The 72,089-nt window shown below is 44.5% G+C and overlaps 2 protein-coding genes across 2 annotated transcripts; one reads left to right on the top strand and one right to left on the bottom strand.

Moving 5' to 3' along the window:
• Positions 1-17,835: 17,835 nt before the first annotated feature.
• Positions 17,836-41,169, bottom strand: hspa14 (heat shock protein 14). Its single transcript, XM_041203479.1, has 14 exons — positions 41,050-41,169; positions 34,847-34,927; positions 34,684-34,766; positions 31,413-31,461; positions 30,240-30,345; positions 28,941-29,031; positions 28,550-28,654; positions 27,913-28,074; positions 27,656-27,811; positions 26,361-26,463; positions 24,115-24,330; positions 23,379-23,552; positions 21,266-21,336; positions 17,836-18,621 (listed from the first exon to the last, which is right to left on the bottom strand). The coding sequence occupies exons 1-14, from the start codon at positions 41,104-41,106 to the stop codon at positions 18,543-18,545; spliced, it is 1,533 nt and encodes a 510-aa protein (XP_041059413.1). The 5' UTR covers positions 41,107-41,169; the 3' UTR covers positions 17,836-18,542.
• Positions 41,170-41,386: 217 nt separating this feature from the next.
• On the top strand, positions 41,387-63,330 carry cdnf (cerebral dopamine neurotrophic factor). Its single transcript, XM_041203443.1, has 4 exons — positions 41,387-41,539; positions 57,682-57,809; positions 59,423-59,564; positions 63,032-63,330. The coding sequence occupies exons 1-4, from the start codon at positions 41,452-41,454 to the stop codon at positions 63,214-63,216; spliced, it is 543 nt and encodes a 180-aa protein (XP_041059377.1). The 5' UTR covers positions 41,387-41,451; the 3' UTR covers positions 63,217-63,330.
• Positions 63,331-72,089: the final 8,759 nt, after the last annotated feature.

The following is a 72,089-nucleotide window of genomic DNA, read 5'->3' as shown; positions in this document are numbered from 1 at the left end:
ATCTTCTATCCATCCTAGTACCTTGCCTCTAACACCATGGGCTCTTATCTTACTGAGCAGCCTCCTGTGCGGCACCTTGTCAAAGGCCTTCTGGAAGTCCAAGTAGATAACATCCATTGGCTCTCCTTTGTCTAACCTACTCATTACATCCTCAAAGAATTCTAACAGTTTTGTAAGGCATGACCTCCCTTTGATGAAAACATGCTGACTTTGCCCTATTTTACCATGCACTTCCAAGTATTCTGAAATCTCATCCTTAATAATGGACTCTAAAATCTTACCAACGACTGAGGTCAGGCTAACCGGCCTACAATTTCCAGTCTTTTGCCTCACTCCCTTCTTAAACGGGGGGGGGGTGGGGTTACATTAGCAATTTTCCAGTCCTTTGGGACCCTCCCTGACTCCAGTGATTCCTGAAAGATCGCCACTAATGCCTCCACTATCTCTTCAGCTATCTCCTTCAGAACTCTGGGGTGTAATCCATCTGGTCCAGGTGATTTATCCACCTTCAGACCTTTCAGTTTTCCTAGCACCTTCTCCTTGGTAATGGCCACCATACTCACCTCTGCCCCCGACTCTCTTGAACTTTGGGGATGTCACTCCTGTCTTCCACTGTGAAGACTGACGCAAAGTACCTATTCAATTCCTCCGCTATTTCTTTGTTCCCCACTACTACTTCTCCAGCGTCATTTTCCAGCGGCCCAATATCCACTTTTGCATCTCTCTTACCCTTTATATATTAAAAAACAATCTTGCAATCTTCTTTTATATTACTGGCTAGTTTACCCTCATATTTAATCTTCCCACTCCTTATTTCTTTTTTAGTTGTCCTCTGTTGGTCTTTGTAGGCTTCTCAATCCCCTGGTTTCTCACTGCTCTTCGCCACATTGTATGCTTTCTCTTCAGTTTTTATGCTGTCCCTGACGTCCCTTGTCAGCCATGGTTGCCTCGTCCTCCCTTTAGTTTGCTTCTTCTTCCTAGGGATGAATTTTTGCTGAGTCTCCCAAATTACTCCCAGAAACTCCTGCCATTGCTGTTCCACTGTCTTTCCTGCTAGGCTCATCTCCCAGTCAATTCTGGCCAGCTCCTCCCTCAAGCCTCTGTAGTTGCCTTTATTCAACTGTAATACTGTTACAACTGATTCCAGTTTTTCCCTCTCAAATTGCAGGGTAAATTCTATCATGTTATGGTCACTTCCTCCTAAGGGTTCTTTCACCTTAAGCTCCCTTATCAAATCTGCCTCATTACACATCACTAAATCTAGAATTGTCTGTTCCCTAGTGGCTCCACCACAAGCTGCTCCAAAAAGCCATCTCGTAGACATTCCACAAATTCCTTTTCTTGGAATCCACTACCAACCTGATTTTCCTAGTCTACCTGCATATTGAAATCCCCCATGATCACTGTAACCTTGCCTTTCTTACACGCCTTTTCTATCTCCTGGTGTATCTTGTGCCCCACATCCTGACTACTGTTCAGAGGCCTGTACATAACTCCCATTATGGTTTTTTTTTACCTTTGCGGTTCCTCAACTCTACCCACACAGATTCTACATCATCTGACCCTACATCATTTCTTGCTAGCGATATAATTTCACTTCTTACTAACAAAGCAACCCCATCTCCTCTGCCAACCTGCCTATCTTTTCTATAGGATGTATATACTTGGATATTTAGCTCCCAGTCCTGATCCCCTTGCAGCCATGTCTCCATAATGCTCACCACATCATACCTGCCAATTTCAATCTGCGCCACAAGCTCATTTACCTTATTTTGTATACTGCGTGCATTCAGATACAACACCTTCAGTCCTGTGTTTCCCATCCCCTTTCTCATTGTCATCCCTTTATCTGATGTTCTTGAAGTTAGATTCCTAGCCCTTTCCAAACACTGTCCTATTTTGTGTTCTGGAGTCTTTAATAGCCTCTCCTGGGCTCTCCTTTGTTTTCAGTTTTTTCATAATTTTCCATGAAGTTGAATCCACCTCCCCACCCCACAATAACCTGCTGCTTTGTTTCCGATTAGTCATATTTCTTGGAGTTTAACTCTTCCCTCCCCCCACTTTCTAGTTTAAAGTCCTGTTGACCACCCTATTTCTCTCTTGTTGGAGATGGTCATTACTGAACACTTGTGTGGCAAAAATGTTACTTGCCACTTGTCAGCCCAAGCCTGGATATTGTTCAGGTCTTGCTGCATTTGGACATGGACTGCTTCAGTTTCTGAGGAGTCGCGAATGGTGCTGAACATTGTCCAATCATCAGCGAGCATCCCCACTTCTGACCTTATGATGGAATGAAGGTCATTGATGAAGCAGCTGAAGATGGTTGGGTCAAGGACACTACCCTGAGGAACTCCTGCAGTGATGTCCTGGAGCTGAGATGACTGACCTCCAACAACCACAACCATCTTCCTTTGTGCTAGCTATGACTCCAACCAGTGGAGAGTTTTCCTCCTGGTTCCCATTGACTCCAGTTTTCCTAGGGCTCCTTGATGCCACAATCGGTCAAATGCTGTCTTGGTGTCAAGGGCAGTCACTCTCACCTCACCTTGGGAGTTCAGCTCTTTTGTCCATGTTTGAATCAAGGCTGCAATGAGGTCAGGAGCTGAGTGGCCCTGGTGGAACCCAAATTTGGCGTCAGTAAGTGGGTTATTGCTAAGCAAGTGCCGCTTGATAGCACTGTTGATGACCCCTTCCATTACTCTACTGATGATGGATAGTAGACTGATGGGGCGGGAAGTGACCAGGTTGGATTTGTCCTGCTTTTCGTTTACAGGACGTACCTGGGCAATTTTCCACATAGCTGGGTAGATGCCAGTGTTGTAGCTGTACTGGAACCAGCTTGACTAGGTCTGGCAGCATCTGTGGAGAGAGAAATGGACTTAACGTATGACTCTTCTTCAGAGCTCTGTCTTGTTTGTGATGGCTTTGGATTTTAACGGTTAGCATCGTGCTGGCTAACTCTGTAAACCGTTGTTTCAGGAGTCCCGCTCTGGCACGGCAGGCTCTGCTGCATTTGCTACAGAGGAAGACAGTGGGCTAAGAAGCTGCACGGTTCACTGGCCTCTGTTTTCTCTGGGCCCTCTTCTTAGCCAGCTGAGCTTTTCATTTCTCCTCACCTGCTCCAATGCCCTTCCAAATAGTCAGCCTCCAGAGGTCACAGCCGCCAGTGACCGTCTCCCAGTTGTCAGTGTCAATGTCCGCCATCTTCCTATCTCACTTGTCCTTGTAGCGGAGGTATGGATGCCCAGGAGGTCGTGACCCTTTGGCCAGTTCACTGTACAGAAGGCCTTTGGGTTTACAACAATCATCCATCTAATGGTCATGGCTGAGCCATCAGAGACATCATTGGCTTAGCAATGAGTGGGTGCTGATGGAATTAGCATGCTTCCAGACCTCTGGGCTGGTGACTTTTTCCTGCCAAGACATGCCAAGGGTACGTCTGAGACAGCGAAGGTGGAAACTGTTCAGCTCTTCCTCCTACTTAGCATATGTTGTAGAGGAGTGCCCTAGGACACAGGCTTAGAGACACTCAGTGAGGTGTTCTCAGTCAGGTTCCACACTCTCTTACTCAGCTTGGACAGAACAGCTGTAGCTTTTGCAGTGCATGTGGTGATTTCAGCACCAAGTGACAGATTGCTGGTGATTGTGGAGCCCAGATATGTGGAGCTCTCAACAATCTCCAGCGTCACATTGTGAATGCTGATAGATGACGGTATGGAAAGATCCTGGACCATGACATTTGTCTTCCTGAGGTTGATGCTCAAACCAAATTCTTTACAGGTGTCCATTTGCTGCTGTAGGTGTTCCTCGATGTGGAATGTTAATGTGGCATTGTTAGCGTAGAGTAACTCTCTGATAAGGACTTGGCACAGCTTTGTCTTGGATCTCAAAGCTGAACAGTTTTCCATCAGTTCTGTAATGTAAATAGACACCCTCTGTGGGTGACCTGAATGTAAATGACAGCAACAAAGAGAAGAATATGCCAAAGAGGATCAGTACCAGAGCACAACCCTGTTTGACCCCACTGTGCACCCCAAAGGGTTCCGATGTTGCCCTGTCATAGCTGGCCTTACCCATCATGCTGTCATGGAAAGAGGAGATCCCATTGAGCAGCTTCAGCGAGCAGTCAAATTTCTCCAGCAACTTAAATAGGTCATCTCTGCTCACACGGCCGAATATCTTGGTGAGATCGATGAAGGCAATATACAGTGGCCCCTTTCCTCACAGCATTTCTCTTGTAACTGCCAAACTGAGGCGATCATGTCAATTGTAGATCCTCCAGTTCTGAAACCACACTGGGTTACAGGGTAGATCCGTTCAGCCAGGGTCTGCAATCGGACAAGAGTAACGCGAGCGAATACTTATCCCACGCTGTTCAGCAGGGAGATGCCTCGATAGTTGTTGCAATTGCTGTGGTCACCCTTGTTCTTGTGCAGGGTCACAATCTTTCCAATCTAACAAGTCTTAGGGCACTAACCCCTCCCTCAGCAGAGACAGAGAATTATGTGCAGATGCTACAGGAGTGTTGGTTTCCCATGCTTGATGAGTTCAGGCAGTATAGCATCAGCACCTGGAGCTTTGTCCATGGCAAGTGAGTCAATAGCTTTGCTAAGCTCCTCCAGGTGGGTTCAATATCCAGCTCTGCCGTGACAGGCAGGCTTTCTATGGTATCTAGAGCTTCCTCAGTGATGGTGCTTTCCCTAGAATACAACTCAAAGAAGTGTTCCACCCATCTCACCAACTGTTTATTGGAGTCGCTGAAGACCTCCCCTGCTTGTTTTCAAAGAGCCATTTCCTTTGGTGATGAAACAAAAACAAAAATAGCTGGGAAAACTCAGCAGGTCTGACAGCATCTGTGGAGAGGAAGACAGAGTTAATGTTTCGAGTCCGTATGACTCTTTTGTTTTTGTTTCAGATTTCTAGCATTCTCAGAATTTTGCTTTTATCCTTTGCTAATGGACCTGTTCCCTTCTTGATCCCTTCATACATGCCCCTAGCATTCCGTGTGTCAAAGGACATCTGGATATCCTGGTGAAGTTGTAACCAGTAGTCACTGGCGCACAGCTTAGCAGTCTGTTGGGCTTTATGTCGAATGGCTCTTAGTACATTCAGAATCTTCACACACAGATCCCTCTTGAAGTTAATGAGAGTGGATCACTTGGCTCCAATGACAGGTTCCATCACAGTGATGTTAGCCTCAAACCAGACAGCATTTTGCTGCAAAAACAAAAATACCTGGAAAAACTCAGCAGGTCTGGCAGCATCTGCGGAGAGGGATACAGTTAATATTTTGAGTCCGAATGACCCTTCAACAGAACCATACGGACTCGAAATATTAACTGCGCTCCTCTCCGCAGAAGCTGCCAGACCTGCTGAGTTTTTTAGGTATTTTTGTTTTTGTTTTGGATTTCCAGCATCCGCAGTTTTTTTGCTTTTATCTCAGCATTTTACTGCCCTCTCTTCCCATATGTTGAGAGTGCAGTATTGTAAATGGTATCTCAAAGAATGTTCCATTTTGTTTCTGCACTCTGTGTGGGGGTGATCCCCTGTGGTGCAAATGGTTAGTATGTTTAACCATTAACCAAAGGGTTGATGGTTTGAGACCATCCAAAGATCAATCTTCTCACTGTTTTCCCCCTACTTCAGTTGTGAACTTTTCATCAAAATGTGCTCCTTTCCCCTCTTCTTTTTAAAAACTTGTATTTATATAGCACTTTTCATGATTTCAGGACATCCCAAAGTGCTTTATAGCCAATGAAATACATTTGAAATGTAATCACTGTTGTAATAAGACATAGGAGCAGAAATTAGACCATTCGGCCCATCGAGTCTGCTCCGCCATTCAATCATGGCTGATAAGTTTCTCAACCCCATTCTCCCGCCTTCTCCCCGTAACCTTTGAATGTAAGAAACACAGCAGCTACTTTGAACACCGCAAACTCCCACAAAACAGTAACCTGACAGTGACCAGATAATCAGTTCTTGTGATGGTAATTTGAGGAATTGAAGTGGGGCTTCCAAGCTCTCCAGCAATGATGGGGTTAAAATGGTTCCCGGATGCTAAGTTTATAGAATATCACAAACACGCCTCCTGGGGACATCTTGCGGGATGATCGGTGCTTAGCACTCACTTTGATCCAGCAAGTCTGTTCTGGAAAGATCTGCTCAGTGCTGATGTCATTTTCACAACTGAAGACAATGGATCTGACCAACATGAGCTGGCTCCAAAGTTGAACTTTATGTAAAAGATTTTTCTCCTTCCGTGACAGGTGAATGGACGTTGTCTGGGGTCATCTGATTGTGACGATGACCTCCTCCGCTCCTTAATGAGATGACCTGATGGTGGTGATCCTGTGTCATTGTTCTGATGTCCTAGATTCCAGTCCTTTTAATAGTATCAGTTCTGTTGTAGGTAGCACTGATTGTAACGCAACTGGAATAGTATTTAAACTGCTGGAAACTCTGTATCGCTGGAGAAGCCTCCTGGCGTGATCTGCAGAGATTGGCTCCCCACCGGTGTAAAAAATAAAGGCTGCTTGAGTGTTGAACCGAAGACCTAGTCTGGGGGGGCGGGAAGAGGAGTGGGGTTAGGCCCTGGCCCTGGGGACAGCAGACTCCTGCCCCAACCCCAACTGAACAAATGTCCAACATGGATGACATAAACAAGAGCCAGTTGATCGAAATAATAAAGACACTGGCGCAGAATCAAAGACAATAGGTAACATTGGCCCCTGGGAAGGAACCTAATCCCCCGTACTTACATAACTGCACTGTTAGGGGGTCAGCAGTGCGATATGTTAGTGGATTCGGGGGCATCAGCGTCTATAACCAATTTAGAACTCCCACTCAGCAAACACTCCATACTTATTCAGGGGATGGGCAGACAGTAGATCTGAGCTTATAAAAGTAAGACACAGTTACTGGAGGTAGGCAGCATGTTCCTACCCATCCAGTTATGGGTATGCAACAGCCCTGAAGGAACCATCTTAGGAGTAGACATTCTGAGTGAACTAAACCTATTGATTGACCCAAAAAACAGACGACTGGTTTGGTTAGACCCAAGGGGACACAGGCAACAAGCGACAGGGACAAGGGCGTTGGCCCAATATGTAGTTAAATTAGGAAGTGTAAAACAATTAAGCAGAGATTGGTCCTAGGAGGGAAAATGGGGAACACTGTGTGACGCCATTGACGGGGTATAGGCAGACACAAAACAGGATCTGGACTGGGAAAAATAGACCCACTCATAGTTCCGGGCCTCATGCATACCGCACACTGACAATACCCCATGAAGCCTGAGGCAAAGGCAGCAGTCCAGAACATAGTACTGGAATTGGTGAAGCAGGGAGTACTGAAAGAAGTCACGTCCACTACCATATGGCCAGTTCAAAAACCAGATGGATCATACCACCTCACTATCAATTACACTGCGCTCAACAAAGTAACCCCGCAAGGACTCCCCATAGTGGCCAGCCCGTCGACCATATTTAATGACCCAAAACCCAAACATAAAATCTTTACCGTCCTAGATATAGCCAATGGTTTCTGATCAATACCATTGGCATGGGAATCACACAGTAAATTTGCCTTCACCGTCGGAGAACGACAGTAAACACGAACGAGGGTCCCGCAGGGATTCCACAATAGTCCCAACATATTTCACCGAGTAATTAGCCAAGTCTTAGAGGACCTGGACCTAACACGGTATAGAAGTACCCTCTTGCAATATGTAGACAACATTCTGATCGCATCCAAAAATGAGGAAGGACACATGGGTGTACTGTTGTGCACTTTGCTAGCCTTGGAAGAGGCGGGCTTCAAGGTAAACCCTAAGAAAGCTCAGCTGGGACTCGCCCAGGTGCAGTATCCAGGGCATGAAATAAGCCATGGTTGCAAGACCTTACCCAGAGACAGAAAAGCAGCCGTTAGTGACATGTCAAGGCCACTCACAGTCAGGGGAGTGAGGAAGGTGTTGGGTCTGTTTAATTATTGCCGGAACTTTATACCAAATTTTAAGGCCGTCACCGAGACCATCCAGAGGCTGGTAAAGGGAGGCAAGCCCGCCACAGAGAATGTAGAGTAGGGACTGGAGCAGGACAAGGCCTATACCAAATTAAAAACTGCCCTGATGGCTGCCGCGACCCGGAGGTTGCCTAATATGTCCCGACCTTTTCACAAATACTGCAGCATAGACGACAACATTTATAACGCTGTAGTCTCACAAGAATTGAGGCGATATGAGACCAGTGGCATATTATTCAACCCAGCAGATACCGGTGTTTAGTGGGATGAATTGATGCTGTCAATTGTGCTGCCTGGGCAGTGAGGGTCTGTGAGCCAGTGGTAATGTCAGGACAGATGGTGTTACACACACTGGTGGACCTGTTAAATACCAGTAAATTGCGGTCAGTATCTGATAGTAGAAGGGCTGCATGGGAAGTGTTCTTGATACCCAAGGAGCGATCAGTACAGATAGTAAGGGATGATAGGTATGTTATCCGAGGGTGGGGCACACGAGAGTCAAATAGCAATTGACGCTGAGACCTATCAGTTGAGCCCATTGAGAACCCCGACCTCACTTTCTATGCGGACGGATCACAGAGGTACGTAGATGGGGAGCCTCACACGGGATGGGCCATAGTTAATAAGAATGGGAGGATTGGAGGGAGCAGTATCAGCACAAGTTGCAGGATTAACAGCCCTCACAGAAACTTTAAAACTATCAAAGGGGAAAAGAAGCAACATTTATACAGATAGTATGAAATAGTCCCATGGGGCCATTTACATTCACCTGAAAGGGTTGGCAGGGCCCCAGTTTAACCATGCAGCATTCCATCTGTACTGCAGTAGAGTTTTATGCTCAAGTTTCTAGAATATAACTTCTGCCTCAGAGCCGAAGTGCTCCTCATCAAACAATGGTGGATAGGTCCAATGAAGGATCTGTCTGAAACACTAACCTGACCCTTTCTCTTTTCAGTTCCTCACCCTGTGTCTGTCAAACGTCACCTCTTATTACCAAAAAAAGTGGATTCTACTTTTCTTTACAGGCATTTCACACCATCTTAAAATCACGGCAATCTAATCTTTATTTATATGGCTGAGAAATAACATTTACATCTGTTTGATTTTATTTTTCCAATTATTTTGCTTCAAGCAGTGTTACAGTCCCATGAGCAGTAGAAGGTTTCAGCTATCAGTCTTGTTGATGTGTGCTGACAGGATATTTGACTGCGGGGGCATCACAGCTAAGCACAATTTGGATTCAGCCCCATTGTCCATATGGATGTACTACTACTACTACTACAACTACAACAACAATCAGTCTCAGGTCTGATCTCAGAAGGAGATGATGGTGTAGTGGCAATATAATTGGACTAATAATCCAGAGGCCCAGACTAATGCTCTGGTGACATGGGTTCAAATCCCACCATAGCAGCTGGTGGGATTTGAATTCAACTAGTAAAATTTGGAATCTTGAAGAAAAGCTAGTCTCAGTAATGGTGACCATGAAACCATTGTTGTCTAAAACAAAACATCTGGTAAAGGGGAAGGAAACCTGCCATCCTTACCCTGGTCTGGCTTACGAGTGACTGCAGACTCACAGTAATGTGGTTGCCTTTTAACTGCCCCCTGAAAGGGCCTTGCAAGCGACTTAATTTAAGGGCAATTAGAGATCAGCAACAAATGCTGGCCTTCCCAGAAATACCCACATCCCATGAAAGAATAAAATTAACTTGCATTTATATAGTGCCTTTGACATCATAGAACATCTCAAGATGCTTCACAGGACTGTGGAATTTGGCACTGAACCACATAAGGAGATATTAGGACAGATGACCAAAATCTTGGTCAAAATTTAGGTTTTAGGGAGTAATGAGGAGCAATCCAAATTAAAACAGCAATTTTCTTATTCAAATAATTATTCAATCGACGTGTTAAAAGTTCAATGGATATTATATTTTATAACATAGGCCTCAAAAGAATCTACTCATCCATTGTTGCAAGATAGCTTTATTCATAAAGTAAAAACAAAAAGTGCTGGATATACTCAGCAGGACTGGCAGCATCTGCCCAGGGAGAAAAAGAGTTAACGTTTCAGTTTGATGATTGTTTATCAGTACTATTACTTTATTCACCATTTAGTATGTTTTGTTTTAAGTATTTTTTGAAAGAAAAGACTAGCACTTCATTTATTTTTCTCAAAACCCCGGTACAATGTCAGTCCAGTCAACTCCCACAGTCCACCCGTTTATCCACGCGATACGTTTGTGTATCCAACTGCAGTTCACACGCCTGAAACTTTGCTCATCCGCAATTAAAAATGTAACAAATCCAGATGCTGTCAATTTAAAAAGCCAAACCAAAAAAACAAAAAGACCCATGCAACTATCACAGGCACTGAAGAGACACGGATTTGCCTCTTTTTGCAGACCTTTGAGCTGTTGACAAACGTTTGCTGCTTCTGTGCTTCGAGCTCGTGCAGCCAGCCAAACCTGTCAAAGCTGCAAGTTCACAGTGACGTGTAAATAGCACACACCTGCGTAACAGGTGGCAAATCCCACGTTTTGGAACCCACCGAAAGCACTGGTGTCACTGCACACTGAGAAACATTGAAACTCAAAGAGTCGCTGCTGCTCTGCCCCTCCAACCATTAAAACACAACGTTTTAACACAAACTAAACAGCACTTACAAAACCAACGTTTCAAGTTTCTGCACGTTCCAAAAGGTTAATAAAGAACTTACTTTATAAAATTCATCACAAACCATTAAAAAAAATGCTGTTTGTCTTTTTCTCCTCAAAGGAAGTGCGAACGGCAAATGTCCCTTCACCGCGCGTGTGCAATCTCCAGGTGCAGGGAGGTTGCTGTGATTTACCGGATTATACAGTAGTGCAGTATTTTGCAGCAAGTTATACAAGACAGAACAGCACTTTAGCAAAAAATGAGTGAGTCACAGCCAAGCAGAAAACATTCCGGGAAGGTGATGACACTTGAACAAAAGGTCACAATCCTAGATATACTGCGAAATGGTGCAAGTGCTTCCATGATGGCCAGGGGATACTCTGTAAATGTGAATGAATCCACAATCAGGTACATGAGGCAGTCTGAGGAAAAATTAAGGGCCAGTGTTAGTGTTTCTGGTAGTTCCAGGTTAACTTTTGTGAGCAGGAGAGACCCACTTTAAGAGGAAGTGGAGAAGTTGCTCAATGTTTGGACTGAACACCAGCATCAAAGGAGGACCCCCAGTTAATAGTCCAATTATTCGACACAAAGCACTTGTATTGTACCAGCACATAAAGAGCAGGAAGAGGGGTAGCGCTGGTGTCACCAGTGACGATGAAGATGGTGCAGAAGGTGCCTCTCCTTCCATTTCCAAAGAATTCTCAGCTAGCACAGGATGGATGGTTCATTTGCTTTAACATGTGTTTCAGGCTGCATAATGTGATGTCAGCAGGGGAGGCTGCTTCAAGGCAGCTGCAGGTGTTCCCAAGGTGCTGCAGGAATACACTGAGGAGAGAGGGTAGCAGGCAGAGATAGTCTTCAATGCAGACGAAATGGGCCGGTTCTGGAAGAAGATGCCAAATAGAACCTACATTTCAAAGGAAGAAAAGACAGCTCCTGGGTTTAAAGCAGCCAAGGGCAGGCTGACACTTCTACAATGTGTCAACGTGGCTGCCTTTAAATGTAAACCAACACTGGTTTTAGGTCAGAAAACCTTCGAACTTTCAAAAGGGAAAATAAATATCATCTGCCAGTCTTTTGGAAGTTTAACAGCAATATCAGTAACAGCAGCAGTCTTTGACAACTGGTTTGCCAATTGCTTTCTGCCAGAGGTCCACATTTATCTGAGGGAAATGAACCTGACTTTCAAAGTCCTATTAATCCTCGATAATGCACCTCGGCATCCACATTCTTGCAGAGAGCCATCCAGATGTTGAAATTTTGTTTTAACCCCAAATTCCACCTGAGTTATCCAACCAATGGACTGGGGAGGGGGGAGGAGTCATTGCCTCATCCAAGGCCAACAAAGTTTCAGCCACATTCTTCATCTTCTGGAAGCAGGCCCTTCAACCACAGTCTGATTGCTGGAAGCAATTCAACATCCTCATAGCAGTAGGCATAATTAAGGACTTATGGGATGAAGTTAGAGCTTCAACTATAAAAGTCTGCTGGAAAAAAGTTTGGCCTGTGGCCGTGAGTGATTTCACAGGATTCCACAATGTGGATACTGGAGTGGTCAGGATTGTTGACTTGGCAGAACAAGTTGGAGGAGAGGGATTTGAAGACATCACCACAGCTGAAGTTGATGAGTTGCTTCAATCTCTTCAAGAGGAACTCTCCACGGAAGAATTGGTTGAACTAACGAGATTAAATGAACCTAAACAGGAGCAAGAGGATGAGGAAGAGGCTCAGTTCACAATGAAGGCGATGGCAGATCTCAAATGGTCAGCCGAAGATTTGAAAAAAACAGGCAACAGACCATGATACAAGCATGGAAAGAAGCACTGCCTCTTCTAGAGCAATTGACACAGGGTTGGCTGGAAGATATCTAATTCAGTCCATTACAAACTGTGTTTGCCATTCACGATTTCACTCTTGACAAGATCTCATGGGAACAGAAGCCCTGTGAACACTGGGAATTGACTGTGTTCAATGTTTTGTTGCTAGCAAAAAGTTGTATGTTATATTTCTAGGATATATTAATCCTCTGCCATACAGAAATAAAACCTAATATTATCGGATTCAGTTTTGTGGTCCAAAAACACATTAGCTTAAACCTTGTGAATTGTCCTGATCTACAGAGACTGTTTAATCAACAAAGGTTCATTGGACTGGCTCATGGGATGTGAGGAGAGACCGAGTAGATTAGGCCTGTATTCCCTTAAGTTTAAAAGAACGAAAGGTGATTTAATTGAAACATATAAAATTCTTATGGGGTTTACCAGGGTTGATGCTGAGGAGATATTTTCTCTGATTGGGGAATCTAGCACAAGGAGTCACATCTCAGAATAAGGGGTCAGCCATTTAGGACTAGGATGAGGGAAAATTTCTTCACTCAAAGGCTCATAATCTAAGTCAAATAGTCTATTTACATAAACATCACCTGTGTCTCTCGGCATTTTTAGACCTGGGCATTAATCTCCTCAGTCTTCTTTTCTCCACTGAAAATGAGTGCTGCTCTGAGTTAGAAGCTTAAAATCTAGAATTGTACTGCACTCCACCCCCTCACATAAGTAGGAAAGAAAATAGAAGACTTGCACCTTTCACAACCTCAGGAAGTCCCAAAGCGCTTTACAGCCAATGAGGAAATAAATAACGTTGTAATATAGGGAAAGGTAGCAGCAAGTTTGGACACAGCAAGCTCCCACAAGCAGCAATAAATAAATGATCCAATTGCCTGTTTTTAGATAGCGTTCCAAAGGGACCGTTCCCTTTGTGATACCCTGGTCCACTCCTCAATCAATCCCAACATGTACACCCTTCCCATGGCACCTTTCCATGCAAGCTCAGGAGGTGCAACACCTGCCCTTTTACCTCCTCCCTTCTCACTGTCCAAGGCCCCAAACATTCCCTCCAGGTGAAACAGCGATTTAACTGTACTTCTTTCAATTCGGTAGACTGTATTTGTTGCTCACAATGCGATCCCTCTACATTGGGGAAGTAGACACAGGTTAGGGGACCACTTTTCAGAACTCCTCCATTCAGTCTGTAAGCATGACCCTGAGTTTCCAGTTCACCTGTTGTTCCAATTCTCCACGCCACTTCCACTGATCTCTGACCTCTCTGTCCTTGGCTTCCTACAGTTTTCCAATGAAACTCAATGTAAACTTAAGGAACAACATCTCATCTTTCAATTGGGCACTTCACAGCCTCCTGGGTTCAACAATTTCAGAACATAATCTCTGCTCCCTTTTTTCATTGTTTGTTCTTGGATGGCAATTTTTGAAATTGATTCTGCATTTTCCCCATTATCACCCCCTCTGGACACATCCTTCGTTTGTTCACTTGTCCCATTACCATCCTGCCTTTTGCCTTGCACCATCATTCTTTTCGCCATTTAATCTCCAGTCTTCCACCCTATTACAGATCTTCCCTTTTGTTCTCCCGCTCCCCTCTTCCTCAACCTCTGTACTTGTTTAAAGGCTGCATTTATTTGTGCTAACCACTAGGCAGAGCACTTGCTGCACATGCGCAGATGCAGTGTCAGTCTGTGACTGTTTAATGTGAGGGATGCTTTCAAGTGGAGTTCTGCTTTCCGTCATTGAATTATGCCGGTTTTTGCAAGCTGGTATCTCATAACTATATCCTTTACAACAAAATCAGTTAATGGAAAAAAATTGCAACTACTCAAATTTTATGACCAATAGCGTTTCAAGTAGTGAATACAAGATACCTGAGAGTGACGTAAGGATTTTTCCATAACCCAATGTGGGGCTCAAAACAATGACCCTGGGATTAAAAGTCCAATTAGCTACCAGCTAAGGCTGTATAGGACCTCCCTACACAAAGCCTTTCAAACGTACTCCTTTGTTTAAATATGTCATATTTATTTATTCATAAGAATATCATTTAGTGGTTAAAGTTGCAGTTAAACTGACCTTTTTGTAGTGTTAAACTGGAGTGGGAGTAAAACTAACCCTAACCCACCATCTTGGTGGGAGAATCTGCATATGTGCTGGTGACCACACTGCGGACTGTGTGTCCATGTGCAACTGTTCCTGACACCTTTCTGGTCAGCAGGGATTACAGTGTTGCTTTAACACGTTTCATCTCTAACCTTCTCCAGTTCTGGTGAAAGGTCATCGAGTTGAAACGTTAACTGTTTCTCTCTGTCCACAGATGCTGCCAGACCTGCTGAGTAAGTCCAGTATTTTCTGTTTTTATTTCAGATTCTCAGCATCTGCAGTATTTTGCTTTTGTGTCTGCTTTTAGATGTTGGCTGAGGGATAAATGTTGGCCAGGACACTGGGAGAACTCCCCTATTCTTCTACAAACATGCAAAATAGGAGAAGTAGGCCATACAGCCCCTCAAGCCTACTCCACCATTCAATAAGATCATGGCTGATCTGTCTGTTTCAAGTTCTACATTCTCATCTATCCCCCAAAACCTTTGATTCCCTTGCCCAATAAGAATCTATCTTTATTTCTGCCTTAAAAATATTCAGTGACCCTACTTCCACTGCCTTCTAAGGCAGAGAGTTCCAAAGTCACACAACCGTCAGAGAAAGAAATTCTTATCTCTGCCCTAATTTTAAAACAGTGCCCCCTAGTTCTTGACTCACCCACAAGAGGAAACGTCCTTTCTATGTCCACCTCGTCAAGACCATTCAGGATCTTATATACTTCAATCAAGTCACCCCTCACTCTTCTAAACTCCAGTGGAAACAAGCCCAGTCTGTCCAATCTTTCCTCATAAGATAATCCACTCATTCCAGATATCAATCTAGTGAACCTTCTGTGAATTGAAATGAGAAAAAACTTACATTCTGCAAATATGATCTTTTATGTACACCTTAGAGGTTAAACATTTTGGTTTAACATGTCATTTGAAAGACCAGCCACTGACAGTGCAGCCCTCCCTCATCACTGCACTGAAGTGCCAGTCTACATTGTATGATAGTGTCTGGAGTGAGGCTTGAATCCACAACATTCTGACAGAGGTGAAAGTGCTATCAGAGCCAAGCCTGACATCAATGTCCTATTGAAGATAGAGTACCTAAAACTATGTTCAAAATTCTGAAGAATGCTCTATAGAAGGCTAGAATAACTTATTTTGACTTGTAGTTGAAAATCCTCAAGCGTTAACCTGGTATCTAGTTATTTATGTTGGTAACAACTTTTTATTGACTGGAAATTTTCATTAAATGATCAGTGACCAAATCCACATCCTTTCTTTCTCTTTCAATGTCAGTGTATATCTTGTTTTCCATTGCAAAATGTATCCCTCGCAGGTGTTTACATTGAAATGTATAATTGTAAATAGCTTAAGCTTTGTTCTGACTTACATCTGTGCTATTTGAACACTTTAATTACATTACTGTCTTGTAATGACTTCTCCTATGGGATACAGTGCACCAGTATTTACCCAAAGGTACTAATTTAAACAAAATAGTTTATCTAGTCATCTCTAACCAAGCTGGCACCAGCTCCCTCCTGATCAGCTAGACTAGCAGATACAATAGTGAGTTTATTCCATTTGTTATTAAGTACATGCTGCCTGGGAACAGATTTATTGTAACAGAATGTAAGAAAGACTTGCATTTATATAGCACCTTTCATAATCACTGGGTGCACCAAAGATTTAAAATGGGGTATATAATGTCAGTTGTATTGTTAAACAAGCTAACAAATAGAACATTTTAGATTTCCCTGGGGCAGACAGTGGTGTAGTGGTAATGTCACTGGACCAGTAATCCTGAGGTCCAGGCTAATTGTCTTGGAACATGGGTTCAAATCCCACCACAGCAGCTGGTAGATTTTAAATTGAATAAACAAAAACACCCAGCAGTTTGACAGTGTTAATGATGGAATGTGATGCCAGGGAGTGATAGACTGGGAGGGGCTGGTTTGTTTTGTGCAAAGCAGATGTCAACAATCACACACTTATCGGGGTTAAGGCACATTCTGTTCTCTATGGATCAGGAATACCAGCACATGCAATTCAGTGCAGATGCTAGGCTTTTCAATAACAGTCATGTCACCAACACATTTAAAGCGACAAATGCCACTGTCAACTTCTCTGCAGCTGGCGGCGATCACAGGATAGAACACAACTGGCCCTATGTTGCTTTGAAAACTGAAATACCATTCCCTCAAATGATGATCTTGTAACCATTTTCACACCTTTTATTTGCCCTGCATTGGAAAACAGGGCACCTATCTGGTTGAGCGGAATCACAAAGCAGCAATGCATAGCAATTGAAAATGTTCAGAAAAGTGTAACTCATGTCCCTAAATTACCACAGTAACTCAGATGTCTTACAAGATTGCAGTCTGGAGATTCTTAAGAATACATGTGATCGACTCTGCCACTCTTTAGGGAGGTCACTGCCAAACTCCAAACTTCACTACTTGTTACCTGCAGACAGATTTCTCAGCAGCTACGGAATTCAAAACAAGTTTTAAGAATAGCACATGCCATACAAACTCTAATAAATATTAAACTTTGAACTAATGATCAGTATGTTATTCCACTCTGTTCTATCATTTTGTGTGGTTTTTATATTTAACTTGTAAACTTCCCTCAATTCAATCCTTGGCTGTGACTGAAGTTCATTTTTGTATAAATAAACCTCCATGAAGGTCTGCTCTATTATCAACACACCAGAAGCAGATGCTCAATTGATTCACAAGATCCTTTTTTTACTTCATTCTTCCATGAGATGTAGGTGTCACTGGCAAGGCCAGCATTTGTTGCAGGTTCCTAATTGCCCTTGAACTGAGTGGCTTGCTAGGGCATTTAAGAGTCATATGCAGGCCAGACCAGGTAAAGATGGCAGATTTCTTTCCTAAAGGACATTAGTCAACCAGATGGGTTTAGATTCCAAACGATGCTTGGCAGTTAATGGTCTTGTACCATCAACTGGTGCATTCACCATGGCAACACCTCTGCCAATCAGAGTCCACTTGCCAGCTAATCAGCATGCTCCTCTCTAGCAGTTCCTTTGCATTTGGTATTCTTGCAAATTGTTCTGATGAGTGCAAGATGAAAAGCTTTAGACAAAAAAAAAGTATTTTTTTCAGCAATGCTCAAGTTCTGTGCTACCAAATAACCATAAACATACAAATGCATTTATACCTGTATTACAAATCCATACCAGAAGTATCAGAGGCTGATAGTTACAAAGTACAGTTTATTAATGTAGCTATAATGGAAACAAAAATATACAGTATAGACAACATTAAAAGTGTTAGAAACTCAGATATTTCATATCCTATATTCATCTTTTTCAAATGTCATGACATATTTCTAATTAAGAGAATGAAAGGAATAGCCAAGTTTGTCTGAACACTTCACATATCATGATCCTTGGACTTATTCCTGGGATAATCATTTTTTGGTTGCCAAAGTATTTCAGACACTTCCGAACTCAAAAAGAAAACAATTTTTTCTTCAAAAAAAAAGGGTTGATTTTATATTTAGGCCAATAAACAGTTAAGATAAGCTTGTTAACCATATCAAGACAAAAAGTCAATGAGCTGAAGTGTTAACTCTGTTACTTTCCCCATGGACACTGCCTGACCTGAGTATTTCCAGCAGCTGCAGGATTTTGCTTTCGTTTGAGAGACAATATCAAGCCAGCATCAGTGCTTTCAAAGTAGGATCAATATTCAATCCTTAGTCTAGATTTTCTTTGATAAAATAAAAACAAACAGATGAACATTTAATCAGGCCCAAGGGTGGAACACATTATACAGTTGGTGGAATTTCCTTATTACTCAAGGAAAATGAATGCTTGTCTGGAGTAGTAGTTTTAATAAGGCGGGTCTTTCAACAATATGGATCTTCAGCTTACAATAGTTCTTTCCTCATCAATTATCTATGATGCAGCATCTATGGTGACTGCCTCTGAAATTCCTGTTCCTTGTTCTGTGCAAGTGACATGCAGTGATCCATCCCTTTAAAGAAGAAAAGTTATTGAATGTGTGTCAAATTCGAAAATTAAGCTGACTTTCAATATTCAGACAGACAGTTACCAACCTGAACCAGAGCTGTGATGATATGATGATGGTCACAGGTGGAAGGAAACTGGTTATATCTAGCAGACTTACATGAGTTTTATGACTACTTACTAATTTTAGGCTAATTTCAAGCCAGCTTGCCTTTAAAAATCAAACTCTTTCTGAAGGCTGTTTATAATTGGATGATAGAAAGTTTACAGCACAGAAAGAGGCCACTTAGCCCATCCTGTCTGTGCTGGCCAAAATACAAGTCGCCCTAATCCCACTTTACACCATTTGATCTGTAGCCCTGCAGGTTACAGCACTTGAGGTGCATATCCAGGCATCTCTGAAACAAGTTGAGGGTTTCTGCTTGTACTACTTTTTCAAGCAGAGAGTTCCAGACCCCCAGAACTCTGAAAAAAGTTTCCTCATCTCCCTCCTAATCTTTCTACCAATCACTTTAAATCTATGCCTCCTAGTCACTGACCTCTCTGCTGAAGTAAATAGGCCCTTCTCATCCACTATGATGCAAGAATTAGTGACCTACTTCTGTTGAAAGATGTAATCAGCGTTATTAACCTATTCATGGAGCTGAATAGAGGAACAGGAGAACAGGGTTCAGTTCTTTGTGCCATTCGTTTTCTTGCTTTATTATAGCTCAGTGAAGCAGCAAATGTGGTAAATATGCAAATAGGGCTTAATGTATTCTGTATAACCCACAGACATACATTTATAACAATAATATACACTTAGTGAGAAATTAGGAGTTCAATGCAATGACAGGTTACTAACCGCGTACTGGATCAGTCATTTAACTCTTTCAAGTCACAAGCAGAGTAAGATTAAAGAGAAAGCATAAATGCCTTGGAGCAGTGCCCAAATAACTCATCTGTCATTTTATGCAGCAAGGTGACAGGAGCACAGACATGCCAGTCAATGTTTGCCCTAATCATGAACCCTGCACATGGATTGAATTGATTAATAACCAGTTAGAAACTGAACTGTGCCATGGAAAAGACCATCTCCTTCTGGCATCTGGACAAAAAATGCACCATCACTGTGACCCTCAATGGATGGGGAAGTAGCTAAAAGATTTCTACTGACCAACAATTTCTTGATCATTTAATGAGACAAACTCTTGGAGCTGTGACTGTTTCAAACCAAAGTCAATTCCATCAACACTGAGATTGGTTTCTTTAATTCAAATTTATCTTCAACAAAACATGCCTCCAATTAAATTTTTATGCAATCATTAAATTGGCCACTTTTATTGTTCAGTTAAACAGTTAGTTAACGAGCTTTTCTTCCGCAGGTACTCCAGTTTAGTGGTGCCAAGTGGTGTGAGAACTGGCACAGTGGCCTCAGGTTGCTCATGCATTATAACATTCAAATGGATGAATGCCATGTCATTGGAACGTCATTCCAAAACCAACAATCCAAGTTACAGATAAACTGACAACATTGCAAGGCACTTGTGAGCTTTGTGATCCTGCCATCAAAACAAATGACCTTCCTTTTCTATTCTTTGAAACACAGAGGGGCTGATCCCATTCACCATAGTATGTAGGTACACAGACTCCAACCTTGGGGCCAAGTTCAGCTTGTTCCACTGCCGAGTAATCGAGTTAATGATTTTCATCATTTGTCATTTAGAACTCAGTTGTATTGATGGAAGAGGTAAGTGTGCCATATACAATTGTGTATCTTTGCATTAAAACTTGGTGCATTAGCTCACTTTGAACTCAGTTCAAATTTTTTTCTCAAAGCAACTCCACACTTTTCACTCACTTTTAACAGTCACAGTATTATCTCAAAGGAAATAGCAGGAGTAGGCCATTCGGCCCTTCAGGCCTGCTCTGATCTTGGCTGATTATCTGCCTCACTACCCCAATATCTCTTAATATCCTTAATGTATAAAAATCTATCAATCTCTGTCTTCAGTATACACAATGACTGAGCCTCTACAGCCCTCTTGTGCAGAGCATTTCAAATATTCACCACCCTCAGTGAAGAAATTTCTCCTCATCTCAGTCCTAAATGAACTGCCTTTATTTTGAGACTGTGCTTCCTGGATCTAGACGCCCAAGCAAGGGGAAGCATCCTTCCTGCATCTACCCTACTGAGTCACACATGACCATTTCTCTCAGGTCAATGCACGCCTAGGTGGCCAAGTGTCTGAGGGCTGGTGCAGATTTAATCATAGTAACCAGGAAAATCACTGATCTGTATTGAGTCAGCAATTCTCAGCCCAGGCATCATTTAGCTACAACTGAACATGGCACCTAGACAGGGGCAAGCAACAAGAAACTAAATTAGCAAAGGTTCTTTTTCTTAAATTGCAGAACAGAGAGTCTGGCTGTAAAGAGTACAGTCGTGGTCAGAGAAACAATATTAAGCTCAGACTTCATACTTGAATGCTTCTGAACAGTCACTAGCTATGCACATGAAAAAAAAACCCTGGGGACTGGAAGGAAAAAGAGAAAATATATCAAAAGGCAATTGATGGCTGTGGAACATCTGTTAAAGATCAAAACATACCTTTGGAAATCCCCATACATCAGTCCCAATTCCCCCTGAAAATAAATTTTGAAACACATACCTTTTCATGGTGAGAACAGATAAAATGTCATGGTTGCTGCCTTCCTTCAGTTGTAAATCTTTGAGAATAATCTGGTCAATAAAACAAAATGAAGCAACAACTATGAAGCGGGTAGAATGGAGTGTTCTAACCATTAATCTTATCAAAATAAAACTATTATACACATTGCACTCCTCGCTCTCTATATCCAACTTCCAAGGCGAAATCTGATTTTATCTCAAGATCTTCCAAAGGTTGACATCTAGTTCTAGCAGTAAAACCAAACACAGAACACAAACATGGCCAAGAGTCACCTGGATTTCCTTTCTTTATGCTGCATCCTCTTTAATATCCCGGGACAGTGGGGATTATAGTAATGGAAATAAATATTGGCTGGGTAAGGAAGGTGGAAAACATAAGTACCAAACAGCTACTCTCCAATAATGTGTCAAATAAAAATGACAGAATTAACTTCAACAAAACATATACAGAATATAAAATCCACAGACACCACTGTATAACATTTACTAATTAAAGTGCTTTTAAAAGTCTCTCTATTTGCTTATTTTGTGCATTATGGATTTTTTTTAATCAATACATTTTTCTGATGCCAATATGTTTTGATACTTTTTTTTTCCAGCTTGGTTTTAAAAGATTGAAGTTTTTTTGGGGGGGGGTTTCTGAAGTTCAGCTGGATCTGGAAATAAGGTGTCTTGACCACTTAGTGGACATGTATTTAAAAAAAAATGCTTCTCCAGGTATGGTTTCTTCTATTTAAGTTTTTCTCTAACATGTATCATTACATGGCAATAAGTAAAGCAGAAGACCTGCACACAGGGTGTATACTTCACTGGACAAACAGATTGCAATTTCCTTTACAGAGCACCTTAGCCTCACTCCACACCCACCTTTGCTGATCCAGTTGAGAATAAGAACTCACCACTACATCGCAAATCACAGAAAATAAACATGAGTAAACTACGTATGGAAACAAAGTTGGTCACAGATGCCCAATACTGGATCAACGAAATGACAGGAATAAAGTGATCAAAACCTACAGCATTCCAAAACTGTACTAGCATCCCCTGGTGGCATAAAACCATACATCTGTCATGTTATTAATGTGAGTTATAGCTACAACAGTCACACCAAAATTCACTTAGCTTCAGTGTTAACCTTGTACTTGAACAATGGTGGAAGCTTTTCTCCCTGCACTGTGTAACAAAATCATATACCCATTTTTCATTAATAAAAATCACCATTATATTAGACATAATGGCGAGGAATTAATCAATTGAGCAAATTATTGAATATTAATAAGTTAGTTTCATTTTTTGTTAACCTTGATATCAGTTAGACTTGTATTGTTGCTGGCAGCTTTATATACAGGGTAATGACCAGGTTCTAGAGCAAGCCCCCTATCCCACAGGGGGATGGGAGGGGAAATTGAAAAGAGCACGAACTTCCCAAAATCCCTTGACAAATGCATCTCAGCAACCTTTGCTGGTTTAGTGGGTAAGTCCACCATCCTAGTGTGGCATAGACCAGAAAAATCCCAAGTTCTAACTTAGCTCATCACAGAGCTTAACATTTGGGGATTCCAACTGGCCTGATGGTTACTGGTAAAGGGTAAAATAAACAAACAGCCAGTGCTTCCACTCACTATCCAATGGCTCTTGTTCGACTAAAGGATAAGGACAAGGTGAGGATTGGTTATGATGCCATGCAAAAATCAAACAGTTTGCCAATGCTAGCTGCCTAGGGTCATACATGGAGAATGGTCCCTTCAGGAGACTTGTCAGCACGTGTGGAAGTATACTCAACACAAGACAGAGGGTATTTTTTAAACAAAGTCTTTTGAGAGTTTTCTACCATCTCCTCTCTCCCTTCCAATTTCTATACTTAGGGAAGCAAACAGATTTTCAGATTAGTCTATTCAAGCCTGCTCCACCATTCAATAAGATCATGGCTAATCTTCAACCTTAAATTCACTTTCTTGCCCAATCCCCATATTCCTAGATTCCCTTACATTCCAAGAATTTTATCCCAGCCTACAGTATATTCAACGACTGAGCATCCACAGGCCTCTGGGGTACAGCGTTATTGCAGTCAAGACTGAAAAACAAAAACGGACCTGTGCCAATTTGTTTCTTTCTTGTTCACATCCTTTAACGCCAGACTCAAACAGCTCAAGGCAGACAGAGGAAACATTTCCTGGTGCCTGAAACGCATGGTGTTTTCTTGCTGGTAGTGGAGTACCTGACGGAAACACTACCTTGTATGTGTCAGATCCGGACTCATTACTCTCCTATAAAAAAAAAATCATAGGCTAAAATAATATGCAAGGGACTGCCAATAAAGCGTCAACGACGATGTTACCGCATAAACGAAGACACTACAATAGAATAACTTACAAAGCAAAATATCTCTACATCTTGATATTTTATTAACAGGTAGAGAGGACAATTTTCAACTTCCCCACAAAAACAATACAGGACAATATTCTTAATAAAAGCATTGAGCACAATCTTATTCTACTTTGACAAGCCAGAATTTTAGTAATTTGCAACAGACACTTCTACATAGTATTAAGCCCCACGTTGGATGAAATAGAGATATCATAGATCTCCATTACTGTTAATTAAACATGAGTGGTAGCACAGTTAACAAATCAACGGGCAACTGGAGTAAATACAGTCCATGACGCACTGGTTTTAATAAACGCCTATGGTAAATCATTGATTGCCTGCTATAGGCTGCACAAATATGTGATTTAGAGAATTAGATACTGCAGATGAAAACATATCAAGATGATCTGGATAAGTAAGATTATTTTTATTTTTCTAGAATCAGAAATCAGATTTTAATACCTTAGCAACAATGTTTCGTGCAGAGCACTCCACAATGACAGAAACTTCCTCTAATGAATTGTTCTCCTTTCCCAACAGTAACGCAGCCTCGATAGCTGCACCAACAGCTATCACTTCATCTGAGGGGATGGAGTTTAACAAATCAACATCTGGGAACAGATCTCGAATCATCTGCTGCAATTTTGGAATGCGAGCAGAGCCCCCACAAAGAACAACCTAAAAAGGAAAGAAAATATATCTTAAACACTTGAGGAATTAGAACAGACTAACATATTCTAATAAATAAAGTGAAGTTTCTGGTTCTCAGGAGTTCCACAGAAACATCTGATTTATTATGGGACAGAATTAAAGGAGAATAGACTGTCATTAATAGATCTTGAATTTTTGAGACAAATATTCTGCCTCAGACTGAGGTGGTGGTGGCAGAGTGGTATTGTCACTGGACTAGTAATCCAGAGATCCAGGCCAATGCTCTGGGGACCTGGGTTTGAATCCCACCACAGCAGATGGTGGAATTTGAATTCAATAAAAATCTGATGATGACCATGAAATCATTGCTGATTGTCATAAAAATCCATTTGGTTCACTAATGTTCATTAGGGAAGGAAATCTGCCATCCTTACCTGGTCTGGCCCACATGTGACTCCAGACCCACAGCAATGTGGTTGACTCATAAATGCCCTCTGAACAAGGGCAATTAGGGATGGGTAATAAATGCTGGGCCAGCCAGCAACACCCACATCCCATTGAACAAATAAAAAAATTGTCTGCCTTTCCCAAACAAAATCAGAACATAAAAATAGGGATAAAATTGCCCAATTGTCAAATAATTGTGTGCTGAACTGACTGTTTGTAATCAGAAAATCAGCTTTAATCTAATTGAACCAGCAAAACATTTGAATAAATAAAGACAATACTTAAACAACTTCATCTGACATTATAAAGGTTAATGCTAAACAGAGATGGTGCATCTAATTAGCTAACTCTCGACATCTCCCACTCCTCCAGAATCTTTTCTCAACAATCTGTGCACAAATTATTCAATGCATAATATACTGCAATGCTGCCTGTCAATGCAACAAAAAGGTAAAGCCTCCACATCAGAACAGCAGCATGCAAACACAGACATTTCTATGTTTTAAATGAGGTTTAACCATAACTATTTTTGAGTAGGGAGGGGTCATTATTAAGTCTAGCCTTAAAATGAAGAGGTTTAAGAATAGATCAGAACTTTATTTTTAAACACGAGGCATTATAACTCACCTTTTTTAAAGATTATTTTATAGGATGTGGGTGGCACAGGTGTGAAGGGAAGAGAAAGGGTATGCCATTTATAGATTGTCCACTACATGGTCAGAGTAACACATAAGCAGAGACCCAATCGCTATTTCCACCCCCCCCCCGCCCATTGAAAATGTGTTCCCAGTTTTCACTGATGAAGCTGAGGCTAACAGATAGGGAAGTAGACTGGAATGGCTTTGCCTGCAATCAAATAACCTGCTGACAGTGTCAAGGCTTGCACTTGAACAAAAACCACCCTGAATACCAACGTCACAGAGGCCACAAGAATAACTGGCAAAGTAATTGAAAAACAGAGTGCCGGGACAATTGGGATGCTTCTTCTGCCATTTGTTGGAGCAAAGTAAGTAAGAGTTACTCTGAAACTACTCTATGCTATATTGAGTGTGCTTTATGTTGTTAAAGAATGCTTACTTTGGAAATGTGCACCATTTCACAGCATTAACATCCACCGTGATGTAATGCAACCACACTGGCTCCCATGTGCATGGCACGAATTGTCATAAGTGCAAGCAACAACAATGTAGTTTTATATGCAAGATTTATGTTATTGCTTCTCATCAGATTATGATGATTTTAAAACATATTAGAATGTTTCAAATAAACTTGTTCCCTTGTAATATTAATGCTTATATGGAAACATCTATATTTCAGTTTCTGGCATGAATAATTTACTTATGATATGCCAGCGACGCCCAAATCCTGTGAACAAATAAAAAAATTTAAAACTAACAAATTTATTACCTTCAGTAGCAAAAAGGCAATGAAATATTTATCATTTCCATAAGCTCCCATTATTTCTCTTTTTGCAGCGGTAAGCGAAAACAGGTGAGGTTGGAGCAGTCAGTGGGGTTTTTTGCCCTGCTTAACTGATCCACAGACAAAATTTTTTTTTTGAGAATCGTAGGTTTAGGTCAACATTTATATTTCAGCATCTGTACACAAACCTTTGATATTTCACTTCCAGAAAGTCCTGCTTCTTCCACAAGCTTCTGAATAGGTTGGACACTTTGACTGAACAACGCAGAACATACAGATTCAAATCTTGCTCTAAAAATAAGATGCACACTTAAATAGAAAGACAGTCCACTTTTCACAAAAGACTTTGAATTCTAGAGGATTAGATAGCTTCGGGATTTGTTGCTCATGAAGGGAATAATTGATATATCAGACAGTCGATGTTAACTGGATTTCCATTTCAAGGTCATAATTTGTTAATGGTAACCATTAAAACAGTTCCAAAATGATTTCATGTTACAAAATGAGGAAATATTGAAACTGTTTCAATAAGAAAATCTACAACTAACAATATTCACGCCAAAAATTAACGGTAGAAAACACCATCTTCTTTTACTGGCCCAATGGAACAGGGCAGGCCGAGGGAGGAGTTGAAATTATGAGGGCCCACCTGGAGTACATAGGAAGGACCTATTTCCCATGGCAGAGCGGTCAATAACCAGGGGGGTTTCTTATGATTGCCAAGTTTTAAAAGATTGTTGTTTTAAACAATCTGTTTAAGGTAAAATGCAGTCGTGAGGGAGGGTCCTGTGACCTTATTTGAATTCTGCCCAACAAGCCTGGGCGGCTTGGTTACTACGGAGACAAGAGCCAAAAGACTTGCTGAATAAGCTGCAAACTTCTCACACCTGGAAACAAAGGCAAGTTGCTGACAGTGAATGGACTTTCAGTCTCCAGGCTTTTGGGGCAGAAAAGAAAGAGGGAGAAAAAGAGATAGACGAGAAGGACTGTAGTTAGTGTGGTCAGCAGAGAAAAGAAGCTACGAGTTCTCCGCAAGCTACTGAAGCAGTATGCGGGAGGGAAGGCGCTCCCTAGTCGAAGAAACACATCCTGTAGCTATCCAAGGAATCCAGAAGATTCATCCCGGCATGGTCAGTGGTGGGAAGAATAATCGTTGCAGCAGGCTTTACTGCTGATAGCGGATTTGGAAACTGAGGCACAGACTACTCCAGCTAGCTCAATAAAGTGGACCCTTTTTTCTCACTACCTCAAAATGGAGGTAATCCTAGGAAATATGTAACTAGAAAATACAGGCACCAAGGGAAATGGAATTTGAATATAGTAGCATAGAGTGAGAGAGGAGGTGGTCATTCATCCCTTTGTCTCTGTGTCTGATGCCAAAAGGCTAGAAGCCAGACTTTAGATAGAGACCTAATGCTATAGCCGTAGCTAAGATTCAACACCAACACATCTCTTGGCTTCATACAACTAACGATATACATACCTGGACACACTGCAATCGAAGTCTAAGCCTTCATGAAGTGAATCTACAAAACAATTTGAACTTCCCAAAGTTGATAATGTATGCTTAGCAACTTCAGCACTATTAATAAGCTTCATCATGGCTCTCGCGTTGCTCTTTATATCGTGTCTAAACAATCTATTATAAAAAAAAAGGTTTACAATTTTATTCTGGCAGAAATGGAGCAAGTATTGAAGGTGATCCAACATGTTCTGTATTTCTACTGTGCAAGCTCTTACCTCTGAAATTCTGAAGCTAAATACTGTGCCAAGGCTTCTGTGAAACACTCTCCTCCTATGCTGTCATCAGTATGAGAGGCAAGGACTCTGTACATGCCACTATTTACCTCTACTATTGCAACAGATAGTGATGATCCACCAAGTTTGTAAACCAGTGCATTACTATAAATGGATAGAAAAAAAATAAAATTATACGAAACAAAAACTGTCAAATTTCACTGCTTAGCTTGCTCAAAACACGTTTACACAACTGAAACCCACATTAAGCAGGGTTTAATCAGCAATATTGAGTGCAGATAGCATTGCTTTGAGCTATGAAAATGAACGAGATACTATAAATGAGGTTAAACAGAACAACTCTATTAGGCCCAATCAGCAGATTTGATTTGTGCATGAATCATCTAGTAAGATTTTCAATTTATAAAAACACTCCTTGTTCTTAAAGTCCCATCTCAATTCACAAGACTGGAACAAATTTATTATATGCAAATATTTATATAACCACAACTAGATATAAAGGTTCCATGACATTCTACTGAACTATTGATCACACAGGTACAGCTTATACAAGGCAAATTTCAAATTTTTGCACCATCATACTCACTGTTTCAACCATTAAAATACTAAAATAAACTACCTTTTCTCAGCAGGTGCCTCCTGTCCAACTCCAAAGGCAAGAAGAGCTGCTGCTGGTTCATGAATCAATCGCAACACGTTGAAACCAGATGCCTGGGCTGCCTGCCTACACAGAGTATAACATACCAAACAGCCACATAGTAAATATTCTGACACAGATGTTTCAGCGATGAAAATTTATGGTTAGCCAGCTATTAACTGGAGTACACAAGGAGAAAATAAAACACTAATTTAACTTGGAAGAATGTCACACAATCAAAAATGAATGAAATGTAAAGATGTGAACTGACAAAAAGGTGCCAAGTGTTTAAATGCACAGACCAATGAAAAGTAGGTGGATCAGTTTGAACTTTTGCAATTGGATAGATTTAGGAAGGTTTTACTTAGCTTACCTTAGCACATTTTTCTGGTTCTTCCCAAAGTCCAGTGGGACAGTTATGACAACATCATTTACGTCAGAGCCCAATGCTGATTGCGCTGTTTCTGTTAATACAAAAATAAATTCAATTTAGCAACAGAAATTAAAACTTAAAATAGTGGAAAACTAAGTTATTTAATCTCAAAACATATCCAAGATTAACCTTGCACCCCACAATTACCATCACGCTGGCTACCACAGGTTTCATCCTCTGTTTATATACCTTTACTCCAGCCTTGAATACGAATATCTGCTATGGCTCACTTGGTAGCAGGCTCACCTGAGACAGAAAGTTGAGAGTTCAAGCCTCAAACCAGGGCTTGAGCGCAAAAATCTAGGCTAACGCTCCAGTGAAGTGTTGAAGACCCTGTCTTTCAAATGAAACTTTAAACCGAGGTGAATGCAAAAGATCCCATGACACTATTTCAAAAAGCAAGGAAGTTATCCCTCATGTCCTTATCAATGTTCATCCCTTAATCAACATCACAAAAACAGATAATTTGGCCAATATCACATTGCTGTTTGTGGGAGCTTGCTGTGTGCAAACTGGCTGCCGCTTTTCCTACAATACAACAATGACGACAATTCAAAACCACTTCATTGGCTGTAAAGTGCTTTGGGACATCGCACGGTTGTGACTGATGCTATAGGAACGCAAGTCCCGCCTCCCCCCCTTAATATAAGTATAAATCTTGTTTTACATGATTGGAGAATGTAGGATGTAGAGATCAATGTACCTGAACCTGCTTGATTTTTTGTCCATTAACTTTGATAATGTCACATGGACAACGATACACCATTTTTCACAACTCCCCCCCGCAACAAACTCTGCCAGACTAATTCAGTCATTTAGAATGCAGGGACGGGAATCACAGGATCAAAAGCTTTTAGAATGTTCACTGTAATGCTATCATCACTGTTCCCCTTCAAAACAGTTTAGATTTCTGCATTTTGGGCGTTTTATTTTCTTTTTATTCTCCGGACCTGAGCAATGCTTGCAAGGATGCAGATATTTCCCATCCTCATTTGCTTTGAGTCACTTCCACGAACCACTGCAGTCCTTGTGGTGGTGATGATGCGCCCACTTTCGTGCTCTGATAGGGAATTCCAGGATATGGTAAAGTGCCCCACTACTCCTCAATGTAAACTCCTAGATGGCCAAAGTAGATCCCTGATTCAATCCAAAATTACATCTCCCACCGAAGCCTGTTCATTTTTGAATATAAATCAAATTTTAGGGCGCAAATTTCCCTCCGAAAACAGTTACACTCACCCTTCATTTTCTCAAAAATCAACTTCATTACTTCTTCTGGAGGGACAATCCTGACCTCTTCCCCAGTATCAATCTCGTATCTAGGTTTGCCATCCTTATCAATAACCTGTTTAAACATTTAAAAAGACAACTCAGCTTGACCCCAATCACAACACAATTAATTCTAAGCAACAAAACGATTGCAACAGCTGTGAACCGTAAACATTGTGTTGCACAGAGCTCGAAAGGGGTGATATTCCATGATAAATCCTGTACGTTTCGCAGACTACAAAATAAGCTCGACTGGTCCTTCACTCTTCCCTTTGGATAAGGTACTGGTGTAAAAAAAACTTGTTAATAAGGTCGTCACTGGCAGGCGACTTATGCATGTATTTCCTGTTATTGCAAGCTTTTCTCAAAGTATCACATTTAATGCAATCATTAAAAAAGCAGAATGTTTCCATTCGAGTATAACTGCTCTAAAGCTACTGTTTAGTGCTGCAAGGAGAAAGCCAAATCCCCTGCAGTGTGAACCTACCAAGACTCTAGCCTAGCTGTGGTCTAAACAGTGAATGCTCTCATTTTTTCCTTATTACTACTGCTTGTTTTGTCTTCCTTAAAGCAAAGCGCTCATTTATTCTGTTGAAAAGTCACACAACTGAAACGTTAACTTGGTTTCTCTCTCTCTCCACAGATGCTGCCTGACCTGATGAGTAAATTCCAGCATTTTCCATTTTTATAAAACAATGCTGTATGCTTTTTCATTTCCGACATATTCAAGGCCACCTTTTCCTGGCCAAGATATATTTTCAACAAGCCACTAAAAAAATTTATAACAGCTTTCCAGAAGTTAAGTTATAGTACCTCACTGCTGTCCTGTAACTATTTATTTATTTATTTTTACAGCACTCAATAGTAAGGCAAGAAAAACATCTTTCAAAGCTTTGGTGTTAGATGTTATCAAGGTGTTTGTTTTCATGAGCAGGTTAATCTTAGAAGTGCATTTTTGCACTCACATTGATGATCTCTCTTCATCAGCGTTCTAGCTGAATGACAAGAATGAAGAACAATTAGCCAGTGTTCTAGTACCAAGTTACAATGATTTTCAGGTTTTGCTTTTAAGAAAACGAGCTTAAAAGAGCGTGCAAATAACTTCCTAAAACAGGCCATAGCCATCTTTATGTCAATACTTACAGAACATTTACTTTCAGCCACATGCTTCTGAACTTGAGGATCATCAAAACTAGCAAAAAGTTAGAAACAACTTTGAAAATGGAAGGACAAAATTTAATTAAAAGAACATAAATGTATAAAATTGCAAAATACTTGCGCTCTTTCAAAATTGCTGTTATTACATGTGCCCGGATTACAACATGTATATAAAACATCTACCAGAGAGACAAATAATTTATTTTTATTAGATTTCTGCCCACTTGTGTGGCCTTCTAACTGGTAGGAATCCTGTGCTGGACTAAAAACATAAACCAGGCCATGTATCAGGAATGAAACAAAATCTCACCCCAAGTTCTCTACTTTACATCCCTCGCTGCATTACCACTGTTAGATCTGTAGACAACTTCCAGCAAAGACTTCAAGTCTTTCCTGTTCCTTAGATTTACCTAAAGTATTTCCACTGTCCCAACACCAAACCTACACTAAATTTATCACACAGATTAAAAACAAAGAACTGCGGATGCTGGAAATCCAAAACAAAAACAGAATTACCTGGAAAAACTCAGCAGGTCTGGCAGCATCAGCGGAGAAGAAAAGAGTTGACGTTTCGAGTCCTCATGACCCTTCAACAGAACTAGGTGAATCCAAGGAAGGGGTGAAATATAAGCTGGTTTAAGGTGTATATGTGTGTGTGTGTCCGTGTGCGTGTGCGTGTGGGGTGGGGTGGGGTGGGGTGGGAGAGGAGAGTGGAGGGGGGTGATGTGGTTGTAGGGACAATCAAGCAGTAATAGAAGCAGATCATCAAAAGATGTCACAGACAAAAGAACAGAGTTGTGGAAGGGGGCCGGGTTCCACAACTCTTTCTCTGGTACATCGATGATTACTTCGGTGCTGCTTCATGCTCTCGTCGGGACTTGGAAAAATTTATTAATTTTGCTTCCAATCTCCACCCCTCCACCACTTTCACGTGGTCCATCTCTGACACTTCGCTTCCCTTCCTTGACCTCGCTGTCTCAATCTCTGGTGATAGACTGTCCACCAATATCCATTACAAGCCTACCGACTCCCACAGCTACCTCGACTACAGCTCCTCACACCCCACTTCCTGTAAGGACTCCATCTCATTCTCACAGTTCCTTCGCCTCCGTCGCATCTGTTCTGATGATGCTACCTTCAAAAACAGTTCCTCTGACATGTCCTCCTTCTTCCTTAACCGAGGTTTTCCACCCACAGTCGTTGACAGGGCCCTCAACCGTGTCCGGCCCATCTCCCGCGCATCCGCCCTCATGCCTTCTCCTCCCTCCCAGAAACATGATAGGGTCCCCCTTGTCCTTATCACCCCACCAGCCTCCACATTCAAAGGATCATCCTCCGCCAACTCCAGCATGATGCCACCACCAAACACATCTTCCCTTCACTCCCCCTGTCGGCATTCCATAGGGATCATTCCCTCCGGGACACCATGGTCCACTCCTCCATCACCCCCTACTCCTCTAGGCCCACCTATGGCACCACCCCATGCCCACGCAAAAGATGTAACACTTGCCCCTTCACTTCCTCTCTCCTCACAGTCCAAGGGCCCAAACACTCCTTTCAAGTGAAGCAGCATTTCACTTGCATTTCCCCCAACTTAGTCTACTGCATTCGTTGCTCCCAATGTGGTCTCCTCTACATTGGAGACCAAACGTAAACTGGGTGACCGCTTTGCAGAACACCTGCGGTCTGTCCGCAAGAATGACCCAAACCTCCCTGTCGCTTGCCATTTTAACACTCCACCCTGCTCTCTTGCCCACATGTCTGTCCTTGGCTTGCTGCATTGTTCCAGTGAAGCCCACGCAAACTAGAGGAACAACACCTCATCTTCTGACTAGGCACTTTACAGCCTTCTGGACTGAATATTGAATTCAACAGCTTTAGGTCCTGAACTCCCTCCTCCATCCCCACTCCCTTTCCGTTTCTTCCCCCTTCCTTTTGTTTTTTCCAATAAATTATATAGATTTTTCTTTTCCCATCTATTTCCATTATTTTTAAATATTTTTAAATCTTTTCTGCTCCCCCCCACCCCCACTAAAGGTATACCTTGAGTGGTCTACCATCCATTCTTAATTAGCACATTCGTTTAGATATATATCACCAACTTCAACACCTCTGTGTTCTTTTGTGTGACATCTTTTGATGATCTGCTTCTATCACTGCTTGCTTGTCCCTACAACCACACCCCCCCCTCCACTTCTTTCTTACACACACACACACACACACACACACACACACACACACACACACACCTTAAACCAGCTTATATTTCATCCCTCTCCTTGGATTCACCTAGTTCTGTCGAAGGGTCACGAGGACTCGAAACGTCAACTCTTTTCTTCTCCACCGATGCTGCCAGACCTGCTGAGTTTTGCCAGGTAATTCTGTTTTTGTTCTAGATTTATCACACTTTTTGTCATTGCTATACAGGCAATAGATTCTAATTTTTCATCACACTTGCTTTATTTTAAAGCAGGTATTTTACTACTTTTCGTGATCTTCTCTATTCCTGGAACATCTTACTTTTATCACTCCTTCTAGTTTGTCCTTTGAGCTTAATCTCTCTTTTTTCTTATCTTTAGGTTAAGAATGTTTCCACCTATTCCATCTTCCCCCACTATTATTCATTTTAAAATCCTTTCTCCTGTCCTACTGATACTTTCTGCCTTAAGTTTGAGCCCGATCAGGTTCCGATGCAGTCCATCCCCACTGTATAACTTCCTCCAGTACTAATACGGGTGCCCCAGGTGCCACAAGCCCTCTGAAGAATTGAAGATAATTGCAAAAAAAGTTAAAAATTAATGCAGCTTAGTTATGCTGTGTAAAAATTTTCTGGTAATTTAGTTGGGGTTGTTACGTGAACACGCATCCAAATATAAATTACTGGAATTCTTACAAAGGTTTGAGAATTCCGAAACAGACTTTGAATTCAATTGTGCAAATATCAATGGTTTTGGTGAAAAATTATAGAATTGCATTCCAAAGTGAAAGATTTTGCACAAAATATTTATAAAATTGCAATCAATTAAACATTATCTTCATATTCACTGAAACACCGCCTCATTACAAACAAAAATAACCTCCTTAGAAAAAGCACAATGTACAATCCTTGCATTTTACTATAAATTGCGTTCAAAATGATCAAATATTTGATATCTCCCCCAGTACAACTTGGGGAACAAACATCTGAACAGCACTTCTACTGAGGCAAGTAAAGATACATTTACATAGGACTGGTTGCAAAGATTTCAACACTTACCGTCTGCCAAGAATCTGTTTCACTTTCACAATAGTGTTTGAAGCATTTCTGATTCTACCTTGTTTTGCTGCCAAGCCAACAATCTAATAAATAAAGCAAATAATGAGACTCTCATAATTCAACGATGTGTACAATGTCAAAGATATAAAATGGTTCCAATTACCTTCTCATTTTCTCTATAAGCAATAACTGCTGGGGTAACACGGTCACCGGCATCATTTGCTACAACATCTGCTCGTCCATCCTAGGTGGAAATGAATTCAAGTTTCACATTACAGGAAAAATACATTAAAAACATCGTTACTACTTGCTACAAGCTGTGAACAAAACTGTATTCAAAGAATATCTAACTAACTGGACGGTGCAGTGGATTATCAAACCAACTTTTAACATTTTTGCGCCAGCCATGGCTCAGTTAGTGGCGTTCTGGCCTTTGAGACAGAAAGTTGTAGGTTCCAGCTCCACTCCAGCACAAATTTTGAGGTTAACAATCCAGTGCGATACTGGAGGGGAATGCTGCACTGTCAGAAGCGTCCTTTTCAGATGAGATGTCTGCCTCTCAGGTAGAAGTAAAAAATCTTGTGCCACTATTTTGAAGAAAAGCAAGGAATTCTCCCCAGTGTTCTGGCCAAGATTTGTCCCTCAATCAACATCACAAAACCAACTACCCAGCCATTATCACATTTTTGTTTGTTAGAGCCTGCTGTGTGAAAATTGCTGTCGCATTTTTAATATTATGACAGTGACTTGTTATGATCCCAGTTATGAGAATATTGGACAAGCCTGACACTTGTTAGGATCTGGCTTGGTAGGCCAAAATCATTTAAATAACAATGTGTGGAAGAACAAAAGGTAAGGAAATAAGCAGCAGGGCTCCAAGATGAAATTGAAACATCAAAAGAATCTTTACTATACAAACTTGGACAAAACAAACAAGCAATAATAACTAAATAGGTACACCAAGAAAATAAGATAATGACTCTAAACAATGAGTTACTACTTTAAACTCAATCCAACAGACCTAGCCCAGTTTAACTGTTTTACTGTGGCTTTCACTCCGATAGGTTTTTAAACATATGCATAGTCTGGGAGGCAACTGCCTCTTTCTCTGCATCTGGCTGCACAGGTCACAGCTCAGCTCTAAGGTACATCCCTATCAATACAACCTCCTGGTCCAAGTATAGGCTTCGCTGGCAGTCACACGCCACGACCCACCAGACACACAGGCACTCCCTTGGCGTCTATTCCGTAGCTGGACTCCTCCTCTCTTTAGAGCTAATTGGTCTCTAGAGCTCCCTCTTTTCCTCTCTAAACATAGAGAACTGAGTTCTCTTGTTAAACACAACAGGTCTGCTTCTCTTACACTTTTATCCCTAAACAAAAATAAACAAAATCCACTAGTTTTCCTTTCAGAGCATAGCTCCACCTTCAGCAATTTTCTCTATAGGAACCTGAAGGCTTTCTTGCATCTAAAAGCCTCTCAGCTGGGTCAAAAAATCAAGCATGGTTTATAAACACACACAAGCATCCTAAACCAAATCAAAAGTAAGCACCCCTCGATTTACCTTAAACTGAAACCAAAACTCTACATTCTTAACCCCTAATATAATCCTCAATAGAGATAGTTACAACTGAATACACTTCAAAAGTAATTCATTGATTGCAAAGTGCATTGAGGCATCCTATGATTGTGAAAGATGCTATTTAAATGTATTTAAAGTCTTTTTAAAGTCTAAATGCATATAAAGTCTTTCTTTCATTTGAAAACTATGGTGCAATGGGCTGGTGAAATTTCTAATATGCTATGACATATTATAAATCCAACCTGGACTGATTTTCTATGAGAAAATAAAGGAGGTGACTAGAGGAAGGAGAAATGAACTAACACAAAGATAGTCAAGATGATATTCTGCTTACAGAACCCAAAGTAAAGAATAGATGGAAAGAGTAAATCGAAGACCTGTATGACAAGATGGTAAGCCAACAGAACTAGAACCTGGGAAAGACAACGACATTTCACAGGATGATTTAGGACCGGATCTTCTAGAGTGAGAAATGTTTAGAGCTATAAAGTAAAAGGACAGGAGAAACAGAAGAATGCGATAGAACCATTGCATAATAATAAAGACTGAGACAGGGAGAGAAAGAAAAAAATTGGTTAACTTGTGCAAGATGTACACCAAAGGAGAATGGCTGGAAAAGTTTGAGGAAAACTAAGGCCCCATTGAAGAAGATGGCGAATACAGGTACCGGACCCTGCATCCAGGAAGCTCGGGACTGGACGTGTGCCAGATACGGGGATTTTCCAGATTGAGTACTGGGGCTGGGTGGGAAGAAACGTGGACTTGCTTTGTGGAGTTTGAAAAAGCTTGGTGAACTCGCAAAAGCTGTTGAAAGTGACAAAGATAATCCAAATTGATTGGAGAGATAAAAGAAATAAAAGAATAAGTGTAGCTCTGGACATGGGGCAGATTGCTACAATCTGGACGGTATTTAGTAATCGCAGCTGTCTACAATCACCATTGTTCTTTAACATCAATGCAGAAGCCATGATTAAAAGAAGCACTAGATAAGGTACAGAAAAGAGTTGAAGTAGAAGGTCAATTGGTGAATGTCGAGAACTTTGCAGATGACCAGGCTCTAGTGGCTGCACAGCAGAAGATCTAATGGATAAAATGAATGAAGTGGTGAAAGTTGACAGAATGAAAATTAATGTAAAACATGAAAATTGGAAGAAATAATGATGGGAAAGCCAAGGTCAAAATAAATGGTCAACAGCTGGAATCACAGTTTAAGTACCTGGGAAGCATCTTGTCAGAAGATGGTTACAGCCAGAAAGAAATCACAACTAGAATAGCAATGGTAAAGAATGCTTTCTCAAAACATAAAAAATTGTTCAGCATAGAATGAGTAGAGATCTTAAGAAAAGGATTATCAAGACTGTGATTTGGAGTGTCTTATTGTATGGGGCTGAAACGTGGAACTGAAGAAAAGCAGACACCCAAAGACTAGAAAGTTGTGAAGTGAGGTTCTGGAGAAGGACAGAGTGGTTAAGTTGGAGAGGACACAAAAGCAATGAAGAAGTTCTCAGCAAGGTGGAGGAGGAAAGATGGTTAGCGAATAGCATCAAGAAAAGACAACAAGGTTGGATTGGCCATTTTCTAAAGTATGAGAACTTGCTGCAGGGGGTGAGTGAAGGCAGATTAGAGGGATGTAGACCAATAGGGAGAAAGAGAATAATGATGATGTAAGGCAACTTGAAATTGAAAATCGGAGGCTCTGATGAACAACTGAAAAGGGAAGTGCAAGACCACAAGATGTGGAGAAAGAAGTAGAGAACCTGTCCTTAGCCAGATCACCACTACCTGGAACGACGGACATGGGAATCTCCACTCTCTGCAGATTATAAAAGTTCCACATAAAAGAAACTAGTTTTTTGGAAACAAGAGGCCAAAGTTCAAACCAACAGCTTCATTAATTATGCCATTGGATTGCCAGGGAAAACTATTTGTTCTAGTTTGGGAGGGATGTGTTATAGCTGTGCACTTTCTGGACCCAAGAGTGCATGAATTGGCTATGAAATAGGATTCTGGGAATGTACTCCACAACCCAGCACTAATATTCTTCACCGTAACAACTTAAAAAACATTTTAGATGAATTCTGAGATATTTAAAAACTGTTTGATAACTTAAAACATCATGCAATCTCAAGATATAGAAAATATTGGAAATACTCAGCAGGTCAGGCAGCACCTGTGGGGACAGAAGCAGCATTAACATTTCAGGTCGATGATCTTTCATGATAGCTGGGAGAAAAGTATGGAACAGGGTTTACGTACAGAGGCAAGAAAAGGTGCCCAAACTCAAAATTACCTTGTCTAAAATTCCTCCCAACCAGCTTCAACCAAGAATTTTATTCTATTCTCCCAATCTTTCCCTTTCCATCGCATCTGTTCCAAGAATGCAGCCTTCTATAACTAATGCTTCCTTCAGATCTTCCCTTTCCTTCAACTGAGGATTCCCTCCAAGATAGTTGACACTGCCCTCAACCATGTCCATTCTATTTCCTGCACTTTTGCTCTCATACCTCCCGAGAGAAGGTTCCTATTGCCCTCACCTTCCAACCCACCATCCTTCAAATTTAGTGGATCATTCACTGCCATTTCTGCCATCTCCAGCACGATGCCAATACCAAACATAAATTTCCCAACCCTCCCAGTATTCAGAAGGATCATGTCCTCTATCTCACCCTCCCTTTCACACAGCAACTGCCCTTCAAGTTCTCCACATCCCCCTGCCCCCAACACACCACAGGGCCTAAAAACTCCTTCCAGGTAAAACAGTGATTTACTGGTACTTTTTTCAATTTAGCACACTGTATAAGTTACTCACAGTGTCATCTCCTTTACATTGAGATGATCAATCACAGATCGCTGATTGTTTTGCTGTACACCTCCAGTCAATCCACAAACACAGCCATGAGCACTTGGTCACCTGCCATTTTAATTCTCCACCTTAGTCCCACCCTGACTCTCTCAGTCCTTGGCCTCCTAAAGCTCAATGGAAGCCCGAGGAACATCTTTTGATTAAGCACTTTATAGCCTTCTGCACTGGACACTGAGTTCAGCAATTTCAGATTACCATTCTGTTTTGCTTTGCACCATTATCCCTTTTGTCATTTACACTTTCCTGCCTCCTACTTTATCACAGTCTTCCTTTCCTCTGCCTCTGTACTTGCTTAAAACCAGTTACTTTCCTAACTTTTTCCAGTTCTGGTGCAAGTTTATCAACCTGAAATGTTAATTCTGTTTCTCTCTCAACAGATGCTGCCTGCCCCGAGTATTTTCAGCATTTTAAAAGCTGCCAGCATGTGCAGTATTTCACTTTTGAAAAAAAGCTATATTTCTCTGAAACATACTCTCAGATATGTAAAATTCACTTTTTAAAAGTGCCCTGCCCTAATATTGATAGAAAATTGAATACCTACTTTTAATATCTTTTATCTAGAGATACTTTCTAACAAATGGAACACAAGCTGTTAGCATAATTAACACCAGAAGCAGTTCAACATCTGATGCAAATAAGAATGACAAGCTACAAATGCAGATTTTAAAAAATCAAATCACAATTATGAAGGCCCTTATGGTTGCCAAAAAATTAAAACGTGTTAGCTTGATTCACAGTAGCACTGTCACCACTCCACACGAGGTCCAAGTCCCACTCCCAGATTTGAGCAGATTTCAGTGCAATGCCTAGGGGCTAATTTGTCACTTATCTACTCAGTTGCCTCTCAGTGCTACCCCACTTTCCCACTAAACCAAACATCCCAGTTTCCCCCCATCCCCGGCCCTAGACTTGATCCTTTCTGAACTCATCTAGCCCATGAAACCCATCTCCTGATCCCTTGATGACCCCACTACACCCAAACTGCTGACCAGCCTCCACGTTAGCTGACAGTGCAAGTGTTTCCTTTGCTTGTGTACCGTTCCCTTACCTTTCAAAATTGCCATCCTCTTCCTATTCCCCTACCCCCCTTCCTCAGGGGAACTACCCACTGCCCTTGCAACGTAACCCCATCACTGAGCCTCCCCCAACCCCCCACCCACACCCCTCAACCCCCCCCACCCCAAACCACTCCCCTCCCAACCCCCCCCACCCCAACCCCCTCAACCCCCCCAAACCCCAACCCACTCCCCTCCCAACCCCCCCAAACCCCAACCCACTCCCCTCCCAACCCCCCCAAACCCCAACCCACTCCCCCCCCAACCCCCCCCACCCCAACCCACTCCCCTCCCAACCCCCCCCACCTCAACCCCCCCACCCCAACCCAATCCCCTCCCACCCCAACCCCCTCAACCCCCCCACCCCAACCCACTCCCCTCCCAACCCCCCCAAACCCCAACCCACTCCCCTCCCAACCCCCCCCCACCCCAACCCACTCCCCTCCCAACCCCCCCCACCTCAACCCCCTCAACCCCCCCACCCCAACCCAATCCCCCCCACCCCAACCCCCTCAACCCCCCCACCCCAACCCACTCCCCTCCCAACCCCCCCACCCCAACCCCCTCAACCCCCCCACCCCACACCACCCCCACCACCCCCCCAACCACCACCCCCACCACCCCACCCCAACCCACCCCCCCACCCAGTGCCAGCAAACATCCTCCAGACATCGTGCAGGACATTAGTGGCTACGGCCAATGGGCAGCACCGGCCACAACGGGTAGAGATTGAATTAACCAGGCTCCCTGACAACGGGCAGCGAGGCCACCCCGGGAAAGATCCCAGCCGCTGTGAACCCAGCACCGGCCTCCCCTGTCTCTCTCTCTCTCTCTATCTCTCTCCCCACAGCCCGGCCTCCCCGACCTTGTAAACGGCCACACAGCTGCACGTGCCCCCGATGTGAACTCCGATCGCCGCCATCGCGGTAACCAGGAGAAACCGCCGCGAACGCCGGGAAGGCGCTCGGGACCCGACCAATGGGCGTGACGGATGGAAGCAGGCGCTGCGCCAGGACAATGAGAGGAGCTCGCTGATTGGGGCAGCGGCCCACCAATGGGCGCGACGGATGGAAGCAGGCGCTGCGCCAGGACAATGAGAGGAGCGCGCTGATTGGGGCAGCGGCCCACCAATGGGCGTGACGGATGGAAGCAGGCGCTGCGCCAGGACAATGAGAGGAGCGCGCTGATTGGGGCAGCGGCCCACCAATGGGGTTGTAATGGTGGCCGCTGTTTACCTTCGGTTTTGAGGCTGTTTGTGGGAGCCGACATGAAGCTGCTGCCCCCGGGGCCGCCCCTGGTGCCTCTGTTGTTCTTCCTGCTGGTCGTCCAGGGTATGGAGCCGAGGGAATGTGAAGGTGAGTGGCGAATCTGGCCTCCCTGACCTGGGGGGGGAAGGGGGGAATAAGGGGAGAATAGGGGGGGGGGGGAGAATAGGGGGGGGGGGGGGTATGGGGGGGAAAATCGGGGGGAGGGGGTATGGGGGGGGGGAAATCGGGGGGAGGGGGTATGGGGGGGGGAATCGGGGGGAGGGGGTATGGGGGGGGAAAATCGGGGGGAGGGGGTATGGGGGGGGGAAATCGGGGGGAGGGGGTATGGGGGGGGGGAATCGGGGGGAGGGGGTATGGGGGGGGGGAATCGGGGGGAGGGGGTATGGGGGGGGGGAATCGGGGGGAGGGGGTATGGGGGGGTATGGGGGGGAGGGGGTATGGGGGGGTATGGGGGGGAGGGGGTATGGGGGGGGAATCGGGGGGAGGGGGTATGGGGGGGGTATGGGGGGGGGGATCGGGGGGAGGGGGTATGGGGGGGGGATCGGGGGGAGGGGGTATGGGGGGGGGAATCCGGGGGGAGGGGGTATGGGGGGGGGGAATCGGGGGGAGGGGGTATGGGGGGGGAAATCGGGGGGAGGGGGTATGGGGGGGGGAAATCGGGGGGAGGGGGTATGGGGGGGGAATCGGGGGGAGGGGGTATGGGGGGGGAATCGGGGGGAGGGGGTATGGGGGGGGGAATCGGGGGGAGGGGGTATGGGGGGGTATGGGGGGGAGGGGGTATGGGGGGGTATGGGGGGGAGGGGGTATGGGGGGGGAATCGGGGGGAGGGGGTATGGGGGGGGTATGGGGGGGGGGATCGGGGGGAGGGGGTATGGGGGGGGGATCGGGGGGAGGGGGTATGGGGGGGGGGAATCCGGGGGGAGGGGGTATGGGGGGGGGAATCGGGGGGAGGGGGTATGGGGGGGGGGAATCGGGGGGAGGGGGTATGGGGGGGGAATCGGGGGGAGGGGGTATGGGGGGGGGAATCGGGGGGAGGGGGTATGGGGGGGGGAATCGGGGGGAGGGGGTATGGGGGGGGGAATCGGGGGGAGGGGGTATGGGGGGGGGAATCGGGGGGAGGGGGTATGGGGGGGGAATCGGGGGGAGGGGGTATGGGGGGGGGAATCGGGGGGAGGGGGTATGGGGGGGGAATCGGGGGGAGGGGGTATGGGGGGGGAAATCGGGGGGAGGGGGTATGGGGGGAGGAATCGGGGGGAGGGGGTATGGGGGGGGAAAATCGGGGGGAGGGGGTATGGGGGGGGGAAATCGGGGGGAGGGGGTATGGGGGGGGGGAATCGGGGGGGAGGGGGTATGGGGGGGGGAAATCGGGGGGAGGGGGTATGGGGGGGGAAAATCGGGGGGAGGGGGTATGGGGGGGGGGAATCGGGGGGAGGGGGTATGGGGGGGGGGGAATCGGGGGGAGGGGGTATGGGGGGGTATGGGGGGGAGGGGGTATGGGGGGGGTATGGGGGGGAGGGGGTATGGGGGGGGAATCGGGGGGAGGGGGTATGGGGGGGTATGGGGGGGGGGATCGGGGGGAGGGGGTATGGGGGGGGGATCGGGGGGAGGGGGTATGGGGGGGGGAATCCGGGGGGAGGGGGTATGGGGGGGGGGAATCGGGGGGAGGGGGTATGGGGGGGGAAAATCGGGGGGAGGGGGTATGGGGGGGGGAAATCGGGGGGAGGGGGTATGGGGGGGGGAATCGGGGGGAGGGGGTATGGGGGGGGAATCGGGGGGAGGGGGTATGGGGGGGGGAATCGGGGGGAGGGGGTATGGGGGGGTATGGGGGGGAGGGGGTATGGGGGGGTATGGGGGGGAGGGGGTATGGGGGGGGAATCGGGGGGAGGGGGTATGGGGGGGGTATGGGGGGGGGGATCGGGGGGAGGGGGTATGGGGGGGGGATCGGGGGGAGGGGGTATGGGGGGGGGAATCCGGGGGGAGGGGGTATGGGGGGGGGAATCGGGGGGAGGGGGTATGGGGGGGGGGAATCGGGGGGAGGGGGTATGGGGGGGGGAATCGGGGGGAGGGGGTATGGGGGGGGGAATCGGGGGGAGGGGGTATGGGGGGGGGAATCGGGGGGAGGGGGTATGGGGGGGGGAATCGGGGGGAGGGGGTATGGGGGGGGGAATCGGGGGGAGGGGGTATGGGGGGGGAATCGGGGGGAGGGGGTATGGGGGGGGAATCGGGGGGAGGGGGTATGGGGGGGGGAATCGGGGGGAGGGGGTATGGGGGGGGAATCGGGGGGAGGGGGTATGGGGGGGGAAATCGGGGGGAGGGGGTATGGGGGGAGGAATCGGGGGGAGGGGGTATGGGGGGGGAAAATCGGGGGGAGGGGGTATGGGGGGGGGAAATCGGGGGGAGGGGGTATGGGGGGGGGAATCGGGGGGAGGGGGTATGGGGGGGGGAAATCGGGGGGAGGGGGTATGGGGGGGGAAAATCGGGGGGAGGGGGTATGGGGGGGGGGGATCGGGGGGAGGGGGTATGGGGGGGAAAATCGGGGGGAGGGGGTATGGGGGGGGGAAATCGGGGGGAGGGGGTATGGGGGGGAAAATCGGGGGGAGGGGGTATGGGGGGGGAAAATCGGGGGGAGGGGGTATGGGGGGGGAAAATCGGGGGGAGGGGGTATGGGGGGGGAAAATCGGGGGGAGGGGGTATGGGGGGGGAAAATCGGGGGGAGGGGGTATGGGGGGGGAAAATCGGGGGGAGGGGGTATGGGGGGGGGAATCGGGGGGAGGGGGTATGGGGGGGGGAATCGGGGGGAGGGGGTATGGGGGGGAATCGGGGGAGGGGGTATGGGGGGGGAATCGGGGGGAGGGGGTATGGGGGGGGAATCGGGGGAGGGGGTATGGGGGGGGGAATCGGGGGGAGGGGGTATGGGGGGGGAATCGGGGGGAGGGGGTATGGGGGGGGAATCGGGGGGAGGGGGTATGGGGGGGGGAATCGGGGGGAGGGGGTATGGGGGGGGAATCGGGGGGAGGGGGTATGGGGGGGGGAATCGGGGGGAGGGGGTATGGGGGGGGAATCGGGGGGAGGGGGTATGGGGGGGGGAGGGGGTATGGGGGGGGAATCGGGGGGAGGGGGTATGGGGGGGAATCGGGGGGAGGGGGGATTCGAGGGGGAAGGGATGGGGAGTGGGGGTGAGGGGGGGAAGGCATGGGGGGGGAAGGATGGGGAGAGGGGTGCGGAAGGGATGGGGCAGAGAGAGGGGGAGGGGGGAAGGGATGGGGAGAGGGGGGGAAGGGATGGGGAGAGGGGGGGAAGGGATGGGGAGAGGGGGGGAAGGGATGGGGAGAGGGAGGGAAGGGATGGGGAGAGGTGGGGAGAGGGGGGAAGGGATGGGGAGGGGGGGTTGCAAGGGATGGGGAAAGTGGGGAGAGGGGTGTGGAAGGAATGGGGAGAGGGGGGAGAGAGGGTGGGGAATGGATGGGGAGAGCAGGGAAAGAGGGGGGGAGGGGATGGGGAGAGGGGGGAAGGGATGGGGAGAGCAGGGAGAGAGTGGGGGAGGGGATGGGGATGGGGGAGGGGGGAAGGGATGAGGTGGGGGAGAAGGGGGAGGGGGGAAGGGATGAGGTGGGGGGGAGGGGGGGAAGGGAAGGGATGGGGAGGGGTGAGGGGGGGGAATTGGGGGGGAGGGGGGGAATCGGCAGGGAGGGGGTAATCGGGGGGGGAAGGGCGTGGGGGAATCGAGGAGGAAGTGGACGGGGAGGGGGGAAGCGCTGGGGGGGAGTTGGGGAGGAGGGGGGGAGTAGGGGGAGGAGTGGGAGGAGGGGGGAAGGGATAGAGAGGGGAGGAGGGGGATGAAGGGATGGAAAAGGAGGGGAGGGATGGAGGGGTGGAAGGGATGGAGAGGGGGCGGAGGTTGGGGAAGGGATGGAGGGGGGGGATGGGATGGAGCGGGGGGGGGAAGGGATGGGGAGAGGGGGGAATCGGGGGGGAATCGGGAGGGAGAGGGGGTAGGGGGAAGGATGGGGGGGAGAAGGGGGGAGGGAGAGGGAGGAGGGGGTAAGGGATGGGGAGGGGGGATTCAAGGGGGAGGGGGAGGAGAAGGGGGATGGGGAGAGGGGGGAAGGGAGGGGGGGAAATCGGGGGAAGGGGGAGCGGGGGAGGGATGGGGGGAAGGGGGTGGAATCGGGGGGAGAGGGGGGAATCGAGGGGGAGGGGGGAATCAGGGGGAGGAGGGGGAAGGGGGGAGGGGGTGGAATCGGAGGGGGAGAATTGGGGGGGAGGGGGGATTCGAGGGGGAGAAGGGGGGAGGGAGGAGGGGGGAAGGGATGGGGAGGGGAGGAGGAGGGGAAGGATGGGGAGAGGGGGGGAAGGGATGGGGGGCAGAGGGGGGAAGGGATGGGGGGGAGAGGGGAGAGTGGGGGGAAGGGATGGGGAGTGGGGGAAGGGATGGAGGGGGGAGGGATGCAGAGAAGGGAGGAAGGGATGGGGGGAGAGAGGGGGAAGGGTTGGGGGAGATGGGGGGAGGGGGAAGGGATGGGGAGTGGGGGTGAGGGGGGGAAGGCATGGTGGGGAAGGGATGGGGGATTGGGGGGGGGGGAAGGTTGGGGCAGAGAGAGGGGGAGGGGGAAGGGATGGGGAGAAGGGGGGAGAGGGGTGTGGAAGGAATGGGGAGAGGGGGGTGGAAGGGATGGGGGGCAGAGGGGGAAGGGATGGGGGGAGAGGGGAGAGTGGGGGGGAATGGATGGGGAGAGCAAGGAAAGAGGGGGGGAGGGGATGGGGAGAAGGGGGGAGAGGGGTGTGGAAGGGATGGGGAGAGGGGGGTGGAAGGGATGGGGAGAGTTGGGAGGGGGTGAAGGGATGAGGTGGGGGAGAGGGGGGGAAGGGAAGGGATGGGGAGAGGGGGGAAGGGATGGGGAGGAGGGGGGAAGGGGTGGGGGGGAATCAGTGGGGGAAGTGATGGGGGGGCAAATCAGGGGGGCGTATCGGGGGGGAAGGGATGGGGGGAAATCAGGAGGGGGACGGGATGGGGGGGAAATCGGGGGGAAGGGATGGAGGGGAAATCAGGGGGAGGGATGGGGGAGAGGGGGAAGGGATGGGGGGGAGGGGGGAAGGGATGGGGGGAGAGGGGGGATGGGATGGGGGGCATATTGGGGGGGGAAGGGATGGGGGGGCATATCGGGGGGAAGGGATGGGGGGAAATCAGGAGGGGGAAGGGATGGGGGGAAATCAGGAGGGGGAAGGGATGGGGGGCATATCAGGGGGGAAGGGATGGGGGGAAATCAGGAGGGGGAAGGGATGGGGGGGAAATCAGCGGGGAAGGGATGGGGGGAAATCGGGGGGAAGGGATGGGGGAAATCAAGGGGGAAGGGATGGGGGGAAATCGGGGGGGAAGGGATGGGGGGCATATCAGGGGGGAAGGGATGGGGGGGAAATCAGGGGAGGAAGGGATGGGGGGATATCAGGGGAGGAAGGGATGGGGGGATATCAGGGGAGGAAGGGATGGGGTGGAAATTGGGGGGAAGGGATGGGGGGGCAAATCGGGGGGGAAGGGATGGGGAGGAATCGGGTGAAGGGATGGGGGGAAATCATGGGGGGAGGGAATGGGGGGAAATCGGGGGGGGGGGGGGGGAAATCGGGGGGGGGGGGGGGGATGGGGGGAAATCGGGGGGGAGGGATGGGGGGGAAATCGGGGGGGAAGGGATGGGGGTGTATATCGGGGGGGAAGGGATGGGGGTGTATATCAGGGGGGAAGGGATGGGTGGGAAATCAGGGGGGGAAGGGATGGGTGGGAAATCAGGGGGGGAGGGATAGGGGGAAATCAGGGGGGAAGGGATTGGGGGGGAAATCGGGGGGGAAGGGATGGGGGGGTATATCAGGGGGGAAGGGATGGGTGGGAAATCAGGGGGGTGGAATCAGGGGGGAAGGAATGGGGGGGAGGGAAGAGGGGAAATCAGGGGGGAAGGGATGGGGGGAAATCAGGGGGGGAGGGATGGGGGGGTAAATCAAGGGGGAAGGGATGGGGGGGTAAATCAGGGGGGGAAGGGATGGGGGGGCATATCAGGGGGGGAAGGGATGGGGGTGTATATCGGGGGGGAAGGGATTGGGGGGAAATTGGGGGAAGGGATGGGGAATCGGGGGGAGGGATCGGCAAATCGGGGGGAAGGGATGGGGGGGAATCGGGGGGAAGGGATGTGGGGGGGAAATCTGGGGGGAAGGGATGGGGGGAAATCGGGGGGGGAACGGGTGGAGGGGAAATCGGGGGTGGAAGGGGTGGGGGGAAATCGGGGGAAGGGTGGGGGGGGAATCGGGGGAAGCGGTGGGGGGAAGGGGTGGGGGGGAATCATGGGGGGAAGGGATGGGGGGGAATCATGGGGGGAAGGGGGAGGGGGAATCGGGAGGGGATCAAGGGAGGAGGGGGCATCGGGGGTAGGGGAATCGGGGTGGGGGAATCGAGGGGTGGAGGGGGAATCATGGGGGTCGAGGGAGGAGGAGGAATCATGGGGGTCGGGGGGGCAGGGGGGATCATGGGGTTCGGGGGGGAGGGGGAATCATGGGGTTCGAGGGGGGAGGGGGAATCACGGGGGTCGAGGGGGGAGGGGGAATCACGGGGGTCGAGGGGGGAGGGGGAATCACGGGGGTCGAGGGGGGAGGAGGAATCACGGGGGTCGAGGGGGGGAGGAGGAATCACGGGGGTCGAGGGGGGAGGGGGAATCACGGGGGTCGAGGGGGGAGGAGGAATCACGGGGGTCGAGGGGGGGAAGGGGAATCACGGGGGTCGAGGGGGCAGGGGGAATCACGGGGGTCGAGGGGGGCAGGGGGAATCATGGAGGTCGAGGGGGGCAGGGGGGATCACGGGGGTCGGGGGGGGAATCATGGGGGTCGGGGGGGGGATCATGGGGGTCGAGGGGGGAGGGGGAATCATTGCGGGGGAGGGGGAAATCAGTGGGGTAGGGGGAAAGGGGAGGGGTTTGTCGGGGAGGGGGATGGGCCAGGGGGGGTGGTGCCAGGGGCGGGGATGGGTGAGAGAGGGAGGGGGGCAGGAGGAGCAAGAGGGGTGGGTGAGAAGGGGAGGGGGTGAGAGGGGGAGGGAGTGTGGGTGGGAAAGGGGAAGGGAAGGGGATTGGGAGAGGGGGAGGGGGTTTGAGGGGTGGGAGCAAGGGGAAGGGAAGGGGATTGGGAGAGGGGGAGGGGGTTTGAGGGGTGGGAGCAAGGGGCAGGGGTGTGTGAGAGGGGTGAGGGAGGGGTGGGGTTGTGGACGGGTAGGGGTTGGGGTAAGAAGCAGAGAGGGTAAGAGGAGGAGGAGGAGTTTGAGGGGGGTCAGAGGGGGAGGGGTAGTGGGTAAGAAGGCCAGAGGGTAAGAGGAGGAGGGGTAGTGGATAAGAGGGGGAGTGGGTGGGAGCACTGGGGTAAGAGGAAAAGGGCTGGGGTTTAAGAGGGGAGGGGGTGAGGGCAGTGTGGTAAGCGGAAGAGAGGGGCAAGGTAAGAGTAGGCAGGGAGGGTTTTGAGGGGCAAGGAGGATGGAAGAGAGTTAGGAGGGGACGGGGTAAGTCCCTTATGTGGGACTTTATCAAAAGCTTTCTGAAAATCCAAATACACCCATCCACTGGTTTTCCCTTATCTGTTCTGCTAGTTACATCCTCAAAAAACTCCAGTAGGTTGGTTAAAAATGATTTCCTTTTCATAAATCCTTGCTGACTTTGTCTAATCCTGTTTATATTTTCTAAGTGTCCTGTTATCACATCCTTTATAATCGGCTCTAGCATTTCCCTACTACTGGGATTAGGCTAACTGGTCTGTAATTCCCTGTTTTCTCCCTCCCTCCTGTTTTAAATAGTGAGTTACACTTGTCACCCTCCAATCTGCCAGGACTGTTTCAGAATCTACAGAGTTTTGGAAGATGACAACCAATGCACCCACTATTTCCATAGTCACCTCCTTTAGTACCCTGGGATGCAGATTACCAGGCTCTGGGGATTTATTGGCTTTCAGTCCCATTAATTTCTCCAGCACTATTTTTTTAGTTATACTAATTTCCTTCAATTCCTCCTTCTCACTAGACCCCAGGTTTCCTAGCATTTCTGGGAAGTTATTTATGTCATCCTCCATGAAGACAGAACGAAAGTAGTTGTTTAATTGCTCTGCCATTTCCTTGTCCTCTATTACAAATTCTCCCGTTTCGGACTGTAAGGGACCTACACTAAACTTTTTCTTTTTACAGATTTATAGAAGCTTTTACAGTCTGCTTTTAGGTTCCTTGCAAGTTTACTCTCATACTCTATTTTTCCCCTCTTAATCAATCTCTTGGTCCTCCTTTGCTGAATTCTAAACTGCTCCCAATCCTCAGGCTTGCTACTTTTTCTAGCAACTTTATATGACTCCTCTTTGGATCTAATACTATCCTTAATTCTTTTAGTTAGCCATGGTTGGGCCACTTTTCCTGTTGTGTTTTTGTGTCAGAAAGGAATGTTGCAATGCTTGCATTCATTCCTTAAATATTAGCCATTACCTATTCACAGTCAAGCCTTTTAATGAAGTTCCCTAACCTATCTTGGCCAACTCACGCCTCATATCTTTGGAATTTCCTTTGTTTAGATTTAGGATCCTGGCTTCAGGTTGGACTACTTCACTTTCCATCCTAATGAAGAATTTTATCATGTTATGGTCACTGTTTCCTAAAGGACCTCACACAATAAGGTTATTAATTAACCCCTTCTCATTGCACCATACCAAATCTAGGATAACCTGTTCCCTAGTTGGTTCCTCGATGCACTGGTCTGAAAAACCATCTCATGCACGCTCCAGGAATTTATTCGTCGCAGTATTATTGCTAATTTGGTTTGCCCAGTCTAAAAGTGTAATAAAATCACCCATGATTATTGTAGCACCCTTGTTACATGCATCTTGAATTTCCTGTTTATTGCCGTCCCCTACCTTACCACTACTGTTTGGAGGTGTGTTGACAGGGAGGAGGGTGGTAAAAGGACAGGGAGGGAGGGGTAGGAGGAGGAGGGGATAAGAGGGGAGGAGGCGGAAGTGGGGTAAGACGGGGAGGAGGGAAGGGGGTAAAGGGGAAGAAGAGGGGTGTTGGGAGATAGGTGGACTGGATTTTATGGTTTTCAGCAGCGATAGAGACGTTCAGAATGTGAGTGGTTCACTCACTCCCGCCTGGCCCCCACTGTCTCAACTAGGTGAATCAAGCGTTGGACGGCTAATTATTGGCTGCCCAGTGGGAAAGTAGCCAATTAGCCATGTGAAAGGGTTGGGGGCTTTGTGCCCATTTGGGAGTCGGGGCCAGGTCTCGGTGGGGCAGAGCTTATGCCGTGAATGGGAAATCGGTTACAACCACCAATTCTAAGGTGCCCTACCCCCTTAATCTCTCCTTATTTCTTATGACCGCCTTGAAACAGTGAATAAATGAAGTCAGAAATCATACAGATGCTGCCCCCTTCACCAGCAGACTCTGCTGCAGCAGCCATGGTGCCAGTGGCAGGCCGTTCCTTCCGCCCTTTTGTCGCCTGTTTATACCCCGGGTAAAGGACTTCCAAACCTTTTCCTGTCCAGCACCCAAAAAATGGAGTGGCCAGGGAAACGTTGTGTGCGAGTGGCTCTTAAACAATTAACAAGCTCAATAGCTTATTAATTTCAAAATGGTGGGCAGTTTCCCCCCTCCGACCCCGCTCCCCTTTCTGTGTTATTGAAGATTGGCGGGGTGACAGATTGCCAACCCGATGTCATTGCACCATTTTTCATGTATGCGTGGCCATAAAATCCAGCCCAGGGAGAGAGAGACGAAGAAAGGCGGTTGGGGAGGGGTGGGGGGCAAGGAGGGAGAGAGATGGGGTGGCAGGATGACAGAGGCGGGGAGGGGGAGAGCAATAGGACAGAGAGGGAGAGAAAGGGGAGGGGGTGGGATAGGAAGAGGGGGGATGGGGATAGGGAAAGGGGGGGGTGGTGACAGTGAGGAGGGAGGGGGCGTTGGGGAAGGCGAGGGTGTCGGTCAGGGACAGAGAGAGGAGGGGAAAGAGAAAGTGAGGTGTGAAGGGGTAGAGAGAATAAAAAGCAAAACACTGGATGCCAGAAATCTGAAACAAAAAGCAAATGCTGGAAATACTCAGCAAATCAGGCAGCATCTGTAGAGAGAGAGAGAAAAAGTTAATGTTTCAGGTTGATGGTCTTCCCTTTGCTCTTTCCTTACTCCGCCCCCTTTCACTTACTAAAAACTTTTGAAAATTCAGTCTTGGGATATGAGCATCGCTGAGAAAGCCAGCGTTTATTGCCCATCCCTAATTGCCCTCAAGAAGGTGGTGGTGAGCTGCCTTCTTGAAAACAACTGAGTGAGTTGCTAGGCCATTTGAAAGGGCGGTTAGGAAGCAACCACATCGCTGCAGGTCTGGAGTCATGAAGGGCATGAGTGAACCAGATGGGCTTTGGTGACAATCCAGTAGTTTCATGTTTATCATTACTGATACTGACTTTTTATTCCAGATTTATTTAATTAACTAAATTTAAATTGCCAGCTGCCATAGTGGGATTTAAGCTCCTCTCTCCAGATCAGTGGTCCAATAACATAACCACTAGAATGTCGTACCCCATACGCATCTCAACTCCACCTTTTCCCAGTTCTGATGAAATATCAACATTAAACATTAACTCTGTTTCTTCCTCCACAGATGCTGCCAGAACTGCTGAAGTTAAATAAAACAACTTGGTTCTGACTAGACGCAGCAAATAATTTCTTTTGAAACATCTTTTGTGTCTTTACTACTTCCATTACCATTCCCTTTTGCCTTGCAGCATTCAATCCTTTTGTCATTTAAACTCACCTGCCTTCCAACAAAGTTCCCTTTAGTTCTTTTTTCCTTCCCTCCCTCCTTTAATTTGCCTAAAACTTATGACATCTCTAATTTTTCCCAGTTCTGATGAGTCATTGACCTGAAGCATTAACTCTGTTTCTCGCCAGAGATGCTGCCTGACATGCTGAACATCTCCAGCATTTTCTGTTTTTATTTCGGATTTCCAGTATGCGCAGTATTTTGCTTTTGAATTAATTCCTTTCTCTCACTCTCCACCCCTCCCTTCCCATTGCAGGGGCTTGGAGAATGGACTGGGGAGTGGGACCAGCTAAATTGCTTTGCCGAAAACCGGGATGAGCTCAATGGGCCAAATGGCCTCCTTCGACCCTTAACCATTCTATGATCTTCAACAGTTTTCACTAAATCCAGGTTGGAGGTGGAAATTTGTAACTGTAATTCTTGTTTTTATTACTGATGTGACAAAACAGCTGCTAAGACTGGGTTTATATTTCTCCCAGAATGGTGTATTCTGTCAGTTGATGATTCAACAATGATGATACTGCTCATGAACTTTTGTAGCCAGTCTGGTATCTAAAAAATGGCAATGGGAATCAGTCAGCGTTCAGAAAATAGAGCTTTAATTGTGTTAATGATTACACTAATTATAAAATGTAATATTGTCATTATACTTTTGTATTACGATTTAGTAGCAGTGATGGAAATCTTCTGTATGGAATATCTACCAGCTGAAAACATCTAACAGCACACTTGTAGATTGTTGTCCTTCCAAGGTTCGGTTGTGTGTAAAGTCGGCTCGATTTAAAACAAAAACACATCAGTTGTTATAGGTCTTGCTACTGGTTGGAATAATTTGAAGTGACAAATTAAAGTGTGCTGCACAACATTAAATTGTACCGATCAGATAAAGCTAGTGCTAACCCTATGTGTGTGCTAACTTCTTGTGGTACCATGCAAATAACTGTTCTAAACTTGTTTGCCTTTATGTAAGCGTGTTTAGCACACAGGCAATGAAATTCATGAAGGAAGACTGGCATGCAGCAAGTGGTGCATTATAACCTTTTTTGCACATGGTGAGTGTGTACTTCTGAAGTCTTGCCTTTTTTTTTAAACCAGAAAGTCTAAAGTGTGTGACTCCATGTTCTGTTTGGAACTGTATGCAGTACTCTCAGTACAGCAGTTTTGCTCAGAACCAAAGCATGTTCTTTTATGGCATAATCTCCAGCCCCTGCTTCTCTATCTGATCTTCATTTTCATTGGTCATGTTATGCCTGTTCGACCACCGAGTGTTTTTAGTTGATAGCTTTCTGCCATGTAGATTGCTAGTGCCACCAACCTTTGCATGTAAAATAGTTTAGGTTCATAGCTTAATAGTAAGAAAGAAATCTGAGGTCAAATTTTGAATGCCTATATTCAGAAAATAATTCCATCTTAATTACTTTGTATTAAAGTTTACAGACACGTTTAAAGTCTCTACTTTAATGTATGTGTTATAACTGTTAATGTAAATATTTTTAATTTTTGTGCTTACCAAAATTGGGCACATGCATGCTGGTGATTGAAGTGCTTCCATTTCAGCACACATTTTCTGCATGGAGCACTCCCAAGTTGGATAGAGCAGTGGGTGAATGTATAGTTAAGCTTCTGCTACTCTGCTCCCACAATGCCCTTGCACTACCTAGCTCGGAAGAATGCCCTTTGCTGAATCACAGAATTGTTACATTGTAGATGGAGGCCGTTCGGCCCATTGTGTCTGCACTGGCTCTTTGAGCATTTTAACTTAGTGCCAATCTCCTGCCTTTTCCCCATAACCCTGCACATTGTTTTGATTTAAATAATCATCTAATACCCTCTTGAATGCCTCAACTGAACCTGCCTCCACTACACTTCCAGGCAGTGCATTCCAAACATTAGCTACTCACTGTGTGATAAAAGCTTTTGCTCACTTTGCATTTGCTTCTTTTGCAAAACACTTCAAAATTGTGCCCTCTGGTTCTCGATCTGTTTAATAGCGGGAACAGTTTCTCCCTGTCTACTTTCTCCAGACCCCTCATGATTTTGAAAACTTCTATCAAGTCTCCTCTTAGCCTTCTCCTCTCCAAGGAAAACAGTACCAATTTCTCCAATCTTTCCTCGTAACTGAAGTGTCTCATCCCTGGAACCATTCTTGTAAACCTCTTCTGCACTCTCTCCAATGCGTTCACACCCTTCCTATAGTATAGCGCCAGAACTGTACATAATGTCTAACCAGTGACCTATATAAGTTTATCATTGTGATTTGTGATTTATTTTTGGTGAATCATTGTTATGTTTTTCCCCCTTTTCCTAATGATCCTTTAGTGATGTTGCCTGTTTTAGTATTAATCCAAAGGATGACTGGTTTTATGCTGGCACCATTCCATTAGAAAACATCTTGAAGGTGCCGTTTATCACGTATTATCTTTTAAAGTCAGTAGCGAACAGTTTTAGTCTTTAAAAATTCAAATCCAGGTTGTGAAACAAAATGCCAGTGCTCCAATTTACTCTTCATCTTTATTAACTTATCCCTAAAATGCTAAAGTTTTATAACTTTGGCTGTATGTTTGGAAGGCTGTGTAAAATGTAGCTGGGATGACCTTAACTCTTGCCATATTAGCTGAGACACTTCATTTTATTTACTTTATTTCAATTTATTTCGCTTAATAAATTTCTCCTACAAATAGAAATATAGGGCAGAATTTTTCATCCTGAACGGGAGTGAAATAGTGAGTGATGACGTTGAACGAGCATCCCAATGTCATCGTGCATTCTCTCGATCTTTTGGCCGGCGCACACAAGAGGCGGCAGCATGCCTGCTGCCAATTAGGCCCCTAAGTAATTAATTAAGCTGCATTTTTTTGCTGCCCGCTCAACCTTTAGGTTGGTGGGCGAATAGGCCAGGCGGCCTTTACATTTTTAACGAAACCTCATCCACGGGCGGGGTGAGGTTTCCAGCACTTACTAAAATGAAAATAATTTTTTAACATCCTTTTTCACATGTCCTTCTTCGTGTGACTGAGTCACATGGGGGGGACATGTTTATCGCACATGTTGTAAGTTTATTTTTGTATTTAAAATCCGTCAGCTCCCTGAGGCAGCTCTGTGCCCTCAGAGAGCCATCTGTGCGCGCTCCCCCTGCGCACGCGCACACCTCGGCGCTCGAGCTCCTCCTGACCCCACCCTGGCAGTGCTGAGTCGGAGCCTGGTCATGGGCAGTGGTCAGTTTCGCGGCCTGCCCGGCGAGGGAAAAATCCTGCCCATAAAGAATTCACAACACAGTAACAGGCCATTTGGCTCAACCAGCCTGTGTCACTGTTTAGCCTCCATGTACGCAAACATTTTTATCACATTTATCCTCCTGGTCTGATGTTCTTTTATCCCTCTCTTCACTTATCTGATGTATTTAATGTTGACTTAGTTTCTACTGGAACTATTAACTGAACTGAATTCCACAGCCTCATAACTCTGTGAAGAAGTTTTCCTTACTCTCTTTTCCATATCTCTTGCATTTAATTTTGTATCAGCAATTCCTTGTTCAGGACCATCAATTACTGGTCTGCTTCTATCTATCATGTCCCATTTTCTCGTCTCTTTGAATACCTCCAGCATGATGCCCTCTAATCTGAGTTCTTAAAGCAATTTAATCTCCTGTGAATGTGTCCTTCCAAATCCCTCTGCAATCCCACAGCACTGAGTGGACTTCCATTTAGAGTATAATTCATGTTTTTTTTAAAATAATGCGTAACCTAGTTTACTGACATGAAAACCTGTTCTTTCTTAGCCTATACCCCCATTTTATCAATATCCATTGAACTTGCTTTGGTCTTCTATAGAATAACTTCAATAGAATTGTGAATAAATTTCTAGGGGAAGAGGGCATTGTCTTTTTTTAAAACAATTGTTTATTCATTTAAGGGATATGGGCTTCGCTGGCTGGGCCAGCATTTATTGCCCATCCCTAGTTGCCCTTGAGAAGGTGGTGGTGAGCTGCCTTCTTGATCCGCTGCAGACCATGTGGTGTAGGTACACCCACCGTGCTGTTAGGGAGGGAGTTCTAGGATTTTGACCCAGCCACAGTCAAAGAACAGCTTGTTTTATCATGTTGATAAAAACAAAAAAACTGCGGATGCTGGAAATCCAAAACAAAAACAGAATTACCTGGAAAAACTCAGCAGGTCTGGCAGCATCGGCGGAGAAGAAAAGAGTTGACGTTTCGAGTCCTCATGACCCTTCGACCTGCTGAGTTTTTCCAGGTAATTCTGTTTTTGTTTTTGTTTTATCATGTGTTGTGATCTCCCACAAAGATACAGGGAATGGATTTTTGAGGGATTGACTGTTGTTATCAATAAGTTAATGGACACTGGGGAGGTCAAAGGCAGTCCCATTTTCAAATACTGCATTAAACAGACCCTGGTGATAAAAACTCCATTACTATGTGGTGTTATTTCAATATTGAATAATCAGGAGTGTTTAAAAATCATGAAGAAATGGCAGCGATTCAGAAGGAGAAATTCTACTTGACCAAGCTCTTTAACATTTCTGGGGAAGTGGCATCTCCAGTGAATTCTTGAAAATGCTACAGCATGGTGTACCTTAACTCCATAAAATATTCAGCACAATCCTACATGAAAGGCCATCAGTGAAGATCAAATTGTGTAAGAAATTGGCTGAATGATAGAAATTCGCAACACCTGTAAGAGGAGTTATGAGGGTGGAAAGGAGCAGCGGGTTAAGTGCCAGGAGTATCGGTATTGGGTCTTTTCCTGTTTTATAATTTATATTTTTATTAAAACTAAAGCAAAGAAAACAAATTTGTCTTTCTCAAAGCCACATCATAAAAGATTTAACTGTGGAATTTTGAAATCTCCCAAGGCTTCATGAAATGATTAGAGTCAACTCTTCGAATCCATTATGTTTCATGACTATAAACAAAAAGTACTTTGGAAACATTCATGATGTCTCCTCAAATGTTGATTCCAACATGCCGTTTAAAAATTTTACAAAGTGAAATTTGAGCTTTAAGAAGACAGCAGTTTGCATGTCAACAGCCAATGCTGCAAACAGTTGAGTTTTAATTATCATGTTTTATGTTGTAAGATTTTGCACATCGACAGAAAAAAGAGAAATGCTACTTAAGTTCATAATATAAAATGCTGTTCAAGAAATGTTTTCTTCTGTAGTCAATCCAAATTGTGTGGTTCACTGTTGTTGAATACAGTGCAGGAACCTCTCGTGTTATCTTTCTTTGATAAGGTGTAAAGAGATTAATGTTATTAAAGGTTAAAAATAAATAGATTTTTCAGTTATTTAAATATCTAAAGTAATTTGTTTAAACAACTTCCATACATTAAAATGCTGTTTTCAATTTGATAGTCCTTTTTGAGAAGTTTTTTTCACTTTTTAAAAATTTCTCAGTATGCATTGGATTTCTGGAGAGATTTTACAAGTATTTGAAAGCACAAGATTTGGACCTAACACCTGCAATGATAGTAAATGAACTGATGCTAATGTGTGAACACACTAAAGGAAAGGAGCGCCGTCTGGTAAGTATGTTGTGCTGTAAGGTTTAAGTGTGGTTGTTAATTTGGCTATAGTGATAAAGGAAGAGGTGCAAGGCAAGTTTATTAGAATGGCACAAGGAATTTGTCATAATGAGAAACCTTTAAATACTAAGACTGCATTCAGTAGAGTAGAAAAGATTAAGGGAAAGCCTGCTAGCAACTTCTGAAGTTTCAAAGAAGGTAAACAGTGAAAGATCATTCCCACTGATAATTGGTAACAAAGGGGCTCAAGTATCAGCTTTTTAAAGTATAAGAATATGGATTACATTATCACAATTGAAGCAGTCGATCCTAGCATTTAGGAGGGATAAACATGTTTCAGGAATTATATTGGAGTAGAGGAACAGAACATGAAAATGGGATTAGATGGGATGGTTCTGATGTGGACTTGGCACAGGCGCATTGGCTGATTGAACTCCTCCTGTAGTGAAATTTATATGATGGCATAACCTCTTAGTAATGTAGACAATGTGGCTGCATTTTGACCATCCATGTCATGGAATGGGAAGCTGCTCTATTGCCCCACTCATTTATCAATACCACACAGGATTTGGCATGCGGAGGTGAGGTATCTGTATGGAGGAGGACAGTTGTTGCCAAGACTCTGAGCTACTGACACACAACGGATCAGATATGAGCTTTTTTGATGGTTTATATTAAAGCAAAGGAATATTGTACTATAGTGTATTTGTCTATTAAAGGCTATTTATGGTGATATAGTCTTACATTTACCACCACCACTACACACATCTTATGTTTAAACTTATGTTTAGCTCATTTTCTTTGCTGCTTCTCTTTTATAGAAATTGTTTTATGAATTGCCCATATATTAGGACAAGCTCCGCTTCTCCAAATAAACCCATGGCTAGTTTCTTTGGAATTGCAATTAGATTAATATTCGACAGAAGAAGAAAAAGCTTATTAATTGGTGGGATTAAGTCTGTGTAAATGATTACTAGGTGTCCATGTATTGATGATAGTGACTGCATGGCACAAATAAATGAAGTTGCAAAGATGTCTAGTAAGTTCAATAAATTGTAGAAATATCACTCAAGGACTGAAATAATCTCTCTTTGCAAGCTAAATTATCGTTTCAATTGAAGGAAAATAAGCAAATTGTGAACCTATGTTCATGCATAGTGCTAGAGAGTTAGAGGCATTCTTATGTGTGAATGTGGCAGAGACTATGGTGAGGATTTGGACTGCAGGCCAGTTTAAGGTATAGAATAGATTACTGGGTTAAGAGTGCCCCAATGCACTTTAAAACATACCCAAGAAAGAGGCAGGATTGGGTTGGTGTGGTGGAAATTAGATTTTAAAGAAACTTTTCAGATTTGGAAAGCTCCTGTTAGAATATGGAAAGAAAAATGTTAAAATTCCCTTCTTTAACTCATTGTTTCAAATACAAATATCAAAAACTTGCCCATAAAATATATATTTTCTCTGAATTACAATTTTCCCTCTGAATCCATACTTTTCATAGGAGGAAGTTTGTGTGCAGCAATTGTAATTGTTTGCTAGTTTTCCTGACCTGCTGTATTTACAAAATATAGTTGTGATACACTATGTAATTTAGCTCTTTTTTTTTTACATAGTGCTACTATGTTGGTGCAACAAGTGATGCTGCAACTAAAATTGTGAATGAAATAGCTCGTCCTATGAGTGCACATGTACCCGTACTGAAGATTTGTGAAAAGCTGAAAATGAAAGACATGCAAATATGTGAGCTGAAATATGGTATGAGTAACCTCACTTTCTCTACTGTGTGCATTGTCCCAAATGTAATTTGTTTGAACTGTTCTCTCCTACAAATATACACCTTGTGTCAAGTGTGGATCTGTATCCATCACACCTTAGGGATTATACTTGGTGCAAAGTGCACGTGATTGGTTCATATTATTAAACCATATTTATTAATTGTAATGAAACAGCTGAGGAGTGTGCCAATCAAAGTTGGCATATTTTGAATTCAAAAAAAATGTGAGGTCAGCAAATTGTAATAATTTTTTCCCCCTTAGGACATAATAGACACACAAATTTACAAGATAAGAATCAACTAGTGCACCAGTATAGAAACTCAGTTTAGAGGCAGAATATTCACCTCTCAATTAAGCCTCACTTCAGGACTTCAGTTCATAATTAATGATCAATTGTCAAGAGCTGCTGACTTTCGGAGGAGATGTTGAACTGAGACCCCGACCTGCTTATTCAAGTGGACATAAAAAAATTGCGCCACTTCTTCAGAGAAGACAAGACATTACTTCCTAGAGCCCTAGTGAACATTTAATCCTGAACTAACCCTCCCGAAACAGGCCAATGGTTGTTCACGGCATTTTGCTGAATGTTCATTGGCTTCTGTGTTTACACAACTGTAAACATAATTCAAAAAGTCATTCATTGACCACTGATCACTTTAGGACTGATTGGGGACATGCAAACTGCCCGGTCTCCCCCTCCCGCCTGCCCCCTCTCTCCCTCTCTGTCTTAGGGTTCCATGACCACAGAGGGTGCCCCCCCTGCTAGTTATCTTTCTGTCTTTGTATTTCTTCTCTAATGTCCCCAGTGTAACTGCATTCGAGTGAATTCCTGTTGTTCTGATATGCCAAGTGTGAAATTTTTAATCTTCATTAGCGTACAACACTTCAATATTCCTCAATTTCAAGCCCTGCATGATTCACTGCCTGTGGCATATGCACTAATGGTGATGAACAGGCTGCAAACCAGAGAGATTAGAACATGGCAGCTAATGCCATTCTGACCTTGTATACCTTTTAACAAAAACAGAAATTGCTGGAAACATTCAGACTGGATGGCACCTATGCAGAGAAAAGACAGTTAATGTTTCAGGTGTGGACTTATCAGAACTGGACAAGGTCACAGATGCACAGCATTTAAAAAGGGGCGACATTGTGAAGAGAAAAAAAAAGCACAGTTGCACACAGGAAATAAATGGGCCTGAAAAGATATAATTGGTTTATAGGGTATGGAATATTTTATATATTTCGCTAAAACTGATGGATTAAAAAATGCATTTGGCCAATTTTGCCTCCGATCCTAAATCCCCAAAAACAAAAGCTGGAAGAACAGTTCGGAAAATCTTAAGACATAAAATCATGGCAGGAGAAACATTTTAGCGGTCTCATGTTAGCCGAGAACAGTTCGGGAATTGACACACAAATGTTTAACGGGTCACCTAAATATACCAAAGGTGCAGCACTGAAGTCACTGAAGAAGATAAAGTTCAGGAATAGTTCTAAAGCTATTGTATTCCAAGAGTTCGGAATTGCAGGCAGTGTCCTCAATCTGAGGATCTGCAACTTCTGATGCCCCGTATAGTGTTAGTGTGTAGATAGAGGCATGATGATGACAGCCTGCTGATACCCTAATAAGGCATCTGTGAGATATATAGCCACTTTATTATACGGAGTGGATATTGATGCTGCTGCCATGCACTTTGTATACAAATGGCTTCTTACCATCTCTGCTGAAGGCATTGGCTGCTAAGAATATGGTTTGTATCCCACAGAATTGTGGAAGGACTGGACTTGCCCTCTTCGTACACAGTAAAGTTGGCTACATCAAGATACACATTCCAAACAAAGTGTTGTGAGATTATTGCCCTCCCACCTCCTGCTGGTGCAGCTACAAATCTTAGTAAAAGCAACAATAAAAGCAAAATACCACAGATGCCGGAAACCTGAAACAAAAACAAAAGTAGCTGGAAAATCTCAGCAGGTCTGACAGCATCCGTGGAGAGAAAGACAGTTAACGTTTCAAGTCCGTATGACTCTTCAGAACTAAAGAGAAGTAGAAATGTGGTGAAATATGTACTGTTTAGGGGGGTGGGACAGGTGGAGCTGGATAGAAGGCCAGTGATAGGTGGAAGCAAAGGAGAGATTGCAAAAGATGTCATAAACAAAAGGTCGAAGGGGTGTTGGTGGTGATACTGGCTAAAGGAGGTGCTCATGGTGACATTTAAGAGTAGAAATCAGAATGAGTAAGTGACAGATGGCTCTAGTGGGGGTGGGGTGGAAGGAGGGGACGGTGTGGGAGAAAAATAGGCTAAAAGGCAGCGATAAAACAATGAATGGAAATACATTTAAAAAATAATAATAGAGATAGGTGGGAAAAAATATATTAAAATTAAAAAATAAATAAGTGAAAAAAGGGGGAATCAGAAAGGGGGTGGGGATGGAGGAGAGAGTTTATGATCTGAAGTTGTTGAAATCAATGTTAAGTCCGGAAGGCTGTAAAGTGCCTAGTCGGAAGATGAGGTGCTGTTCCTCTAGTTTGCGTTGAGCTTCACTGGAACATTGCAGCAGGCCAAGGAGGGACATGTGGGCATGAGAGCAGGGCATCTTATTAATTACACAGGGTGGCATCACTGAACACAGCCATTAATATGTTAGAGATGCTGTATGTCAATGTGATAAAGTATAATCCAAATGGAAGCAGCAATTCACTTTTTACTGATTTTTCTTCCTAACTGAAAGATGATCTGAGGATGTCCCAAAGAACCTCACAGCCAATTAAATATTTTATTTTTTTGAAATGTAGTCAGTATTGTAATGTAGAAAACATGGCGGACAATTTGCACACAGTGAAGATGATAACTAATCTGTTTTTGTGATCTTAATTAAGCTGGGACACCAGGGAGAACCCCCCCCACCTTCACAATTAGTGTTATGGGACCTTTTATGGCCACCAAGAGGGCAGATAGGGCCTCAATTCAACATTTCACCTGAAAGACTGTTCTTCAGATAATGCCACACTCCATCAGTGCTGCACTGGTCTTTGTGCTTGAGTCCTTGAATGGAATTTAAATCCACAACCTTCTGACTCAGAAGCAAGAGCGCTACCTGCTGAGCCATGCCTGACACTTAACTTACAGTTAATTTTAAGAATATGGTGGGGGAATAGGTTGCTTAGTAATTTTGTGATTCAAAGAATTTGTAAGCTGTTATCATTTTCACAGGGAAAATGTTGACCAATGTTCAGATTTTTTAGTTGAATAGAACGGAATTTATGGATGATGGAGTTTCTGGAATGAATGTTTTGCATGTGTTACCAGTTGATGAGATGTCATTGGACAATTCAATATGCGTAGCAAACAAAATAGATTGTATTAGACAGCCTGAAATTTCAGTTACATTGTGATGTGACTATTAAAATTGCTTTTCTCTCTGTGTTCTGTTGTCTCACAGATAAGAAATTTAAATTGAATATAGCTGAACTAAGCAAATTGCGAGTGGCAGAGCTGAAGAGGATTCTCAATTACTGGGGAGAGAAATGCATAGCATGTGCAGAGAAGATTGAGTTAATCAATTTAATCTTGGAATTAGCACAGAAATATGATTATGATGAGCTAGATGTAAATTCTGATCTATAAAGAATTACTTACACTTTTTAAAAAGAAAACCAGACTGCATCCATAAGTTATTGAGCATATATTTGGTATGTGCCATGCCTATTGTATACCATAAAGAGAAATTTACCACTTCAATTTGCCTTCCCAGTTCTTTGTGTTATTGAACAGTTAGGAGATTGACAGGCCACTAGAGGGGGCTCCTGGGTAACATTAGAATAGTTACAGTGCAGAAAGATTTGGCCTATTCTGCAAGAATAATTTAGCTAGCCCCACTCCCCTGCCCTTCCACATAGCCCTGAAAATGTTTCTTTTCAAGTGCTTATCTAGTTCCTTTTTGATGGTGATAGCGTGGTGGTATTGTCACTGGACTAGTAATCCAGAGACCCAGGGTTATGCTCTGGGGACTGGGGTTCAAATTCGAATTCAATAGAAATCTGGAATTAAAAGTCTAACGATGACCATGAAACCATTGCATGAAACCGTTGTCGATTGTTGTAAAAAACCCATCTGGTTCACTAATGTCCCTTTAGGGAATGAAATCTGCCGTCCTTACCTGGTCTGGGCTACAAGTGACTCCAGACCCACAGCAATGTGGTTGACTCTTAAATGCCCTCTGAACAAGGGCAATTAGGGATGGGCGATAAATGCTGGCCTAGCCAGCGACGCCCACATCCCATGAATGAATTTTTTTTTTAAATTAAAATTAATCATGACTGAATCTGCCTCCATCACACTCAGGCAGTGCATTCCAGATCCTAACCTTCCAGTGTGTTTAAAAAAAAAGTTTCCATGTCACCTTTTGGTTCTTTTACCAATCACCTTAAATCGGTTCCCCTGCTTCTCTACTCTACTGCCGATGGGAACAATTTTTATCTACTCTTTCTTGACCCCTTATGATTTTGAACACCTCTATCAAATCTTATTGCAACCTTCTCTTCTGTAAGGATAATAACCCCAACTTCTCCAACGATCCAAGTAATTGAAGTTTCTCATCCCTGGAACCAATCTTGTGAATCTCCTCTGCAACCTTGCTATTGCGTCAATGCCCTTCCTAAAGCATGGTGCCCAGAATTGAACATGATACTCTAGTTGAGACTGGACCAGTGTGTTATAAAGGTTCATGATAGCTTCCTTGTTTTTGTACTCTATGCCTCTATATATAAAATCCAGGATCCCTTATGCTTTATTAATCACTTTCTCAACCCTGCCCTGTCACCTTCAATGATTTATGCACATATACCCCCAGGCCCCTCTGTTCCTACACCCCATTTAGAATTGTTCCCTCTAATTTATATTGTCTTTCTTTATTCTTTTGGTGAATTAAAGCAATGGTGTTTTTATTGTTTTAAATGAATATCTCTTACTTTCATCCTCTGAATTCCTTTACTTTTAGAGAAAGGGAAAACTAAACAAGCGTACCTCTGAAGCTCCACCATCGAAACCAGCCAGAGTGAAAGAGGTGACTATGTCTAATGGAGGAACAAACTTTAGAACATAGGAACAGGAGGAGGCCATTCAGCCCCTTGAGCCTGTACTGCCATTCAATGAGATCATGGCTGATCTGTGACCTAACTCTATATACCCACCTTTGCCCATATCCATTATTACATAAATACATAATAAAAATCTATCTCAAATTCAAAATTGACCTAGCAACAATTGCTGTTTGTGGAAGAGAGTCCCAAACCTCTTCCTCCTTTGCATGTAGAATTCCTGAAAAGGTCTGGCACAAACTTTGGACTATGCCCTAGTGCTAGACTCCCCAACCAGTGGAAATAGTTTCTCTCTAGCTACCCTTTTAGTTCCCCTTAATATCTTTAAAATTTTAATCACATCACCCCTTAACCATCCAGGGAATACAGCCCTGTTGTATAATTTCTTCTTGACTCCATGGAGTCAATCTACACTGCACCCCTTCTAAGGCCAATACATCCTACTGAAGACATCCTGTGGCCCAGTGGGTAGTGTCCCTCCCTCTGAGCCTGAAGCTCTGGGTTCAAATCCCACTTCAGGACTTGCTGGCCAAGGAAGGTGTGTTTGTGGTGTGGCCAAATGGGTTAATTATCAACCTCCACGGCAAGCATCCTCATTGTGAGGGGCTCCTAGAAAGAGATAACCCTAGTAAGGTGTGGTGCCCAGAATTGCTGACGGTGCCCAGGTGTGGGCTAATTAGAGCTTTGTATGGTTAAAACATGGCTGCTACACCCTTTGTATTTTAGTCCTCCAGAAGCAAAGGCCACCATTCCATTGGCCTTGGTGATTATTTTCTATGTACCTGGGCCTGCACTGTTTCTAGCTTTTCACCTGGGGCTGCAGGTTGGCAAAGCAAGCCTGGGTAGAGTGTTGGTGAAGAACAAGCTAGTGGTCTTGATTATGATGGTGTTATAAACACCAATCTCTCATTACAGATTTTTCTTCCTCAGAATGGTGAAATGTGAAACAGGCTATCATGATAAGACATTAGTTCTGAGTGGATCATTATCTTTACTAAGGAGTGTCAACCTTTTTTGTGTTCAAGTTTCTAGAGTGGGATTTGAATCCATAACCTTCAAACCTCAAGCGTGCTTTTAGCTGAGTCTCACCCACCTGACACTCTGTTAGTGTGATATTATTTTCTTACTCAATATAGGGAAAAAAAACTTAGTATCCAGGGAAATAAACTTACAATTTGCCTACACCAAGGGGACAACCTTTGCTGGAAGTTTCCCTATTTAATATTTAAAATAATCATTTTTGACTTCTTCTAAATAAACATCAATTGTCTAAATTCCATAGAGGCCCTGTTCTGGTGGCTCTCCTTATATGTGCACAGAAGAATGTAAGGAACAGGAGGAGGCCATTCAGCCCCTTGAGATAGCTCCACAGGTCAATAAGAACATGGCAGAACTTCTGCCTCAGCTATACCTTACTGCGCTACCCCCTACACAATTGTAGTAAACTCCGAACTGAAGTAACTGCTCTATCTGGTGATTATACAGAATCTGTGTCTTTCCTAGATTGGGAGATTTGCTATTTACCTGTACTGACATTGAGACTCTTATTCTGAGACTCTGTCCCCTGGTTCTCGACTCACCAGCCAAGGCAAACATCACATCTACATCTACCCTGTTACACCCTGTAAGACTTGTAAGTTTCAATGAAATCACCTGTCATTCCTCTAAACTCTAGAGAATACAGGCCGAGTCTCCATAATCTTTTCTCATAGGACAATCCCGCCATCCCAGGGACTAGTCTGGTGAAACTCCACTGCACTCCATCTACAGAAAGCACATCCCTTCTTGGATGGGGAGACCAAAACTGTACACAATACTCCAGGTGCAGCCTCACCAAGTCTCTATACGATTGCAGCAAGATATTTTTACTCCAGTACTCAAATCTCCTTGTGATGAAGGCCAACACCTCATTTGCCTTCCTAATTGCTTGCTGTACATTCATGCTGTCTTTTAGTGACTCATGAGCAAGAATACCCAGGTCCCTTTTGACATCACACTTCCCAACCTCTCACCATTTAAGAAATACTCTGCCTTTCTGTTTTTTCCACCAAAGTGGATAACTTCACACTTACATTATGTTCCATCTGCCGTGTTCTTGCCCATTCACTTAGTCTGTCCAAGTGCTCTTGAAGCCTTGTATCCTCTTTACAACTCACATTCCCACCTTATTTTGTGTCATCAGCAATTTTGGAAATATTACATTTGGTCCCCAAGTCCAAATCACTTATATAGATTGTGAGCAGCTGTGGCCCCTGACCCCTGTGGTACCCCAGTGGTAACAGCCTGCCATTGTGAGAATAACAAATTTATTTCTGCTCTCTGTTTTCCATCTGTTAACCAATTTTCAATCCAAACCAGTATATTGCTCCCAATCCCACGTGCTCTCATTTTGTTTACTAACCTCCTGAGTGGGACCTTATCAAAAGCCTTCTGAAAATCCAAATGCACCACACCTACTGATTCTGCTTTATCTAGGCCATAAGTAGCCTCAAAAAACTCCGATGGATTTGTCAAACGTGATTTCCCTTTCATAAATCCATGTTGACTCTGCCCAATCATATCATTATTTTCTAAGTGTCTAGTTAATACATCCTTTATAATAGATTTAATATTTTCCCTTGTACTGATGTCAAACTAACAGGCCTGCAGTTCTCTGTATTGACTCTCCCTCCCTTAAATAGTGGGGTTTGCTACTTTCCTATTGCTCTAGAAGCAATACCGATGACCACCTGTATTACGTTAAAGACTTGTATTTGTGTGTTATTTTCTTTGGACAAATCTGTATAATGGTCAAGTTTTCATCATTCTCATGGTTTCTGATCTTTGCCATATAAGCAAAAGCCAGACAATTAGAAGATTGGGAAGTAACATGAACACAGTGATCCTTCTATTCTCACCTCTATAAGCACCAATACGTTTTAGGGACTATGGTTGATGTGCTGATCTTTCTGATTGGTGAGGCACAGCCAAACAAGACTCAGGGGCCAAGTATCTAACTATGGCAATGGACCCCTCCTGTAGAATTCCACCACCAAACTTATTTTTTTTTTCAATGTTATACTATAACAGTATGTTTGAAAGAGTCCAAGTAAGGTCAGTTATTCAAAGCATGAATGAAAGAACTATTCTATGTTCAGTCACGTTTAATGTTAATTAAAGAAGGTGTTTTTGCAGCAAGATATATGTGGACAGAGGAGTCAGAATAGAGCTACTAGATTCTGGCAACAAACCCTACCCAGTTTTGTTAGATAAGGGGTTTTATTTATAATTTGCTCCTCAAATCACTGAGGCTCTTAAATTTTGAAGATTAGGTGTCACAGATAATTTTATTAAGTATACAGAACCTTACACTTAAAAGGTGTTGCTTACCACAACTTGCTGCTACAGCTGAGCTGCTCATACATATTACAGATCTGAGGTTTTTGTGAATCCAAGAACACTTTACAAGTAACCATTTTTATACCATTTTTTTTCCTCCCATCCTGTCACAATCCACATAATTGTGAATTCTGTGAATGTATAATTGCTAAATTCAACGTAAGGGGAATTTAGTTGGCTTGTCCGATATCAACTCTTCAGTTTTCTTTGCTTGATAGGTTCTTTTTTCTTTAGACTGGCACTGGAGTTGTCCCGATATTGCTACATATTATTGTTATTCCACCACGTGAAACTTTAATTATAAGCCTGTATTTGGTTTGCTACCATTCCATACCAGTCAATCTCCTGCTTTCACAGAAGCTCCATTTAAAAAGGATAATATACAGATGTTTTTCCAACTTGTAACCTAATGATTCAATGGCAGGCTTTAATTAAACCTCTTACTACTTCATCCTCAAGCTGACCATTGCTGTAGGGTCAGTTCTGGCTCAATAGCCACTGGTACTTTAAATTGACTTATGCATCTCTGTTTAACAAGCAAAGGCTAAAGGTTAACAGAACTACAATATTAAGAAAAATCTGTAGGAGTATAACACTAGTAAATTCCAAGAACGTCTGATTAACCCTCTCCTTACAATTTCATTGACTATAATTCAGCACTGTGGCTCAGATGAAAGTGCAGTGCAAAAAATAGTTCTGCACATCCATGTGCTGACCATGACATTGACTCCCTGTGTGTGTATGAGATATTCAAGGTGAGGCAGTATCTCACATCACTTTTGAAAAACAATTATTGTTAATTTTAGTTATAAAATACAAGCAACTCATCCTATTGCTGCAGAGCCAGAGACCCATCATTTTTCTCAAAGATTTTATGAGCTGTCACCAGATTTATCAATTCTACTTCTGCCTGGCTCCATGATGGAGAACTGCACTGAGCAGAGGTGTAACAGAAGAGTGTAATGCTCAGAAGTTAATATAGCACCACTGCCCTGAAACCAACACTGTAACATAAAAAAGCCTTCCATGTAAATGCCCATATTTGTTTTTGTACTTCTAAGTTGCATATGTCAACTCAAACTAGAGAATATGGCAGTGGCAGGCTACACTTTTTTGATCAAGTTACCATAATAGAATCTGTAAACATTTTGTTGAGTTGCAAAATCCAACTAGATAGTTAATTTAACTATTGTGCTTTCCAAGAAGGCATTGCACCAATCATCTCATCAATCTCTGAAAATTGCTTCATTAGCAATTTAGTTTTACTTGAAACCTTAACTGTCAGGCTTGGTAATTACTGACTATGAAAGCTACACAACAGAAATTTTCCTTATTTCTGATTTCCTCAGGCTTCCTTATCCATATTTTGGATAGACGAAGTTCTGCCCACTCAGACAGGCCCTGCACAATTTGGGAAGAGGTGGGATTCTGAGCGGACACCTGGCCTCCATTGAGCTTCTTGCACTCAGTTAGCACCACAGAAGCGCCGTTGAGAGTTAAAGGAATTTTGATTCATCTACGTTTTCTGCTTTTACTTTTATCAAGTAAAACCTCTCCTGCCTTTCAAGTTGACACGTGTATGAACAGGATCAGCCTCTTCTCCCATAACAACTGAATCTCACCCATTGATTTAACAGGAGATTACATCATTATTCCAAAACTCAGCGCTGATGTCACTCACCTTTTGCTTTATGAGTTGAATGTGCTGATGGCTTCTAGGATATTTTAGCCGACTTTGAAACTTCCAACCAGGATTTAGTACAAGACACCTCATATAAAGGATGGTTATGGACTGAGAATTGGCACTGGCTTGTGAATGATCTCTCTGCTTCTCTGTCACCATGGTTGCCTGAAACATTCTTTGATTTTTATCAGACCAATCTATTGACAGGAGGCTTACTTTTAATCAGACCAAGTACACACAACTCTTACAGTTAATTTTGACTGAATGAAATTGACTTCACTATTGACAAGCAGCTAATTGTGTAAAGGTAGTTATTGCAGGCTATTAAATAAGGGAAGCAGCTGTTTCAGGTTTATTCGTTTTGTGAGCGTGCGTTATGGCCAAATTTTATCATTTGATACAGAAGTGGCATAAAAATAGACATGAACAAATCTGCCCATCAAGTTAAAAATAAAGTCAAATTATTGTTGGTTTTGTTCTTTCATTTCGAGATAATATTACTATCTGATTGTACAAGCAGCAGCCAACACCCAGAAGCGGAAATTAATGCAAGTGTGTGGAGTAGGCGGTGCCCAATCGGTGATTAATCTTGGTTAGAGTGAGAAATGACAGTACTAACAGAAAACAGATACACAGCTACAGCCCCAAGAGTGCCACGCAGTTACATCAATATATTGGCAGATGCCTGGCTGACTGGTAATGGTGTAGCTGTTTTATAATTCAATAACTCTTACTTCCTTGAAATTTGATTATACTTTTTAATGGTGGACAATATTTTCAGGATTTATAAAAAGGTGCCAGTATTTATGCATTATTTTATCACAATGTCAAAGCACTCACGCAATTAATTATGTGCGGCATCCAAATTCAACCTGAGAAGCACAACAAAATAAATATTATTTAACTGGCAGAGCTTGTCTGCCACGCCAACTGATCAATGATTTGCAGCAATAATTGTCTATACATATTTTTTATTGTGTTCCACATTCCAGATAAAAAGAAGCTTTGCTTAACCACAGATAGAGTCTGCTTTTTGCATTTTCCCTAACTGATGCTTGTAGGAAGCTTTCATTGCCTCATCTTGCCTCCTTCGATTGAGGCAAGAGAGTCAGCATTTTAACTTACTTTGACCACTTTTCTCCTTGTATATTAGATGCTGTCACCAGATGGTGCAAGAGGCAGCATGTAATGAAGACCCTGCCACAGGTGTGACTTAGAGTTTTGCCTGAAAGACCTGGAAATTGTGCTTCTTCATGCAAGGAATGGCATTCTACATAACAGTGTCCTATTCAGTGTGAGACTGAATTCATTGTATGAAGGAGAAACAATGCTAATTCTTGAATGATGTCACATTTACGCTGCAGACTCAAAGGAGTCAGCTCTTCAATGTTGGCTCAAATTCCCAATGTGATTAGAAACAAAGAAACTAGGAGCAGGTGTAGGCCATTCGGCCCTTTGAGCCTGCTCCGCCATTCATCATGATCATGGCTGATCTTCCAACTCAATACCTACTCCTGCTTTCTCCCCATATCCTTTAATCCCCTTCACACCAAGAGCTTGATCAAACTCCTTCTTGAAAACACACAATGTTTTGGCCTCAACTATTGTCTGCGGTAGCAAATTCCACAGGCTCACCACTCTCTGGGTGAAGAAATTTCTCCTCATCTCAGTCCTAAATGGTCTACCCCGTATCCTCAGACTGTGACCCCTGGATCTGGACTCTCCCACCATCGGGAACATCCTGCGTCTACCCTGTCTAGTCCTGTTAGAATTTTATAGGTTTCTATGAGATCCCCCCTCATTCTTCTGAACTCCAGTGAATATAAAACAAAAACAAAAACAGAATTACCTGGAAAAACTCAGCAGGTCTGGCAGCATCGGCGGAGAAGAAAAGAGTTGACGTTTCGAGTCCTCGTGACCCTTCGACAGAACTCTCGAGTTCTGTCGAAGGGTCACAAGGACTCGAAACGTCAACTCTTTTCTTCTCCGCCGATGCTGCCAGACCTGCTGAGTTTTTCCAGGTAATTCTGTTTTTGTTTTTGTTTTGGATTTCCAGCAGCCGCAGTTTTTTTGTTTTTATCCAGTGAATATAATCCTAACTGACTCAATCTCTCCTCATATGCCAGTCCCGCCATCCCAGGAATCAGTCTGGTGAACGTTTGCTGCACTCCCTCTATTGCAAGAACATCCTTCCTCAGATAAGGAGACCAAAACTGCACACAATATTTCAGGTGTGGTCTCACCAAGGCCCTGTATAATTGCAGCAAGACATCCCTGTTCCTGTACTGGAATCCTCTCGCTATGAAGGTCAATAAACCATTTGCCTTCTTTACCGCCTG

Source organism: Carcharodon carcharias, chromosome 13 (assembly GCF_017639515.1).
Source record: "Carcharodon carcharias isolate sCarCar2 chromosome 13, sCarCar2.pri, whole genome shotgun sequence".
In the NCBI taxonomy this organism is placed as follows: Eukaryota; Metazoa; Chordata; class Chondrichthyes; order Lamniformes; family Lamnidae; genus Carcharodon; species Carcharodon carcharias.
This window is presented reverse-complemented; position numbering and strand designations above follow the sequence as displayed.

Excerpts from the sequence above, each read along its gene's own strand:
- hspa14 (XM_041203479.1), bottom strand. The coding sequence starts at position 41,106 with ATGGCGGCGATCGGAGTTCACATCGGGGGCACGTGCAGCTGTGTGGCC. Across the intron at positions 27,812-27,912 it reads TTAGCTTCAGAATTTCAGAG|ATTGTTTAGACACGATATAA; the intron begins GTAAGAGCTTGC and ends TTTTTATAATAG. Across the intron at positions 23,553-24,114 it reads CACGAAACATTGTTGCTAAG|GAGAGTAATGAGTCCGGATC; the intron begins GTATTAAAATCT and ends TTTTTTTTATAG.
- cdnf (XM_041203443.1), top strand. The coding sequence starts at position 41,452 with ATGAAGCTGCTGCCCCCGGGGCCGCCCCTGGTGCCTCTGTTGTTCTTC. Across the intron at positions 41,540-57,681 it reads GGAGCCGAGGGAATGTGAAG|TATGCATTGGATTTCTGGAG; the intron begins GTGAGTGGCGAA and ends AAAATTTCTCAG. Across the intron at positions 59,565-63,031 it reads AATATGTGAGCTGAAATATG|ATAAGAAATTTAAATTGAAT; the intron begins GTATGAGTAACC and ends GTTGTCTCACAG.